This window comes from Gavia stellata, chromosome 5 (genome assembly GCF_030936135.1).
Source record: "Gavia stellata isolate bGavSte3 chromosome 5, bGavSte3.hap2, whole genome shotgun sequence".
NCBI classification, from domain to species: Eukaryota; Metazoa; Chordata; class Aves; order Gaviiformes; family Gaviidae; genus Gavia; species Gavia stellata.
The window spans coordinates 48746474-48818562 of NC_082598.1; positions in this window are offsets into that span (position 1 = coordinate 48746474).

Genomic DNA, 72089 nt, shown 5'->3' on the forward strand with positions numbered 1-72089 from the left:
AAATGAGTTTGTGATGCCTTTTGTATAATAGCAGCAGCTTAAGTCAACATTTTCAGGAATGATTTTCAATTCTAAGTGCTTTAAAATGAGACTGAGGCCTGATCTTTTTAAAGGGGCATGAAGATTTCTCAAAACCAGACCCCTTGCTCTGGTCAAGTAAAATGCAAGGCAATCAATATCAACTCTCATTTTTTAAAACCCCACGTTTTGGCTATGACAGCTCTTGGCTTTTGGCAATGCTATTGGCTGTGAAGTCTCAGCCGAAAGTGTGCACACTCACAACTTACCCACCTTCCTGCACAGGGTAAATCAACAGGAGGAAATGGAAGAAATTTTACAGTAATTTTTTGCAACATGAATTAATTCTTTGCCAGGGAAAACAATGGGAAAAGGCACATGCATTTGAGGGCCTCGTGCCTTGGCTAGCTATTAGCTGACAGCAATGAAAACTCCTTGTGAGCCCTCACACCTCCATTTTCTGCTACAGTGGGACAGATTTCTAGTGGAAGAAGAACATCTCCAGGGGGATACAGGAGAGCTTCAGTCAACAGAGGCCTTGAGACCACACTGGTGGTCTTCACTCCAGCAGGAATGGAGGGAAGTAGGTTGGGCAATAAAAGCTGAGTAAGTTCCTCTCAGAGTTTTAGAGATTGAAGCAGGACAATAAATAGGTAGAAAGCAGTCTCCTGAGTCTGAAGGCAAAAGAGAAACAAGAAGAAAGTCCCTGAGGAGAGGCACAGGACAGCATTCAGAAATGAGAAGTGGGAAAGAACTGGTTAAAACCAAATAATGAGTGACTGGGTCACTTGCACTGATGGATGAACTTACATGCCAGTAAGACCTGTAGTAATTTGCAGTGTTAGAGGACACTCAGGGCGCTGTGTTTGTTCCCAGGGGTTCAGAAATAAACAGTTCAGTCAGATACACCGATGGCATTACTATATTGGCCAAAAGAAAACAACACAAAAGTACTGGAGGAAAGAGGACCACTAAACTCATCTCCCCACTACACAGTGCAATACAGCTCCTTACGGTGTCTAGAGAGTCACAACATGTTCAGTTCAGTGCTTCCCAAGCAAAGAGCAAGAGCAGACAGTCCAAGCCCTGTCAGCGTTACAGAAGAAATAGCCAAACCCGCTGAATGGTGTTTACCAGTGGTTATAAGGCCTTAACGAAAATGGACGAGTCAGCATATCCTTTGACCTAAATCAACGAAACAACGTGCTTGAGAGAAGCACTGTCCTATCCACAGTGGACGACATCTTTCCAAGATGAATGCCCAAGTTTTTTCCCCTTTTAGATGCCGCAAATGGCTTTTGGCAGATGCTTCTACACCCAGATGGCGCCAAGTTAACTACTTTTATTATGCCTTTTGGATGGTAATCTTTCCGCAGACTTCCTTTTGGCATTGCTACTGCACCCAATATATTCCAAAGGAAATGACAAGGCTACTGCAGCACCTGGAAAGGGATAGTTGCTTGTACAGACAAAGTCCTGGGATATTGCCATTAAGAAGAGAAACATGATAAAAGCTGGTCTAGATTTCCAGAGACACTTGGTATTCAGGTCTAAAACGCAATAAACATTGAGCCACATCAAAACTAGCTGAACTGTTGAGACAACATGCACAAAACCCAGGCATAAGAGCACACTGAGAAAAGGTAAATTGGCCTAAGAAAGTAATAAATTAATGCAAACGCCTGAATCTATGTCAAAGTGAAATGAATGCTGGGTTATGAATGGCAATAATAATGAATGATTGGAATGAACTCCTGGAAAATTAAAGCACCTGATATTTGAACATAATACAAGAATATGTTTTCAGCTGAGCAGAAGCCCTACCTGAAGCACACCAGTGCTCCCTTCCCATAACCACTCGCAGCCGCCTGCTATAACTGCGTTGCAGATTACTGAATTATTGCAACCTGGTCAAACCAGCGGGGCAGCTACATACTGCTCCCGGACATTCACTGATGATATAAATCACTCTCTGCAGACTGAGGAGTGTCTCATTGTAAAAGCAGCATGTGAAAAATGTATAAAAAAGCTCTTCCAGAGAGTCATTTCAACTTTTGACTGACCACAAACCACTTGTACCCCTGATAAATAGGAAAGACTTGGATCATGTGCCAGTGACTTGTCAAACCCTACTTAGGGCTTAATTAGGTACAATCCACAGACATAATACAGTATTGTGCCTGGCACAGCCTTGGTAGTTGGTGGTACCCTGTCTAGAACCTTGCGCATGTGACAGATGTATGAATATTGCAAATGGCTGGGGGAATTAAAGTTTTGTGAGAGAGGTCTGCAAGCCTTAAAACCAATGTCTGATTCATAACTATAACACATCTGATCAGCTACTACCAAAAATGTGGAGCTGCAATATTAGAGTGTGGGAAAAGTAACTGCCTTAACTACACTAGAAACATACCAATAATAACTGGACTCTCATTCCAGAAAGAAGCAGCATTTTGGAGCCAACATGGTTATCCCAGCAAAAATATTCCTATGGTACTTCATTAGTGAGAATTATGAATAAGCCAAGATGTCCGTTTAGTGGTCTGCCACTGGTAGAAGACATCCTGCTTATTCTAGCTATGCCTGTATGTAGTTGCCTATAAAACACAAGGGCTACTTCAGCCTCCTGCTAATGGCTAAGATACGTGCCTCACTCCTGTAAGTTAGGCACACCAGGTCCTCACGAGTGACCTCCTGACCCAGTCCTTGCCCACAGGGACTCTACTGTTATGGCAGTAGTATTGGAGCATGCAGTGGAGAAACACAATTACTTCCCATTAAATCAGGATTCTCTTGGTTAGGTTATTATCCTTAACACAATGACTTCTAAACTGGAATGTCCTTACTCAAATGTTTTAAGGATTAAACTTTCCAGCAATGCATTGTACATCTCTATATGACATTTTCTCTCCCCCTTCCCTCTCCTGGAATTCTTGCTTTCAGTAACCACATCCCTGGTTTTTGATTCCTGGAAAAAATTCTCCTTTCTCATGGTGTCTTGCTCGATCATTAATGTTGACATGCCAAAAGCTTCCCACCGAGATCCTGTTGGCTTTTTTGGCATCCCACTTCTCCACATCTGGTATTTTATATAGCTATCCATAATATTATAATTCTTGTGCCAGTAGCTTGTCTTCTTCATATGCAGACCATATCTCTCACAGATTTCTCCCCAAATGGGTGCCTTCTCTGCTACATTAGCTCCTCCAGCCCCAAACAACCCAGCTGTCTGAAAGCTCTACGTTTTTCAGAAAACATAAATCATGAAGTCCCAAAATATCCGACAACCTTACACATAACAAAATTCATGACCAGAAAGTAACACACTCATAACTTGTGATTGAAGGCCAATGAAAATGACACAAGAAACTATCTTTTCCCCCATGCTGTTGCAGCTTAAGTGGCATCCAGAAACTTGCTAATGACTGATGCCTGCAAAAACAGGAATTGATGCTGTTTATCAATGAATTATATCAGGATTACTTTGTATTTATGCTAAAGTGAGCCTCTATTTGTAGACCTTAAAGTACAATCTCTGTGTCTTGGATTATAGGCCATACTTTGTCCACATCATAAAAATTTGCCCTGAAAGACTGATGAAAACTACAAGACAGGGATAAAAAAAGAGGAATCCCAGAACAGAGGAACACCATCAAGGGGCCATACCCATATTTTACCATATTCAGCAATAATACAAAATATCTTAATATGTAGAAGGCAATTGGATATTACAATAACCATCTGCTCTTATTCAAAATAAGATAAAAATTAACATTTATTGGCTACTTAACGTTCACACACATTCTACTAAAATTTTGCTCATAGATAGTCTCATTTCATCTGTGTCTGTTGTGCTGGTATTTTCTGATCCTGTAATTTCTGTTCAGGCTGTTAGAGCTAGGTTGAACCAAGGTGCCAGTAACAGCTACTCAAAACTAGTAAACTACTACCACTTTTACTTGTATCCTACCCTCTCTATAATGGTTATTATATACTATCTCCTATATTATCTCACACTGCATGTTTTCCTACCAGAAAAATTTATTCACAGGTCTACAACTCTCAGAGTGACAGGTCTATGATTTGTGAGACCTTACAGTGAAACTGATTTTTTTTCCCATTGTCGGTGTTAAAAGCAAAATCAGGTAAGTTTTATGGCCAAATATCACAATCAAAAAACCCACCACCCCAAAACCAAAAAAAACCCAAAAACAAACGGAACCCCAACCCTCAAAGCAAGCAGCTAATGAGTCATTATCATTAAAAAGTCACAAACGGAAAGAAAAACTTCACCAAATGGTTGAAAAAATCAGCAGAGAGACTGCTCCCAGCCTTTCTCAGGAATTGCTCAACACTATGGCAAGTCAAACTCTGGAAAGCAAGTCTTTGTCTCCAGGCATGCGCACAGCTACCTGCATTTTAAGATGCCTAAAGAGTGAAGTGTCCAACTTACACCTGGGCTTTTCTGGCAATCAGGTAATAGGTATTTTCTTACCTGTCTCTTAAAAGAAGGAAGAGGATTCTTCTTGTGGGGGGCAGTTAAGCACAGCAACAGGTTGTCCAGAGAGGCTGCAGCATCCCTGCTCCCGGAGAAATGCAAAGCTTCACCAAACAAGGCCTTGGGCAACCTGATCTAATTGTGAAGTCAGCTCTGCTTTCAGCCTGGCATTGGACCAGATGACCTCCAAACATCCTTTTCAATCTATGTTTTTCTATAATTTGATGATTCTAATCACTCACTAACTAAAAAATCAAATATTCTGCCAACGAAAGGGTTTTAACATGTTTCCTCCATGATAAACTGCACCTCTGCTTTCACCACGTTGAGATAATGACATGACAGCTATTGATGGTTTCTGTTTTGCTTAGAGGAAAACATTTCTACTTATGCAAAAATGCTGTTCCTGTCATTTTAGCATCTGTATGCTATATGGACAGGTTTTGTCATTGGAACTGTGATAAATGTCAGTGCTTGCTTCACCAAAACCTTAAATTAAGTCTTAAATTGTAAGGATATGCTTATCCCTAACATTCCCCTGCGTACTGCTTCCTTGTTTCACAGGTGGAGAACTAAGGCACAAAGGAAGCCTTTGGAGAGGTCAGCAGCCACACCTTTCCTCCCGAACCTCAGTCTGATGCTTTCAACACAAATCCATCCTTCGGTCCTTGTTGTATACTCTATGGGCAACTTCTTTCAGTACATAAGAGTTTCTTCTCTTAGCTATAGCAGCTGATTTAAAGTATTCAACGGCAAAAATATCTTGTCATCCAAACTGCTCCTTATGCACAGCTTAGTTCATGGTTTTTATAGCCCATTTTGAAATAGGACACAACTGTACACTTTTACTTTGGTTGCTGCTTTATAAAGACACCTCTGTGAAGGAAGAATATTGCTTTCATTACAGGACACTGGAAGAACCAATTGTCTCCAAGATTTCTTACTTGTTGGGGGCAAGGATGAGACTGAAAACACAGGCAGCATCAGGCCTACGCTGACCCTGAGGACTGTGCCAAAGCATCCAAACGGTGCGCCCGCTCTGCTTCCAGACGTTCAGCGCCAGCACATCCGTAGGGAAGAGCTGAGCTGCTGTGCCAAGCATCTTACGCCTTTCCTGCTCTCTCCGTATGGTCTCCGGTCCCCAGGGCACGCATCCTCCATTCCGTAGACCCCAGTGACCTCCACTTATCTGTGGAATTTGTAGAACTTTCTGGTTTTTGTGGCCAGGCATTATTTTGGTTCAAGACTTGCAGCAGTTGTTGCTAATAACCTCAGCATTACCTTTCCCAGCTGTCACACAAGCTATATGGTCTAAAATGTTATCCATTTCAGTAAAAAGGATACCCCAAGGACACAGATGTTGAGCAAGTATCTAACTGCTTAGCTTTCTACTGGACTACCAAGGGGTTTTTTTGCTAAACTGACAAAAGCAGAACAACAAAACTCCTTGCGAGATCCTGCTCACTTTCTGTGCAAGTCTCTCTTCGTCCATCAGAGACTGGTCAGCTCCAATCAGGACAGGGCGGAAGAAATTGGCCCTTCTCTTCAAACTTCGTTACCCCGCAGGGGTATGTACATGTGTCCCACCCCTGAGTGTGTCACACCCTGTGTCACACCACTGACCATCAATATACTCATTCAGGTGAAACGCCAGTGCTCAAAACCAGTAAAGTCCCCTTGCAGTAGTGGAAGCCAAGTTTCCAAATACTTGCAAGGCAAAGAAGGGTGTTTCCAAGGGCATGAACGGCAGTCATGTTCCTGACTGGCTGTTGTGCTTGAAAAAAATCTGTCTTGCATGTGTGAGCAGCTGGGGCAGGGCATGATCTCCCTCCGGGGACATCCTCTCTTTGCATTGTTTTCCTTTTTTAAGAGTACAAGCGTTGGGCAGACGCCTGCAACTGTCGCTGTGTAGGATGAAATGAAATATAGTGTTATTAATAAAAGAAAAAAGTAACTCACACAATAGCGGGATTTAGTTAGGTTTCTGAAAAAGGAAGAGCAAAGAAGCAGTTCTCCCCACATCTCTAAGGCATTCTGGGGTGAATATTTAGCTCATATAGCTGTAAGGAGCTTGGCAACATATGCCTAATTTCCAGTGGGACAGGCAGAAGGGCCTGTGAGAAGAGACGCTGACAGGCTAGGAATGGAGTAGCAATGTGGTATTTTAACAAAGATGAAATGTGTTGCTCTACATCTGAAAGCAGCTTTGTTAATGCAATTGCTTTTCTCAGGCCACATAGCTGAACCATCAGTGGGTTTGGCTGTGTCACCTTGGTATAAGCAAAGCTTGATGAAATGTGAGTAATTTTTAAAAGAAAGCATTTCTGTGGGTTTGATTCTCTGTTTTGTGGTCATTGCCTTGGAAGGAACGTTAGTCATTTCGGGCTTTTGCACTTGCATTAAAAAAAAAAAGGAAAAAAAAGAAAAAAGGTGGGAGATACAGAAGGATTTCGTGATAGTTACAAGCTCGCTGGGGGCCCGCAGCCAGAGCCTTGCTGCCCCGCAGGGACACTCGGCCTGCTGGCAACCAGCTGTGTGGGGGCAAGAGGACTGCCTGCCCTGGGGCTCGTGCTGGCTGCCCTCCCCTTCCACCTCCTCCCAGCCAGGGGCTGAGGGTGAAGCGAGCATGCCTCCGCTCACCTCCCACACCTGAAAGAGCCCGGGAAGGCTTACTCCCGCTGCCCCCGCCCCGCATCCGGGACAGGCAGTCTTCCTCCCATGCAACCCTGGATGCCAGGAACTGACAGGATGAGCAGGTGACAATGGAAGTCAGCCAGTGCCCAGCAGTGAGACGAGCACTTAAGGTCTAAGCAACAGCTACACCCTGTTGAAGGAAGGCACCTACCTCCATCTGGGTTCCACGTCTGTCCATCCCCCTCTTAGAACTGGTCCATAGACTGGTCCTGTATAACCCACTTTTTTCCAGAAGACTTGTCCAGCGAGCAGGATGGGGAGACTCATCATTCCTCAGCCCAAAGGAAAACATGCCCCTGCCTCCCTGTAGATGCATCTGCCCAAGGGTTAAGGGCCTGGCAGCTCCCACCTCTGGCCATACCTGGCAGGAACTCACTTTTGAGCTTGCAAAAGTCTGTCAAACCCAGGGTGTTTCAAGAGCCCGGTATCTTGGACCCTGAAAGCTGTGGGGAGGTTTCCAACAAAATTTTGATTTGCTGAAAAGTTTCCAACCAAACCTAAGTGTCAGCTGTGTATCTGTGAGTTGAGAAAGAGAGAAAAAAATTAGCTTGGTCTTATTTGGTTTGTAATTGTAGCTCAGTTGCAGTTATCTGTTCTAAAAAAGATCTTTTCCATTGTAAAAATTCTTGAACAATAAAAAGCTGCCTCTATCCCCCCACCCCCCCACACCCCCCCCCCCATATGCAGTGTAGGCTTTGTAGCTAACTAGGAATGGGATCTGTAACATGTATTATGCCATTTGCTACATTCCAGAAATTATTTTCCAATAGCCTTGAAAGAGAGTGAGTGCCGTGCATATAAACAAACAGAAAGCTCTTTGGGGCTTGATCTTTAAAGCTTTGCCTCCCAATTCTTCCTGCAAAAGTGGTATCTCTGGCTCTGGTGCTCCTGCAACAGATGTGCAAAAATTCATATATTTAGCTTTGTAACTGGCCTAAGCCATGGTTTTGATTCCCATGTGAGCTTGGCTTGTTGATGCCTCAGTTTTAAAAGGTCTGCTGGGCTATATTTTTCTGACAGGTTGAAGGCTCACAATAGAATCGTTTTAAAGGGCATGATGGCTTCATGGCACTTAGACTTGTCTCATGATAATGCAACACCTTTCCACAAAGACAGCAGGAATGACAGCGTCTGTCCTATGTACCCTGCATGTCCTGAGCATGGTGGCTCTGCTGAATGAGAGATGCCTGAAATATCTATGGAGTATAATATCCTGAAGCAAAGACTGCACTCACCCATAGCTCAGGTGAAAATGTTGGCATCATTGATAGCTTCTTTTCCGTACTGTTGTGTCCACCTTAGCTGCCAACAGTGATGCTGCAGGCAAAGCAAGCTCTGTGCTAAGGGAGGAGCAACCACGGCTCTCTGTCCAGAGCCAGAGAAAGGGCGACCCCAGACTGAAAACCTCAGTCCAAGAGTTAGGTCTCATTATACTCTGAGAGAGGATTCCATCCTGCCATGCTGTTTGTTTACGTGCTCCATCCGTAGCGCTTTGGAAGCTATCCCAACCAAGGAGCTTCACTCAGAGCAGCAATAGAGGGAACATGGCTGTCACAAGGAATTCGCAGTTATTTACAATTTTTTCTCAGTCCTTGAGGTGGAAAGAGACCGAGGAAATCAGTGAAAGGTATGAATAGGCCCGTTTCAGTTACTTTTCTCAGCTTTCCTCTCTGCATCTGCCTCTTGCTTACTGGCTTGCAGATACTTTGATAGCAAGCCACAGAAACCACCGCGGCAAGTACTTCACCAGTACTGGGGAAACTCTCAAGGGAGAGGAGAAGAAATACATACGAAATTGTTACTCTTTTTACTCTCTGTGTTTATTTATTTTGGACCCATTGGGCTAGACCGCAACTAAAACTTTATGAACCTAATAAAATTCCCAACATTCTCAGACATGGGTCGTGATGTTTATATATTAGGCAGAATACAAAGGTGTATTTATGAGGAGATTGGAAGTACTTAGAGATGCTTGAGCTCAGGCAAGGCATAAAGCACACATAAGAAATGTTTTCAAACTTAGCACAGGTACAATCGAGCTAACTAGTGCTCTTCCCACCTGGGAAGATGAAGATAAACTGCATGACACACCAAAACCAGAAGCATTTTGGAAATGCTGTACACCTAATCACAGAACCGTCCCACCTTCTCACAGGTGGCAGAGTACAGGGCAAGTTCATGATTTTTCAATAGATGTTATTTATTTATTTATTAGCCTGGTCCTGCTATGGCTAAAATACGAGCTCTCTCATTTTGGTAGTGGTGGTAACTATACACACTAATAAACAGGGGAAAGTTACAAGAGTAAACATCCCTTTTCCCTTCTGTCCTCATAAAACACACAGCATTCCCTGATTCAATAAGTGAGATATACTGTCTGACTCAAGGCAAAGGATAATGGGTCTTGGCGACAGATTAGGCTTTCCATCTTTATAAATAAGAAAAAATCTAGAGGGAATATATGCTGGGATTTATTTTTGCTAGGAGAAAATAAACAGTTCTGTCAATACACAGATAATCCCGCTTCCCTGCTTCCCCATCCCTCTCTTGTCTTTGGACATCTCCACCCCACCCCCCCAAAAAAAAGAAAGAAAGGTTATGTGTTCATTCTCCTCCTGTCACGCATGATTTTTTTACTGATTTCAGCATTAACTTTTTTTGGATACTTCCTGTCACTGGAAGACCTCTCCCTCTCCCTCTCCCTCTCCTTCCCCACAAGAATAGCATACGTTTTCAATTTAGATTATGTTCCCAGCAGATGTTGCAGGACGTGAAGGCCTTGCTTTCTCTTTCATTAAAAAGGCACTTGTAATACGTTTTATTGTCTTGGATGGAAAAAAGCATGTATTGCAATGTTCAGAAATCAGTCAGTGTGGTTTCATAATCTCTATCTTAAAAAAATAATAATTGACTAACAGAAAAGAATAAAACGCAAGGTCCGTGTTGAATGTATATCCCTGAAAATTATTTGTAAGCATCCCTCCAAAGGGTGCTATGGAAGGAAAGGTTTAATAGCTCAGGGAGAGCTCTCCAACTCTAATGCTCAGTCATCCCAAGAAACACTTCTTGTTATCTTCATAATATTTTGCATGAAAATTCAGAGTACAGATCAGTGCCTTTGGTTCTCCACATGGAGCTCCAGGCTATCCGGTGTGCATACGGCTTTATCTGAAGTCAGACCTGTTAACACAAACCCTTCTGTTCTCAAGACATGACACTGACATTCCACGTGGAGCCTGAGGACTGAGTTAGAGTATAACGTCCAGATAAACCACTTAGGTGCTTGCTGCTGGCCAGTGGCCTGGCCAGGGCCACGTCACCCATGTCCTCCTTGCAGCAGGAGGACTGCCTTGAAGTGGACCAGTGCACCCAAAACCTCAGTGCTTTGAACTTACCTAAGCTCCTGCTTCATTAATAGTCACCCAAGGGTAAGGCTTGAAAGGAAAATAATAAGGCAGGCTGCATTAAAAAAATCAAGGAAATCTAATCACAAACTCAATATACCAGAAAACGGTATGCTACAGTCTCCAAAGATTCCCTTTACAAATCTTTAAGCTTATGCACACTAGGAAATTGCTGTTGGTAGTCTGTAGGATGCTTGCAGTGTCACAGAACCATCTGTTATCATCTGGTTTCACAAATACCTACTGCTAAACACACACATATATTTGGGGGTGGGGGGGGTCTGCATCTGTGTGTGTATACTTTACATACACTCATATTTACTTATTCCATCCTTTGTGTCGAAACTAGGAACAAAATGAGGTTATATCCTACGGCAAAACATACACAAACTTAATGCGGAATCACCAGAGCTGCCAAAAAATCCCTGCTGTAGAGAGAAGATTAAGTCTAACAAAATGGACAGCAAACCACAAGTTTCATACAGAAAGCTTGTTTCCAGTACAGTTAGATTTTATCACTCCATTGTTTCTTCCTGTATTATGGAAGCAATTGTTTTTTACTAAAGCATAGGTATGTCAGAGCCAGAAGCAATGGTCCATCTAAACCTACATTTGTGACAATAAGTAATACAGACAAATTGATATCTCAGCATCTATTCCCAACCACATAAATCCAGCCAGTGGCTATCTCTCAGGTTTCCTCATTTTCCATAAATTTGTCTATCTTCCCTTGAGCTGATATGCACTGCTTTTTATTGCTGACTTTGGACATTGCTCCATATTTTAAAAATTCTTTTTGTAATAGAAATTCAGCTTGAATTATAACTGAGGTTGGTTGTTTCCACCTGGTGTATTGGGTTTCTTGATTACACACACTTTCAACTTATACCTTTCTCTAAGCACTTACAGAAAGCACTTACTGCTTTAGGTGGCTGGTGGTACCCCAGGACCAGCAAGGAGAGGTTGGAGGCAATTTTGCAGTGCTCTTGCCTCCTCCCGCCCGAGGGGTGCTGAGCGTGGGTGCTGGCCCCGTGGTGGGTCGGTGCAGGCTGGGTCCTGCCTTCCTGGCTGCTGGTGGCTCCCAGCAAGCAGCAGCAGTGCTCAGCAGCATCCTGCTCATCCTTGAAGCCCCCGGGATTGCTCCCCAATGGTTTGCCTCCCTATACATTGATTTTTTTCCAACCCAGCAGCTTTCTAGGCAAGGGAAACGAGCAGGGGGGACACTGAGCTCTGGTCAGCCAAAGAAATGGTCTCGTTTTGACCAGGCACTTGCCACCTTGGCTGCAGGGGGGCTTCTAGGCCAGCATCCCTGCCCCATGGGGCACACCACGGCCCTGCTCCGCAAGCCAGAAGGGATGTAGTGTCCATACTATTGCAAGTGCAGGGCTGTCCCAGCAAAATTACATCTTGCCGTAATTTTCCAATTCACCAAGAGGTAGGTGTTTCCTCGAATCCTGGGGAAGTCCTGGCTCTCGGCTGGCAGTGCTGCCAAGCTCCCGAGCCATGCAGGCACCAGGGACCAGCAGCATCCCTATGGAGTCGGGGGCATTTGGGATTTCAGCCGGTGGGACTCCAGGCCCCAGCAGCCCTCAGCTTGGACTCACTTTACTTCCTGCAAATAACCTGTTTCGTTTTATTTTATTTTTGTGATTAATCACAGCAAAACCAAGCCTGAAAATCCTCCCAGCAGCGTGACAAGCTCTCTCCGCATCACTGCTGGTACCTGGCCGTGGAAATCACCTATGGCAGGCTGCATCCTGCTGGTGCCAGCGCAGGGCTGCCCAGCACCGACCCTGGCGAGTGCATGGCAAGGAGCCTGCATACCGAGGGACACCATCCTGGAGGAGGTGGCTGGGCTTCTCCCACCCCGGTGGCACTGGAGGACATGGAGACCAAAACCAAACTCAGTGCAGCAGGAGCAGACCGAGTCCCTCAGCACCGGCTCACCACAGACCCACAAGCACCTCAGGCGGAAAAGCAGCTGGGGAGCAGAGCTAGGATGTGTCAATGCAATGGGAGATGAGATTTAAATAGTCTGTGTCAGAAATACCGCTTACAAATTTCAGCTTGTAACAAATGATCAATGTACAAACTAAAATATTCCCTCTCTGGGGATTCTTTTTTTTATTTACGATTGAAGTTTTTCCTTCTTCTGTTAATGCCAGTCATTTGTAGCCCAGGAATTAGCATTGTCTGATATTTCTCCATGCCTTTTCAGGCGGCATGTTGCCATGCACAGCCATCCCTCTGTCTTTTCTTTCATGCTCCTCACACTTCTTGGCACTGACACCTCAAAATAACTGCTGCTGCTACACACGGGCTCGCCTCTGCACGATGACACAGTAGAACAAAGCAATTGGCAATGCGCATTCTGCACACTTTTCGCAAAAAAAACCCCACACACCCAACCCTCGGCCCCTCCGCCGCAGCGGGGCAGAGCGGCATCAGCCCCAAGGGCAGGTGTGGAGGAGCAAACGCCGCCGGGTCGCACAAGCCCAGATGGGACAGACAGCCCCGAGCAGCAAAGGGGAATGCTGAGGAAAGCAGCCTAGAGGCTTGGGATTGCACCGGGGAGCGGGAGTAGCCTTACACAGGGACGAGGAGAAGCAGCCGCGGCCACAGGAATGGCCATCCCTCCTTCTCCAGGCCTGGGGAAGAACCTGCAGGAGGGCAGCCCAGCGTGGGGACGGGGACAGCGGGAAGGCAAAAGGTTATCCTGAGGATACGGCGGCTCCTTGTGGGCAGAACATCTGAATCGAGCATATAAACATCCCACGCTTCCCAGCATGGCTTTAAATTAAAATAAACCCGTTCTGTAACACTGCCAGAGAATGACTGACTGAGAAATTTATAGTCCAAAGTATCCAGGAATTCACTCTCTATTACTCTGCAAACATTTATTAAAAATATAAAAATGAAATTAAAATGGCCATATTAGGAAGATTTTATGCCCTTTGTGGATACATATCTTTTATTTTCAGGACAAAGTTGCTTTTCTTCCAAGAAGTCTGATGAATTCAGAGATGGGAACTTGCTAAAATCATCCGCAATGGTATTGTATAGCACTGCTTTTGCTCGCTGTTAAGTGATATTCTGTAGTTCCTCCGTTACCCTGAAAGGCTGAGTTGACTGGCCTGGGTTAAGCCAAAAAGCCAAAAATAGAAAGAGAAAACCACAGAATATTGTAACAGATATTCAAAATCATAAATCTGCAATCAGCAAACCAGAGAACCTCTGTTAACATCTTCATGTAAAACAACTATTTGTTGAGGCATGCAAATAAAAAGAGTTAATGAGACCAATTTAAAAAGTAGCTTTTGCAAGCCCAAAAGTTTTGGATTACTTGTATAAATACTCAGATTGCTGAATGCTGGGCTGCTCTCAGGAATCCCTTAACCTTTTGACATCTCTGCGCTGCTCATTTACATCCCTGCAAGCTGCGTTGGTCCTGCCTGGGAAAGGCAGCCTTCCCGAGGGACCAGTCATACATTTTCCATGAGCCAGCCCCTGGGCAAAAGGCAGCACTCATCCCAGAATCGGGGACCGCCGGCCGCCAAGCAAAGAGCCCCCTTGGGAGCCGGCCATGCCGTGCCAGGCTGCCGGGGACCCGCAGACGGGGTGGGTGGAACACCCAAATAGTGTCAGGGAGCAGGGTGCTCTCCTCTAGCGCAGAGAGAGGGTGCAAGCACTACAACTGGCATGGAGACTCAGACATGAAGGGTAATGCAGAAAAAGAATGGTTAATGAAAGGGGTGCTGGGACTCACTTCGGCCACAGCTTTTTAGCACAGTTCCGCACTGTGCTTATAGCAAGATCAATAAAATAAATCGGCTGCATCAGTATCAAAATCTCCATGCGCTTCTTTTTCCTGAGAAATTCAACTGCTCACTAGAAGTGGATGACAGGAAAAAAGCTTTACCATGTGCATCGCCTTGTATGAAAAAACATCAATGTTTGGTCTCGGTTTAGATTGTTTCTTAACACTGCCCACAAGATGTTATCACCTTGATTTTTTTTTTTTATTACTACTTTCATTTCTAAGCTGGTGCGTCTTCCAGCTACCCCTAGGCATGTCCTGCGCTCTTGCCCTAGGGTATAAGATGTCACCTCTTTCCTGGTCTTTTAGGCACTATCAATGAACATATAGTAATTATGAAATAATTAACCTGTAGATCAAGCTCTTCTTGCAAGTGCGTGACCAAGTAAGCTAGTAAACTCAGAAAAATGTGCATGGTTCTCAAAAGATAAATATGTCTTTCTGTGTGACATACACTTGACAAATACCCAGCACGTCTGAAAAAAATGACTTTCTAGATGCTTCTATATGAATCCAAAAGTTTACCTTTAGACCCCAGTTTTTCAGTTTGCTGCAACACATGCGTTCACCCTGAGAGTTACACAGCATCTAACACCACCACAGTCTTGGCAGAAAAATCCTTGTTGATACTTATATCACTGTAAAATCCACTCATGCTGAGTGAATTAATTACTTACTAAGCTGACAGTTTTTAAGATGGCGCAAGATAAAACCAACCAAAAAAGCCAAACATAAAAATTCAAATATAATCACGTTGTCTGTTGAAATGTTAAAATAAGAATGGGATAATGTTCGCAGTGTTGAACGTTGGCCCTTGGATGAGTTCCTTAGTATCAGATTTCAAAACACATTGGCGCTTACACACTCATACAGGTTTCTTGCAATGCTTTTCAACATGCATATCAGCCAGTCCCAATAGTCTAAAACCTCTCAGACCAACTCTGGAAACTATTTAACACCAGAATCCCATTTATTTCCACATAAATGTCTCAGTTCCTCAATCATAATTGGGAAAACTGTACTTCTCTGCCTCTCAGGAATTATTTAATAAATTCTACATAAGACTTCTGAAGTCCTTTAAATACAATGGCAAGGAGAGACCCCAGAGATATCTGGACAGATCCAAGTGAAATGAGGAATTAAGTGAGGGAGATCGGCAGTGACAAGATGAGCTTTGCTTTGGCTCTTGGAGACAGACAGACAGATAGACAGACAGACGGACAGCATCTAAACACACTACTAAAAGCCTCAAAATACAATCCATAATTTGTAAAACCCAGCTAACAGCATTTTCAGTGTGCCTACTGAAACAGACTCAAAATTATACCTAAATCATGACATCGAAATTTTCCTTAGTGCCACTTACGAGATACCAATTTATTTCCATTATTCACTGGAACAGATAAATAGCAAAACTCAGAAATTCATACCAGAAGTTATATTTATGGAAATACTGTCTAACTTTTGGAGAAAAAAACTTTGTACCAGGTCATTGGTTCAAGACAGATGGCCTCATAAACCTCTCAGCAATGTATAAAACCTAAGGTTATATTTGACGGGTTCCAGGAACTGCATTTCACACAGATGACTGAGTGCTGCAGCAGAGAAGCAGAGGCCATTTACTGCCTAGTAAATGGGATGTGAGCTGAATACACCCATCACCTGCACACGATGCAGGGTGAGACCGAAACGGAGAGTGACCCAGAGCTGCTGTCCCCAACGCTGTGCCACACCATGGCACGCTGCTGATGGTGAGCTGCAGACCCGTGAACTCCTAGACTTCTTAAACCATTTTTTTGCCATTTTCTCACCTCCAAGGACTAAGTGCTGATGCTGAAGTGAAAGCCCAGGGAAGCAGCACGCTTCATGGCACGCTACACAGCAGAGCCTGAATTTATATGCCTGGCCCTGTCTGGCTCTTCAAACATTCGTAGGCATCCCTTCTCTATTATTAATGTACACGGTAAGAGCATCAGAATTCACATGACATATACTCATTTCCTGGCATTTTACAAGGGTACCCTGTTTATTTAAGTCGACATATCTACAGCTGAAATATTTACTCATATCTAAGAGATAGATGAGCTACACAATGTTAAAAGTTTATCAGTCTTTTCCAGCTTCATATTATTTTGGACATGTCAGTAAACAGGCTATCACCCCCAGTGCCTCCACTCATAGAAGTGTGGCAGAAGGCATGGTATAAATAAATATGGCTACCATACGGTACGTCGCTTTTGCCATTGCGAAGCAGGCACAATGAGCATTCTGTCGCCTGTCCGATTTGGAAACCTCTCGATTATTTAACAATGCCTGGTGTGCACTGGTTTTGCACATACAAAATAATCTCACACTATGAGACATCAGTCTATATTTTAAAAAAGAAATTGCACGCATATGCGAAAGGGAGGGAGAGAGATCTTTCCACATGTGAACAAATTACTGCAAACAGGGCTACAAGGGGTACGCTTTAATTTGGGACAGGGAAGTGTGTGAGCGTTTTGCTAGTATTTCACTCACATAAGTGATTCTACTATTTTAATGGAGAGAAATTATATAGTTGGAGCTCGCAACTTGTTTACTCATTGGTTTAGAAATTTTCTGGTGTTGCTATAGATCAGATGCAACTGGAAAGCATTAATGATGTTACTATTTCCTTCTTTAAATGAACATAAAACTAGTACGTACCCCTGTCCAGTTGGTACCGCTCAACCACTTTTTTGTTTTCTTTTTTTTATATATATACTACTTGAATCCAGCAATCTTTCTAACGATCTCTCAATTTTGTTGCAGAATAATTCTTTGAAGTAACTTTTGTGCTGAAAATGTTTCTCAGCATGCAGTTACAGCCTCGCCAATACTAAGTTACAGGTGGGACTGGTGGCATTGCCCATTACTGATTTCATTTGACTCTTCCTTGTATTCCCTGCCTTTAGACGCTTACAACTGCCCAGGCTGAAATCTCCCATGTTACAAATCCTCCTGAGGTTTAATTATTCAAAAAAATGCCTGGAGAACCTCTGAAAAAGTACAGCTTGCGGATGCTCAGGGATACCCTGTCCCAGATTCACCTTGCTCTTGCTCAGCGATGCTGCCCACGCTAGGCACAGCTGGCATGCAACCAGACCATGCACCCGCACTGGTCTCCAGAAGCCTGGTCTCCTCCACCCTTCTGGTGCCTCTTGCTGGACTTGGGTGCTGAGAAGAAGGAATCCACCAGGCTTCAAAGCACAAGGGCACAGCTGGAAGGGGGAAGACAAGGAGGAAATATTTCCGGACAAGTAACCTGCAGGAAGAGGGTGGCAGGGAAGTAAAGCCAGGAAATTATGCACAGAAGTCTCTGTTCAAAACATGTTACTAAGGTTTCCCCAAAAACACTGCTGAGGAAATCCAGAATTAAAATCATCCACGCTATTTCATTTTAGACCTTGCAAGTAAATCTTCCAGGGACAGATGGGCCCTGAATGCCATTACCATGCAGTACATTTTTCTTTCTCTCAACACATAGGGCAGATGGCACTACCTAATGACCAGTGATAGCAAAATGTCTTGATCTTCACTGTCTACAGCACCGTTGGGCTTCTGCATCTGAGCAAGGAGAAGTGAGCAGAGGTCTGAGCAGGCTGAGAGAGCTCTCCGGAGATGGGGACAGGCTGATTGCCATTGATCTTCTCAGGCATCTGCTGGCAGCAGAGAAATAGTGAACTCAGAAATCTCGCTGTTTTGCAAATCCTCAGGGTAGTTATGGGCCTTTCTCCCAGCCCTGACTCAACTCGCTGTTCTTCAGCTTGTTTTCATCCAGGTCTGTCTGTTCCATCTCCTTGGCCAGGCCCCTCAAGCCACCCCAAGCCAGCAGTGCCCACCTGCTGGGTGCAGCCCTAAGGGTCCTGGGGGGGCATGGGCACGGCTCCCAACCCAGCCTGCGCTGAACACCCAATCTCCCCGTGTCTCCTCCCTGTCCACCCTACACTTACTCACACCCTCCCTGCCAAGGCACTCGCGGTCTCACCTGCCGCCTGGTTAGCCTTTGTTCTCCTGGGTTTCCTCCTTGCACAACAGTTTCCAGCTCCTGCGTACGCCAGTGGTGGGTGGGTGTCTGTGTGTGTGCTGCCATGGCTGAATACTTCTCGCAGAACACAGAACGGAGAAGAACCGTCAGGACATGTATTTCTATCAAAGCGATGACTATATGAGTTATACACAGACTATGTTTCGCTCTTGCTTTGGCATCTATATCCTATGGCCACCAAGTTTTGCTCTTCCAGATGGTCCCTGTGTACATTTTTTTTTCATCTGGGAGATGCTCTCTCACTGATGGCCACATGAAAGATGGCAGACAACTAGACAACTGGGTGGAAATTCAGTGTGGGATCCCAGGGACACTCCAGAAGGCTTTGTGAGTTCAGAGTCATGAACGCCATAAATGCTAATGCAAGTGGTCCACCAACACCATTTGAAGTAGTCACAAAAAACGATTTCCCCACGGTGGCTTGTGACTCATTATGTAGCCATAGCCATGCTAGGCAGAAGAGTGCTCTTGCAAGGCTGTACAAGCCTTGGTAGCAGTGGCATTTTTTGGATGAAATTGTGAGGAGTCCCTTGCTTAGAGAGGGTACCACCATCCTTCGCCTTTTTTTACCTATGACTTTCCCCATTGTCTGTTTCTTTGTACACTGGACACTGTCAGACGCACACACTTTCATCTGCTGATTTTTAAGCACTCTTGTCTTTGAGACATCTTTCTTCTGTTTTAATCAGTAGAGACTTTACTGGATATAACTATGACCTGAAACCCTTATGTGCCTGCTAACATAGTTGGAAAAGGAACTTGAGTATCCTCAGTGGGGGGGGGGGCTAGTTTTAGCTTACTCTCCTCTCAGTGATTATCGAGCTATTTCACATTTGCCCACGATTCCGCTAAAATACTTGTAAATGCCCCTCCTCGTCCCCGAATTGCTTTGCCTTGCTTAGCTTTAACTAATCATGGCTTTTAACTCTCATTTTTTCCTGCTAGCAGTAACTTAGAGAATGTTCTTGTGTAGCTGCCACCTCTGTTTTCTATTTCCAGAACAGTTCATTTGTTAACCTCAAATTTTTTGAGCAGTCCCTTGTGAAGCCACATTGGCTTTCTTACTTGTTCTTTGCATATCTTTTTTCAGAGGAATTTTAATCTGTTGCACCCTAAATTCAGATTTCTTATTAGAATTCTCCAGCTTGTTTGCACACCCTTGGATCTGAGGTACTTCTCACTGTATCCAGCCCATTAAGACCTTGATTTAACTAAGCAGTTAAGGATGTGCTTAATTTAAAGATTGTATATAATCCTATCCCTGTTCAACAGAACACATATATCAACAGCTGTTCCAATGGGACAAAAGCACATGCTGAAAGTTACTGTAAATTTGTAAAAACTTCTATTCTTGAAATCAAATCTTCCAGTACTACTGCAGCACCTTCTGGCTCCTAAACAGTTTTTCTCAATTAAACAAAAGGAGATTTGCAATACTCTTGTTGTTTTCATCCTTTCATTTTCATAGGACTTGTTACCTTCTGGGTTTTTAGGTCACTGCAGTTTTTTACATACTCTGGAGAGAAGTAACCGCATGTTTTACCATGTTGGGATGACAAGCCATCACGCTCTTGAAAAGCAAGAGACCCCTTATTCAAAGTAGGCAAAATAAAGCAGACTTTTTAGACGTCCAATTTCTGACCAGTAGGATTTGCATTTGTGGAGGAATCTGGAGAAATCAGCTGTGAAGGCTCAAGCTTACATCACTCCCTCCAGGGCTCAGGCTGAGAGGCTGCACAGAGCCCATATTCTCTCAGGCCAGGCTTTAGCTCGTCTCTCTAGTTAGGTGACATCTTACCTTCTTGCAGAATGTGACACCTGCCATGCACGCAGAAGCGTGTTTGCATGAGATGAAGGAGCTGGGAGGGGCTTCCCACTTCCATGTTCCCTGGGGTGATTTGTCCCTTTCTCATCATAAGCGTCAAAGGAACCATCCTGGAAGAGCAAAGTTGTGATTCAGTAGTATAGTACTGTCCTGGTGAATTTTTGTTTTCACACCAAGCTTCTAAAAATAGTCATTTTTGCTCTAGTAGTCAAATGTAAATTGAAAAGAAATGGAAAGGAAATGACATGACCGAGCAGCAAATCTTCTTTTTACCAGTCAGCTTTGCATTATAAATTAAAGCTGACAAAGATAATGCTTAAAAACTTTGCACCTTGAGGCAATCAAGTAACTCAGCGTCCCCGCAGTCAATCAGATGCAGTACTTACAGCTTCACTCACTGTCTCCTAAGAAATATGTTGCTTTGCTTCTTGGCTAAACTGTTGACTTGGGGTGGAACATGATTTCCGGGCAAAAGGCAGAACAGAGCACAGACCTGTTTGATTCCTGGCTTGGTGTCTTCTCGTTGGCTTAAACAAAGTTTCAATTTAAAGTTATTTGGGGTTGTCTTTTTTTTTTTTTTTTTTTTTTTTGTAGGTTTGCCTCTTGTTTCAGTATTATCTGTTAAAAATACTGTGCAGCTTGATGATATCACCCACACCCCAACAGCACTTTAGCACTTTATCACTTACTCCCTTTCAAGCAGAAGAGGAATTTTTCTTGGTGTTAATGGAAGTGCAGTCAAGGGCTGTGCAGGACCTCTCTGAGAAAAGAAGCACATACCATGAGCTGAGGTTAGTTTAAATCAGGTTTGGGGCCTTTTTTGAAACAAAAAATAAAAGATTTTATTAACATAGGAAATGATACAGAAGAATCTGCAGGCGACAAAGCACAGTAATAATCCCTCAGATGGTACAATTACCCAGACAACTGGAAAAACTTGCAATTATACAAATAAGGTATAGCATTGTGAAGCTGATAGCAACGTAGGAAGTTACAGAAAGGTATTGCTCTTCTAGGGAATAAAGGGTGAACATGTTGCAATCAGCAGCCAAACTTGGATAACATGATATCTAACATATTAAATAAAGATGTTTAGTGTTTCTTCATAACAAAGTAGAGGAGTCATAAATCACAGAGTACTGATTCCTTTGGGTACCACAATTCTACAAGTTTGAAGACAAAGAATATATCAAGTTTCATTCCCACTCTCATTATAATCTCCACGTAGTAACCTTGAGGTCGGAGAGAGAGGCAAGAGCCTATGGAGGTATGCCTTCAATGAAGGAGAAGTGATTTTGCTTTGGATTGCTTGGATTTCTTAAAAGAAGAATCTGCTGCCTGAGTAATCGGGAGCATTTTGCCTTGTAGGGCTGAAATAACAGAAAAATTGGTAATACATTAAGTAATTTGAAGATTATTTTGTAACCAAGACTGCCCTTCAAATTTATCCACTTTCCCTATCAAATGTTCCCTTCCAAGAACTAATTACTGAGTCATTCTCTTCCTGTGTCATGTAAGCACTGTTTCTTTCCATCTTCAGGGTTTTTTTGTGTTTGCACAAAATATTCCTGTTTCTCCACACTAACACACTTTAGCTAATAAAAAAAACAAACATAGAAGAGACAATACAAAGTGACCAGACATCTTGCGTCAGAGGAGAATTAGCAAACTCTAATAACTGTCTGGGCATTTATTTGCTATCATTTACCTGATCATTTCAAAGTACTTTTGAGCCATTAAAACTTTACAACATCCCACGAGGTTGGTGTTTTTAACCTTCTTTCACAGACAGTAAAAATGATACAGAAATAGCTTAGCTCCCGTGCTGTAGGTCATACGGGCAGTAACAGAGAGGGGCCATAAACAAGCTGACAAGGCTGTAATGTTCCAGCCACTAGACAACACCACCTCCTTCTGGAACTGAAAGTCAGTAACACGGCTGTCCGATGCAGGGGAAAAAAAAAATCACTGCAAATTCTTGAAAACGATTACAAGGCAGGCTTCCCTAAAAACTGGAGAGCGAAAGGTGAATTATAAAATTCACCTTATGAATCACATAGTGCATATTTCTCCATTAAAATAAAAACAATCAGGTGTTTAGATAGCGTTCTAAATAGAGAGGGACACATGAAAGAAGTGTCTGCAACTTGGTCCCTGCAACTCCCAGGAGCTGTGAGGGTACAAAGTGCCTGCGTTTGCAGCGAGATCAATGGGACCACCAAGAAACTGGGTGGGAAAGCTGCATTGTGTAGGCACATGAGCAAGCTTTCACGGGCTGTTCTATCTTGGGTCCACAGCAAAGCTGCATGCAGCACTGGCTCGTTTACCTGCTTGCTGGTTGGGTTTTGCAGCAAGGGTTTTACCCTGAACTAGGCAGTTCAGAGGTAGGTATGCTGCTGTACGTATGCTGTACATATAGCCACCCCATCTGAGACTGCTTCTGAAGTTTCAGCCCTATGGGGAGAAGACTATCCAAGCAGATTGCATCCAGCACCCAGGATGGATGGAGCTGAGATCATTACAGTGCCGTTATGACCACAGCAGACGCTGAAAGGAGTCCAGGCTGTTATTGCATAAGACTTGAGCACTTTCCTGGCAGTGACTGTGAAGTATATGAAAATGTTGAAACTGAATTTATTCTCAGTTTCAACATCATCTCTCAGAAAGAGTCAACCAGCAATGGAATTTCAAGGGGGAAAAGCTCCTATAAAACTAATGGCTTTTTACTCTCTCTCTGTCAGCAGATGATTAATTCCTGGTGCTGGAGGTGCATCTGAGCGACTTAGAATGGAGTTCTGGAAGTCATGAAGAAGCAAGAGAGGTTTCGACCAAGGTTTAATCATTCTATTCTCAGCCCTTGCTCAGTCCAAAGCTCAGCTGATTAGAAGCCAGCAAGAACTTTCCCTTGAAAAAGGCAAAGGAAAACGTCAAGATAATCTTGGTTTGCAACTTGGGATCTCACATTAACAAGAAACTAAAACAACACAGATTAAAAGTAATATTTTTTTTTTCATAGTCAGATGCCTGATGTTCAGCACCTAAATCTGTTTTTTGAAATTTGTGTGTCTACTCCCAAAGTCAGTATAAATTGGCTGACTGGGGCCTCTGAAATGTATGCCGCATTGGCTGACACATTAATTTGAAATCGTGAGTTTAATTACAGTGACCCAAGTTAAAAAACTTTCTCTAAGTGACTCACCAGTGATTACAGAAAAAACAATTCCTACATCTCCTCTCTCCTCATTGGAATGTTCTAAACAGAAGAGCATGCACACCTACACCCCCTCAACCCGTCAAGTCACAGCAACTGCACCACTTCTGGAAATACATTCCCCAGCCTAACACGAACTTGTGGTAGTCACTGCAAAGTAGGTCTCAACAGTCTAGAGCAGAACAATGGAGAAAGAAGCTGATTTGAAAATACTTCCTGAGCAACGATTTATAAAAAGTACCTTCTAAAAACCTCCTGTGCTAGAGCTGAGAATACAGAGATGAAAACATATAATACTTTATCATCATTCTCTATAGCTTTAAAAAGTATTAAGTATACAATATAGATCCAGCATGTATACATCTAGATTAGATTATTGTAATTTTTTATATTTAAATATTTTTATCATTTTTTATCAAGCTCCCCTCCAAACATCTGGAAATTTTAATTTAAAAAAAAAAAAATCAGTCTTTTTAGCAAGTGGTAGAACAGCCAAAGCTCTCTTGCCAATGAAAACATTCCCACATACTGATTTCACTTTTTCCAAAATTTCATAAATATTTTTGAAAAATCCTCATGATCTTTTTTTTCCCTGAAATGGAAAAGTTTGGTTCAAGCAGCGCTGCCATTACAGACAGAGAAAGAAAGTCCTGTTACTGAAGGAGATATTCAACAGTTTTCATATGCATTAACCATTCTTTTTCTGCATTGCCCTTCATCTGACCCATACTTTTGACTTCTGCAGTAGAAAAAACAGGTGTACCTCAGAACAAATTGCCTGATGCACCTCTGGAGTAGTTGTAGCCAACATATAGTCTTTACATGGAACTTGGTTGACATGCTATGGAAAAAATTGCTTGGGATCACCTAATTAAAGACCGTTTAATAATGCAAGCAACCTTTACTCAGTGTATGAGGTTGCATTAGGATGGCTCATCGAAGAAATCTGTACTGAAGTCTTCATTTCCTTCACCTTGCCCCTCGTGTTGCTATATTTAGTCCCATCTCTGTCATGCCATCCGGAAGGCCCATCCATTTTCCCCAGGATGGTATTTCAATCTTTCCCTCGGCAGACAACGACTCCCAACTGGTTTGTTCAGACCGTGCTTTTAGCATGCTGTGACTTCTGGTGACAAAGTTATCAATGGCATGATTAAATGGTGCAATAGCACGATAAAACGCTTTCCAGATGGCGCAGGAGGAATGCCACGGCTCTCTTCCTCCAGCTCAACCCTTGCCCTTTCAGGCGGCAGCTCTGTGGCCACTTCTTTAACCTGTTCCTTACCACTTGACAGTCTGCCTACAAATCCCCATCCCTCTTAGGTTATTTCAGTCTCCCACACAGCTCCGTGGCACTGAAGCCCTGCTAGATTAAATCTCTACATTTTACTTCTTTTGAAGAGGAATTATCTTGTCAATGAGAAATATCAGTTAACCTGGTACAATTTACCTTTGAAAAACTCCTGTTGCTTTTATTTTTTCCATTTTCTACTTGCCTTTCTAACTCTGTCCTCTATTGTTTCAAATCCTTGCATGCTACTGAGGTGACATTAATGAGCTGCCCAGATTATTTTTCCCTTCCTTCAACAGAGGGTGTTACAGGCATTATCCCCCAATCATAAAGTGCTACCTTTGAGTTCATAGATTATTAAAAATCCTTTCTACCAGACTTGCAATTTCCTCTGCCAGATCTTGGACTATTATGAGATGGACATTATCCAGCCACTCTTCCATTGCAAACACATTCATTTGCACTTCTATTGTTACTCCTGGCTACCTTCATCCCCATAGTCTACCTTACAAAATATAGCCTCATTATAAAACAAAAGAAAAGTATTCTTTAGTTTGAAGTCATATTTGGACTAACTTTATCTTCATTCTCTCGTTATTTGATTGGGGGGAAGAGGGGATTTTTTTTTGATCCCGCTTCTAACTAGGGTGAAGAAGTATACAAATTTTGGAAACAGTCATGTCTCCAGTGACAGATCTCAACACATGCCTTTAAAGAGTTCAGATAAGCCATTGATAGCATTGTGTTATGTGCCAGGAAGGTCCTAGTACTTACAAATACTCAAATTTGAAGCTTCTTTGCCCTGGAATTGTACTGGCCGATATAGTGGTAATCATCTAAAACCAACATTTGGTCCAAAAGAGAAAGGAAAACCATTCTGACATTGATTTCAGCTTCCAATATATTTGTCATTTTGAGTATCAATGTCAGCAAAGACTGACCAGAAATTGTTTCAATTACTATCTTACCTTATGTGCTGCAGCGTCCCCCGAAGAGCTCCATCCAAGTAGAACAGCCCTGTCTGGGGCTGACGTGCCTGGGCCAAACCCGATGTTTCTGCAGAGCACTCCCTCACCTTCCGGCTCACCTGGAGCACACCCTACACTTCCTGCAACCGGTATAGTGCAAGCCCACCCATCTCCCAGCAGAAAAAACAAGTGCACACAGCGAATATAGGAAAAGTAGGGAGAGTTTAAGGATTATTTTATGTTTCTCCCAGGGAGAGCCATAGGTGGCTATTCATTAAATCCCCAAAACCCTCTTCCAAGTACTTCTGGCTTGAATGTGTAGGGAAGATCCTCTCTTCTCTGTCTCAAGCTCCTTCCATCTTCACCATGCCAAAACCCCAGATCAAACCTCATTTAAGCAATATACAAGGAGCATTTTCAATCTACTTAATATGTGTAATCAAATAGTCACTGCTCAGTATATTCCAGAGTTTGGGAATGCTTATGAAGCTGCCACAGAACTTTCAGTGCACTGCAGAGCTGTGCTTTCTACTGCTAAAGAAACTGGAGGTTCTTGCCATAAAATTGAGGTCCAGTGTGTCACAGAGTGCACATTGTTTTGTCTAATTTGAACCTGGAAACAATTTCTATGCTTTTTTCAGAACTGGTGAGTAACCATTGAGCGACCAGATTCATGTCTCCATGTTAGTACTGAAAGGGATTTTCACAGGGAGTTTGACCTTCTAAGAACCATCTGCCCCATGATGCCATCTCCTCTCCTAATTTTCACATATTAAATTTCATTAAAGAACAGCTGAAATGCAGGACACTTTTTTCCTCACATCACCCCTCTGAGGAAACCTTTGCTTTGAGCTTCCATGAGGATTTTATGAAAGACTGAGAGAGCAAGACGTCCCCATGACAACCTCTGTCAGACACTGGTCAAAATGGTATATTTTCATCCAGTGCCCATAATGTTTTATATTTAAACTAAACAGTGGCATGATCGTGTTCCCAGGTGCTACATGCTGAAGCAGAGCTGGCAGCAGACCTCTGCATCAGGATGCCCTTGGTACAAGGCACGTGGGAATGCTCCTGGGCTTCTGAGGGCTTTAACAACATACGGACATGGGAAATGCCCTCTGAGGCCAGACCGGCCATCCACCTAGTCCTATAATCTATCTGTGACAGTGGCTTGTTGTAAGTAAGTGTGTACAAATATGAATGCACTAATATATCTGGCAGAGCTTACTCAATTCCTGTTGTTGCAATCATTGCAACAGAGCATTCTTTTTGGATTCGTAACGTACACCTTTATATCATGATCTGTACAATCCTAATGACCAAACAAAACAAACTTGGTCAGTTTAATCCCTTGAGCTGTCCTCAAAGAGTCTTTCTGATTGCAAACAACGAGCAGGCAGCACCTCTTCATTAGGAAAAAGAGAAAGAAGTAATAAATGAGCATATAAAACCCATGAGCTAAACTGGCTTATTAAAATGTATTAGGCCTGGCTAGCAGATGTTATCGAGTAGAGCCAGGAAAATGGCTCTAAGTGGGCATGAAGGGAGTCTATTTTGCTAGTCATCTTTGAAAGGGCGAGAAACCCACTGGAGTAAACTGTATGGAAAGGAAGAGGGAGGTCCCCACACACCTGGAAATCTTCTGGGGCTGCACAGCACAGCTGTGGCCAGCCTGAGGCCTCTCGGAAAGAGAATGCCCTGAAGACTTCTCCTGCTGTGGTGCACCCCATCTCCCCTCGCCAACACCTCTCCTGGGGGTGCAGGCAGGACCACAGTAGAGCCCCAGCTGTCAGTCGGAGACATCAATGGGGTTGTGAGCCAACCTAACAACAACAGCCACCAGGCAACACAGGAGTATATCCAAATCAAAACTTTTTTCTTTTTTTTTTTTCTGTCAGTCCCTTTTTTTTGTGAAATACTGGTAATTTCCAGAGAAAGCAGCCAGTTTTTTGGGGGTAGGTGTCTGGCTGAAAATGAAATACTTTGTCAAAAAGGTTTAGTGAAGAATACTTGACCAGACCTTCTTCCAATTTCCTGCTCAGAAAAGCCTGTACTGGCCTGTGGTCCCTCTCTTCTTGCCCCTGGACACACAGATGCTGCCAGTAACTTGTGACTTGGAGGGAGCTACCTCTCACACTGCTTTCTAGCTTTGGTCTTGTCAGCAGAGAGGGAAGGAGAGATGGAAAGGGAGATAGTACTCAAGGAAGACAGAATCCTTAGAAACAACAAATACTGAACACAGACAGACAACTTAGAAGTGAAATACTATAAAATGATATTGTCAGATGTTCTCAAAAATGGCCTACAGTGGAGAACTGGCTAGTCACACAGAGCTGGCTCTCCCTAATCCCAGTTATTAAACTGTTATGAAGCTAAAATTGCATGAAATAGTTTCCTAACTTTACTTTTCCATGTATTTAATAACTATCCACACCACAAGGGTGTTTCACAACTGCAAAATGGGAAGAGGAGATATACACAAGACACTCTGTATTAAAATGTGATCCATGCTATGAAAAACAAATGAGAACCCTGGATCTGACCTAACTGTGAAGTAATTTCGAGTGATAATAAGATACCAATGATGAATTTGTTAAATCTGGAGTACATGTGGAACTCATCTGAAGCATACAGCCGAAAAATAAATACACTAATTTCAAAAGTGATGCAACATGACATTTTGTCCATAAGCAACTAGCTGAGGACAGTCTAGCCTGCAATTACATTTTTGTAGACATGAATTTGGTAAATTTTTTAATGCATGTTAATATTTTTTGTTTGCATAATAGTTCAGCAAGACAACGTTCTCCTCCTCAATTTAGAGATACCAGAAGTCACCCTGCATGGTACAGCAACAGGTCTACCAGCCATAGAATATACATACACACAGTGTATTAGTCTTTTAGCTCAGAAGAAAACCAAATACCAAAGTCTGGTTTCATATACATCACAATTATTTTTAATTGATCATGCATTGTTAATACCAGCATGTTCTGAAAATGGCTTATTGTAACCGTGTTGTCAGTATGTCCATATCAGGACCAAAGAAGTTAATCTTCTGAAATCTTTTCCAGCATGACATTTCTATGATTTCATCCCACCAAGTATGTGCTGCCTTGTTCTGAATCAAGCTCCAATGTGCCCAGACTGTCCTTCCTAGATTCTGTATAATCTCTTCTTGAAAGACCTCAGTGACAGGAATTCGGCTACTTCCCAACAAAGTCTGTTCAGAAATCTAAGCCTTCTGGATCTGTCTACAGAGTATCTCTGTTCTCCATCTACTACGTATTTTGTATTTATTGTTCTTTGTAGTTCCTCACAATTTTCATTACGGGCATTTATGGACAAGATTTTGTGATAATTTATCCCATTCTTATACACCGATTTCTGCTTGTTCACTGGATAAGGAACTTAAGTCTCTAAGATGGATTTCTTTTTTCTGTTCCCAGTGCTAGGAGCTTACAAGTCAGGTGTAGAGATGCTGAGAACTGAAGGACTGCTGGATCTGGATGTAAATACATCTAGTCAATGAGACTCATCTACATATAAACCTGTTTCAGAAGAAGGTACAGCTTGAAATGAAAATAGGAATAATTCTATCATAACTCTATGTTTAGACAAGCCTTTAGTGGCTAAAATAGCATATCACTTTGCATTGGTTAGCTTTCAAAAAAGGAAAAATAAATGCATCCTCCTCCTCATGAACAGTATAATTTACTGTCAGGCTGCTTGCTGCCAGTTTTGTTTCTAAGAGGTTTTGACTTTACATAACTCAAGAACATTTGCCCACTTAACAGAGACTTTATTTATTTTCACTGTACAGCAAACAGTTGAAATATGTGAATATTGCCATATGATATAGATAATGTCAAAAATCAAAGCATTTTCTATTCCTTATTTTTTGCTCCATCTCCAGAGCATCACTTCTTTTCTTTCCCATAGCCTAATACTAAAGTCTAAAGTCCAGGTAACAGTACTTTTATGCCAAACACTGATAATTTATCCATAACGGGGGAGGGACAGAGATTTACCAAGGAGACAGATGACTAGTGACCCCAAAGTACTGTGACAATGAAAAGGGAGCATTCTAAATTTTCAAGGACTTTTTTGGAAAAGCTATTTTGGATTGCCCCATGGAGAAATTAGGAAGCAGGAGGCATACGTTACACTGCAAACTTTCACAACACAACAGCCTAAGGGCAATGAGAGGATTTTCATACTGCTGAGGGTAAGCGGTCTGTGAGTCCTACAGTAAAATATTCCATGTCAGGAAAATGACCTCGATCTTTGACCTCTGCGTGATTCATATCCTTTCAAGTTAATACTGAAGACAAAACATATGAAAATAAAGTTATGATGGGTGTTTAGCTGTAAACACAGGACTGTCTGGTCAAAAACACATCTAATTTTTACTCCCTTTCATTTACCTTTGTCTTCCTGCACATAGTGTTACCACTGAGAATTAAAACCCCAGTAAGCTTCTGGATAGGTTTTCAGGCTAAAGTCAGTTTATTGAGTATTGAGGATATGTAATGAACATGAGACCCACCCTAAAACTCTCATGAAAAATTATCCTTTTAATCTTAATTATTTAACTTATAGCAATCATTTCTTAAGTGTGCTTTTAGGAACTGAAAATTTGACCAAAAGAAATATTTCTATTGATTTCCCAAACCAGGAGACATGTTAACTTGTTTTTTTAACATTGTCTTTAAAGACTTGTCATGCCTGTATGGCAACCATGTAGGCAAAAATTTCCCGACCAATAGATATTTGATAAGCACAGCCACTGTAAATGTCAGGTTGCACATTTATAAAGAACATCATAGAAGACAAGTACTGTGTTGCTCTGCCACCCTCTGAAAAATCTCTCTGTTTTGGAAACATTAACACTTCCTTCCAAAAAATGAACTGTCCAAAACAAATTATAATTCCAGTCCATATGCTGATAAAGTTTCAGAACAAGCTGATTTAGCATTGACGAGCAAAGGCTGTGGAAAGGCAAACAGTAAGCCTGACCCTCATCTACACCAAGTCTCTTTTATGCTAATCTGGCAATGCAAAAAAGCCTTTTCTAATGTGTTATTTATATTTCCACCCATACAAAGACCTCTTTACCTTGCCAGAAGAGTACAAAGAAGCCCTGGTAAATGAAAACAAGCCCAGGATTTGTATGTGAAGCCTGAGTCTCTCCTCTCTTCTCAGTCAATGGGATGAATTTTATAAATAATACCTATTTTCATAACAGGAAGCCCACATGTACACCTGTCTTTACATAATTGCTTACATTTCAATTATTATGTGATAAATAGGGTAGGACTCAACCTCCCACATGCAGACACCAACTTTGCATCTCCAGTTACAGCAACCACATGTTAAAAACCAGGCCTGGGCTCAGTATTACCCCTGGATCTCTAGGATCCATACATCAGAACTTCAAGTCTGGTCTTCCGTGTCATCACTCTAAAATACTTCATGGCATAACATCCTGGCAGCTACCAAAAGCAATATGCATGCACCAAAGACCTCACCCAGGGCGTGTGAAGATGCTTACTTTTGTTTAAATTTCACAAGCATTTTCTTAGTGTCCCCAGGTCTGCAAGATCTCTTGCAGAAGGCCTGCCGCAGGGAGACTTGAGCTGCCCCATCCATGTCGGGGGTCTTTGCGGCGCTGCCTTCTGCCACACAGGCACAGCCACAGTGAAGTGGACAGCCTTTGCACATGTCTAGTAAGTCAACATTATGATGGGAAAAATTTAGCCAATGCCAAGAGCTCCAGGAAGACCATATAACACTTCATTTGTGTGCTAAAAACTCAATAGGGATTTAAATGAATTAGATCCTTGTGCACAAGAGAAAGTTAACCTTTGCTGAATAAACACTATTTATTAGTGGATCAGAATTAGATAGGATATATTTCTTACAAAGCAGTTTCATTTGAATGTGAACTAAATGACTGACATACCGTGTCTTCAAATGTTTCTTTTTCATTCAATTTGTTTCTTCTTTTTTTGTTTTATGAGTGCAGTGTTCCACCAGGGTCTTCTTTTTCCTCTGTGTAAAAAAAACAAAGATAACTTCTAAAAACAGAAGAAATAAATCAGAACACTCAAAGTCAAGGCTCTCACTCTGGTTTGACTTGAAACAGAGAAAAAACACTACAAAGTACAGCAAAAGTTTGCCAAGTCTCTTTAATGACCCAGAAACTGATTATGATGTACTGAATTTTTCAAGTTAGTAAATCTGCCCACATACATGATAGCAAAACAAAATATTAGGACTCTGTCACCAACGGAATTTTCTGTTCAGGATCACATGAATCCAGTAGAATAGTGCCTCCCAGGGAAATCTCTTGGTGGTTAACTGGACGAAACCAACAGGCACAAAAAGATATTATCTGGAGACACCAGTAGGTGGAATGTTTCTGTCAGCCGTGCCGCAGAGTTGTCCACGGTCACCCCTGGCCCTCAGAAAGCCTTGGCAAGACTGAAGGGCTAAAGCCAAATCTCCATCCTTGTGCCTGCCTCTTCCTCTTGCCAGTGTACCCTTGTCAGTGTCCTTGCGTCTGAAAATAATTGTGCTCTGTCATGCTCCCTTATGGAGCAGTGGAGGACAAAGCCATGGAAGTTGCTCTCAGATGTATCATCCCTTTTTTCATTAGCACAAGGCATAATTACGACCTTACCCAAAGCCATCTCAAGCTAGCTGATGTCTATCCATTCACTCCCCTGGGCTTTTGACCAGCGCAGGCCCAGTGTAGCATAAAACACAGTACAATTATTTTCACACACAAGTACACTGGCAAGAGGTCACCATCATTTTAAAGATGTACATGTTGTGCCTATCAAAGCCAAAGGGTCTTAACCGTAAGAAATGACTGAATTTGTATACACAAGGAGGAGGCTGGAAAATTAAATTACATTTGCTACATCTTTGTTTTCCAAGCTGTCCTTGCTTTCATACTCAAGTGTTTTGTGTTTCCCTCATCAGGAAGCACCACCACTTGGGAATGGCTGTGTCCTTGGGTGGACACACAATTCTTGCTGCAGCTTCTATGTGTCTCTCTGGCAAATTTCTGTCTTAATTGTACTTCTTTCCTAAAGAAATGTGATTTTAAGTCAATCAGGGTTTACAAATATCTCACAAGTCAAGTGAAGTCCAAGTGGGTGAAAGGCAGTTTTATTTTCCTGCTACAAATTTTCCAGTCACACCTATTTTTATGTTAGCAGGGGAAACCTCCATGATTTAATAACTACAAGCTATTTAACAAACATGAACTCAAACAAGCACTTGTAAGGAAAAAAAACAAATGCTTCACTCTGAAAGGTATGTTTTCCTTTTAAACACTTCTTCCATTAGAATAGAAACATAAATTTAACTGATTTTTACTTTTTTTTTTTAACAAAAAGTTCCCCCCCCATCCCAGATGGCTAGATGTTGACTCAGTGCAAGGAACTTGGGAGGTTATACAAACATGAACCTAGTTTGACAATCCATTATAACTTGGCTAATGCCCCTCCGTCACCAATAATCAAGGCTCTTCTAACACTTTCATTCCTTTCTTTCTTATTTTTGCTGAGTACATTGCACTCTGCTCAGCTGAATCACCAGGATTTCTTTTCTTTCAAGAGGGCCCTTTCTTTTAAAGCCTCTTAAGGGAAAAATATTTATTTCTCAAATGAAGCCCTTGAGGGGGTTTGCTTCTTGCAGGTGAATTTGCAGAAATATTCATTTTCAGAGTGGTTTCAGGCATAGTTTTCTCTCTGCTCCCCCCTTTTCAAAGGGCAGCACTGTGCAGGGAAACAGTGCCCAGCTGCGGCACCTAACCCTGTACATCTGCCCCGCCCCAGCACTACTTGATCGAAAATCCAAAACTGAGATTTGATCTTAACAGAGATGCCAAAGTCCTGAGTCTGCCCCATACAAAGTTCCTCAACCCTAGGTGAAAAGCTCCAAACAAAATAATCCTACTAATTCAGACTTCCTTATCAGCTTCTTTATGAGGGCCTGAAATACCAGTTTTAAAGGGATATTGGTTTTTTTTTTTTTGTTGGTGGGGAGCACAGTGTCAGCCTGTGGGCTCAGCTTCTCCAACCACATGAATTCAGGCTCTCCCGGGGAAGCCTGGGGATCCCACCCAGGCACGCAATAGCACAGCAAACCAACAGTCCAGACATTGACTCATGATCTTGCGTGGACCCCCCTGGAGAAAACGTAACTCCACCTTGGCTTGTTGGCACAGGTGTCTCCGCAGAGGCTTTGGTGTAGCCACAGGCCCTGCTCTTGCCCTGCTCCCATGCAGGAAGGAGCTGTGGCTATGTGAAGGATGGGGCTCCCATGGACTGGCACCCCAGCGCCTGTCTCAGCAAAGGAGCCTGCCTGACCTGGCACACAAATCATATGCAATGCAAGGGTGACACATGTCCTGCTTCTGCCAGGCAATACATCTCCCCTGGCCGGTCTCCAAAGCGTGTCAGACCCGTGCATCTATCAGTGTGCTGCACCACATGCTGGGTTGAAGGCAGTAAAGCTTGGCAAGTTTGCATTTCCCTGCAGAGCATCGCTACTGCAGGCGGGAGCACCTCTTGGGCTGGGCGAAACATAACGAACAGGGCCCTCTGACTTCTCCTGGTTGGGGTCTCTTTGATGAAGCGAAGCAGGACTGAATAAATAAACTCATCTTAGCCAGCCTCTGTGGGAATCCAAACATTTCTGAAGATTTTGTCGTCTGAAGTTGAGTACATAAGTGAGGGTAACATATTGAAAAGATCCTGAGGGAGGAAAGCTTTATTTAAAAGACAAGCGACTTAGGAGCTCTGAAACTTACCCCTGCCAAAGCCCTCAGACATAGGGTCTTAAATCACTTACATGCTCTCAAAGATTGGGAATTTAGGAGTTTAAAAGGGGTATCTAAGGCCTCCAGCCAGTAACCTTTAAAATTGTTATATTTGCAAAGGTTTTGAAATCTCATTCCTGCCTCCCCTCATGGAAAAGACATCCCACCCAAATGCAATAACATTAAGGCAAAAACGTCTCTAAAACACAACCACTTAAGTGAAGCGTTTTTCCATCTCTTTCGTCACTGCCACCAAAAGAAGGCACAGCCCCATGGAGGACACTCTGCAGCATGAGGTTGCTCTGGGCAGGGGGTGACAGCGCTGGAGTGGAGCTGATGGGACGAATGGTCACCTCCTGGAGACCAGTGCCACCAGCAGGTATGTGGCAGGCAGAGTGCAGCACGCCGGTGGGGCTGGGGACCATGCTCTATGGGGCTGTCGGCAGGACAGGACAATGTGGTGTGGCCCCCCATGCCGCAGCCTGCTCCTACCTGCTGGAATGAGCGTGGGGACGGAGAGCTCATCTCCCAGTGCAAAATAACAGAGAAAAAACCTACCTGCTGAGGCAACGCTAGCGTGCCTGCCTCACCTCTGATGCCACGGAGAAGGAGAGGGGCCCAGCTTTCAACAGTGGGAGCATCCTAAAACACTTGCAGAGCCAAAGAGTCAGGAAGCCAGGAGACATGTGGAGGGAGCCAGCGGAGAGTGCAGCATCCAATTCAGCAAATCTCTTAAGCATGTGTTTAAATGCTTTACTAAATCGGGACCACAGGGTGTCTGCACAGATGGCCCTCACCAATCCTGGGATACCTGCTAGTATCCTATGAAGGGACAAGGAGGTGGCTCAGTCCCCTGCAAAAACAGGCAATGGCAAGTAAAGACAGCGCAGGGATGCTGGCAGAGCCTGCAGCCCTCTGTAGCAGAGATAATCTGCATCCAGAGGGATGCTCCTCAGAGCAGTTCACTTCTCTGGACAGTCACATTGAGTTATTACTATACAGTATCTTTTCTCTCTTTTCTCTTTTGCCATGGGGGTTTTCTTTTTTTTTCTTTTCCTTTTTTCCCCCCTAATGTTATTTATTTCAAGTTTCTCCACTCTTCACAGTGGAAAAGCTGTATTCTACATATGTTCTGCAGATTATTGGACCCACCTCCCCCTCCGAGTGTTTCAACAACAATCAGTTGTTTTCTGTGCAGTGAGAGGGATTACAGCCCTGTGGTATCTCTCTGCATTCTTTAAAATCTTCTCTTCTCTCTGGGGAAGAATCTGTTTCTGATGTTAATGTGGTGCTACGTGTTTGTAAAGTGTTCTGATCCTGCCTGCTGTCACCACAACATGGTGATAAATTAAGAATTTAATTTCAGTTTAATTTGCACTTGCAGATTAACAAAGGCAGAGGACAGGGCATGGAAGGACAAGAGCAACTCTAATATTTCTGCCTCACTCAGCTCACTCATCTGCATCACGGGGGGCTGTAACTGCTTTGCCCTAGTGTTGATACACAAAAAGCAAGAAACTTGAAGATTAAGAGTCAATATTATTTTGACTCAGATATTATGGAAGGAGAGAGTTTAAGAAAGACTCCTTGGCAACAGACTTCTCATTTGTTCTAAGTTTCTCCTCTTCATTCTTAGAACTGCAAGAAAGCACAATGTGCTGCATTTTTGAAGTGTGCCCTTAACCCCGCTGAACTGAAGGGTGGTGGATAAACAACTACTCCAGCACTTTGAGTGGATGGAAACGGCAATGTTAGTAGGCTCTCACAGAGAAGGCACGAACCTTCCCAAGGCTCTTTGACAGAGATGATCCCATTGCTGCTGAAGGCATGATGGTCTTCAGCCCACAGGGGAGCCGTGCAGGATGCAGTACCTCTAGCCATGGTCATGCTCACCCTTGCCGTATGGACAGCTGGCCTTACAGACCGTTTCAAAGGCACTGAGTCACTGTTTGCGGACTCTGCAACTCTAAGGCACCCCATTTCTCAGCCCCTTAGAAGAAAGAGACGAGGTCAGAATATGTTATAAAGAAAAGCATCAGAGCAAAGACCCCTCAGATCTTGGCAAGACAGTTTAAATTGATCGAAGTGTTAAAAATGGAGGACCCACATTTTGGCTGCAATATATAAAAATTGTGCTAGGCATCAGGAACTTTTCAAAGAGTACTAATTTATAGATGCTTTTCTAAGGAGGACAAGTGAGTATATTACTTTTCCTTTAAAGTGCAGCTGCAACAGCAAACCACACACACTCTGTAGGTTTTATAACCTTGCTAATTTTCCCTAAGTCTTGGGAGCTATTGGTGGTAAGTATAAAGGTATTTTGTTTCAACCTAAGAAGAAAAAGAAAACTGAAAACAAAAGAATTTGTTTTCAGAACACAGCTAACAGCTGAACTAAAGAGATATCGTCTCTGATCTCCACAGAACAGCCAGTGATGCCAGGGAGACTGGTTTATACCACTTACTCTTGATTCAACTAAAGGAATTGGGTTTTGATTTTTATTCCTATTCATATCAATGGGAAAACTGGGCACATATAGCATGCAGGGACAAAATGGCAACCTAAAGGAAATGGCAGATGAACCAGTAACCCTTTTGGCTGCATGCAGAAAATCTGCAGCCGTGAGAAGAGAGATCCTGGGAGCACTGCACTGGTTGAGGTACTTACGTGAAAATGAATCAACCCCCAGCTCTGCAACACATTTCCTTGCTTTCACGTTTCCATTTGTAAAACAGGCAGATATAAAACCCGTTCATTGGGATGTGCAAGAGGCTCAGATACTGCAGTAAGGAGGAGCGTGTAAGGGCTGAGACTGAAATCCTCTTCTGATCCTGTCACTGTCCAAAGTGCCAACCAGCCATTTTATTTTACGCTGCTCTTAAGGCTTTGAATGTTGCTTTTGTCCCATAGGAGAAGGAAACCAAGTTTTTCATGGCATCATGTCAGAATAGCTCATCATTGGGGTACCAGCTTACAGCAAAGAAGACTTGAGTTCATCTTCCCATTTTACCACTTTTAGGGGAAAACTTTTGATCCCAGTCAGGAAGAACAGAGGTCTGACTGCGGGTTTGCCTAACCGCCTATGCAGGAGGGGTGGAAGCAACTTTCTCTGAAATGAAAACATTTTCTGGGGACATAAAATGAAGATCATCTGCCCAAACTCTAACCACCATCCAAATTTTTAAACCAAATATTTTAACCATGCCTTAATGTGAGGGTGGAGGGTGCAGGCTGCACAGAGAGGTTATTTGCCTATAACAGCCCAAAAATGGAACTGAAGATTTTTCTCTCTCCCAGTTCTCTGGACTTTTGTCTTTGCTCGACAGCCTACAGGAAAAAATTCACTGTCAAACCCCTACGGAGGTCCAAAACGGTGCTTATGTTCCAAAATCGCTGGGAGAGCTCACATAATAAAATATTTGTTGGAAAGGCACCAGGACATATTAAGTATAAAGAGGCAGCCTTAACTCTCACTTTCCATACTTTCATGAGCCTGAGTCAGAACTGTAATGTTATTTGAACTATACCTATATTTCGGACTTAACATAAAGCATTTCTTCACCCATCCAACACCTTTTTATTTATTCCCATATGTTACCCCATATTATCTCATTAGTTACATTATTTTAGCTGCACTTAGCATGCAGGTGATATTGCCAATTCGCTACCTAGTCATAAAACTATGTATCCTCTTATTGTCATTGGAGTTTTCCAAAATATGTGCTAATTCTACCATTGCAAGATATATTTCACCAGCTGAAGAGTACATTATTAAGCATTTCATTACCATAATAAAAATGAAAATGTATGGACACAAAAACATAGATTTTTTTTAATCCTAGTCTCATTTTTGCAAAGTTATTCTAATTTTCATTTGCTTCTGATTCTATATATATCCTGATTAACAAATGTCACATGAGACACTTTAAACTAAACGGTCTGGAAACGGGAAAAGGAGTTAAGTAAGTTCATAATGGCACCCAGAGATCTGCCAAAATAGTTTCTAACCGTTCCTGACCAAGCTATAAAAATACGTGGCTAGCTATACTCACCAGCACAAAGGCAATGATATCATCAGCTTGCTAATATATCTTCCATTTTAAGGCCACCAGCGGTCAAGCAAAAGATTCAGCCTGTTGGGTTTGTTCCATAAATAGTTATTAGCCACAGCACTGAGCAGAGTGAGGAAAGAATGTTAATATCCAGGAATGAGTTTGTGTTGCAATGAAGAAGCAGCAACAGAAGTGAAGGCTATACACTGTTTTGTCCTTACACTGAGAGATCATCCTCTGGCTCAAAGGGAAAACACTACGCGTGAAATCTGAGTCCTGGTAAAGTTCTCAAGACTTTCCTGCTTTCTACCCGGCCTTATTGCTCTGAGCCCAAGACTTTTCAGGTGAGTTTAGCATAAGAATTCAGCACACACACAAAAAAACCCATGCATGATGAAAGTTGAGAGAGCTGTCTGGAAGTTACATAGTCATGTACTGAATTCACGTAAACTTTTACAAATAAAACTTTCTGTTTTGAAGATAGTCAGCACAGCTCATGATTCATGGTGGCTACTTCCTTTCTTAGGCACCAAAGGTGAAAGGCTTTCTGAACTTCTATATATTTCCTTGTTCTCAAACTGAGTGCTGCTGTAGCACACGTGAAAAAGGTTTCCTAATCTACAGTATTCATGCTATATTCAAAAAAGACTAGTTGATAAAAAGGACCACATAACATTGGGTGAGATGGCAAGCAATGAATTTGCTGTATTATTTCACAGAGAACGAGATTTTCTATGATGTGTCTTACTGCTGAATTTTCAATCACAACTTATTTAATAGAATTGGTGAAATAATAGGCAAAAGCAAACCACATCAGCTCCTTTGATTCATTATAGGCTGTACAGAAAAATCACACTTTGTCCCAGCCCTATGAAAAGTGACAGTGAGACTAAGCCGCAGCAACTGGATCCACCGAAGATCAAAGTAAAAATAAGAAGCAAGTATCTTGCAGTGTTGAAGTGTGGGTTTTTTCAAAATAATTTGCAAAAATAAGCCAAATGTTACTGGTCTTAAAAAAAAAATCTGAGTCCAGTCTGCCAAGTCAGTTCTGCTGAACAGTAACAGATAGGACAGGATCTTCTAGCTAGCAGCGGCTAACTTCAGGAGCTTATTTCAGCTCTAATGCACCTTTCTGAGTATGCACTATGCACTGGCATATGTATCAGCAAAGCAAGCCCAGCTGTACCCAGCACCCCTACTTCCAAACAGAAAACAAAAAGGACAACCAGCAGGGCTTATCTGCTCCTTCACCCAGAGATACGTGCCTTGCAATTAGCATGCCTATGGTTCACAGGGGGAAAAAATCCAAACAATACACAACAAACATAATTCTGCTCCCAAAACAGTGCTGCTCCAGCAGCACCACCATCTCCAGGCTCCAGTAGGTCCATTGCCAAAAGCAGACCAAAATCTTGTCCCCCAGTCTGTCACCCAGGCACAGTTTTGTGAAACCACGCATGCCAAAGCCTAAGAAAGATTGTGCAGAAAGTCGAATTGCATCTTTTCTGAGGAAGAGTTACCGGTACACTACATAGGAATACATAGCAGTAACACAAAAATCTATGCATGCCTCCTTTATATGCAAACAAAACCAGTACAGATCTTTGTTACCAGTCCAAACCTGCACCCTTTTATGTACATCATCTTCAGCCATGCAGAGAAAGTTCAGCAATTATCCTTGAGTGAGGAAAAACATACGGTTCACACGCATTCCTTAAACCCAATGAGAAACAGTGCTCTGCAGTGGTTACTGCACTAGGACTCAGCTGAATCAAAATCTGTATTTAACTTTCCTATGGATAGATTGTGAGATCTTGACTACCCAGTTTCTCCCTCATTTCTGAAAACAGAGGATATGAATGCCAACTATACATTGACATGTATAGGAGCTGAGTGTTAAATTGAAATGTATAGGAGCTGAGTTGTACAGCTATTTTGTGTGTGGGATGCAAATCTTAAATGCTATTAATTCCATGACTCTAACCACATGTCTGCATGAACACTGACTTTCATTAACATGGTGTGGAATTATATTCAGTGTCAGGGTGTGAAAGTTTCGCAAGAACCCTAAATTACTGTAACCTATAGGTCATGCCAAAAGAGAAGAATTCATTGGCGATGCCTTCTAAATGATAATTCTTCAATTCTTATTGCAACCAATATCCAACATCTCTTGCCAGTTGTTTCACAGCACTACATTTCTCAAAATGAAAGCTATAGCATAAAAGTCTGGTCAGGTGCAGTTCATTGGTGTAAAATATCCTGTACTGTCTGTCTGAGAATAACCTATTAGTTCTCACAATATGCTTTGATTATATAACTAACTCTATACTAATCTATTTAATGAATAAGCAAAAAATTAAGATATTGCATAGTATGTTAGTGTCAGCAGTCAAATAATTTATGATAGCTCTGCTCCACAAATGCTACAATCCAGATCTGAATGTTCCTTCAAGACAAGGTCAGCTGAAGAAATACCTCCTTTAGGAAGAAAGTGGATAATGCTGTCTTTCATCTGCTTCTGAAACTCCAGTCACCTTCTCGCTTGCATGGCATGAGAAAATAGTTCTGTGAAAGGTTGCTGTAATATAAGAAATGAACGCTGGGAGTCTTGGAATTGTTTAAAAGCAAAATAAAAATGTAGATATCAGATTCCTCAAAGCCACAGGCTTCAGCTTAGGGCTGGTCAAAAGCCCACTAAAATTAATATGAATTTACTGATTTGCTTTAAGATCATTTCATAAGCATTGTGCATGTAATATGAGCAGAACCACATTTTGGATTCAGTGGGATATACCCCATTTCTCTTACCAGTTCCAGGAAAGGATCAGAGATATTACATGATGAATATGCTGCACTTAGGTGTGATTTTATTGTCCCTCCGTTTCTGCTGCCTTGTGGAATGTGCAGAGAAGCTGGTTTCCATGCAGAGGAGAACAATCCAAAATGAGCAGGGAGTACAAGTTAAACAGCTATTATTAAATTCAATGTATATTCATAAGACTATTGTTTCTATCTAGTCCCTTGAATATTCTGGTTCAGCAGACGCCCCTAACATGTCATCAGTCTGCTTTTTCAGCAATCCAAACAGAGGACATCACCACTGATGTAACTGGGTATATGTCACATAATTGTTCTGGGACAGCGTACTCTATAGATTTAGTATATGACTCTGTATGTGTTACTGGGTTATTACCAAAAAAGACATTAATCACCGTGACAGACACAAAGCAGCACTATTCACACTCGCCGAACTGAGACATCACATAGACCCATTGCTAATTAGGATGATGACAGCAAGGAATTACATTTAAAAGGCTCTGTTTATTCCCCACTTCTTAAAATTATTCCTCTCTATCCCATCCTTTTCCTTCTCACAAATCTGGTAGTAAAACATTAGGCAGCCCCTTGTGTAATTCTACTAAACGGTTTCTTGTTAACAGACCCATAATAACGATGATAAACGAGAGAGAAGAAAGTGGTCATTAAGCTATTAGAAGCTGAATGCACACCGTTCAAGCACACCCAGCACTTATCTAGCTTTAGCTTGCTTTCCTAAGCCAGGAATACAAAATGATACAGAGCAGAAAATGTAAATCATCAATGATGTAATAGTGACCTGTGCAATACCTTGGAAGGGCTTAAGCATACATTAACATTTTCTTTACAAAAAACCCCATTGTCCTATCCTGACATACGAACACCTGCTTACTTTCTTCATGGCTTTCCAGAATACATTAACCCTCTCTATTACTTAACACTACATAGGCCCTCATGTCTCTGTCTGAAAAGATGCAGGGATATTTTCCTGAATGTGGCTGTGCAGCCAGCAGGTTTTGACTCATGGAGGATGGGACTGAATACTAAGAAAAGTGGGGGAGGTAAAGTTCTATTTTTTAAAAAACTTGTAAGAAACATTCTACTATACTACCACTGAACTCTTGCTGGTGTTGGTAGAAGAAAAATGTAAAAAAAGGAAAAAGGCAAAAAAAAAGTGCTTCCAGAGTGATTTGTCATGGGAACCTGGTGAAATCTTGTGTAAGAAATGCACCTAGCAGCATATAAAATTACTCTGGATGATTTCTCTTTGGCTTGCCAAAAGAGGCATGAAGATGACAAGGAACTTGACACATCCGTACCTGGAAGCTGCAGATACGGAGACCGAGCAGCGTGGGAGAGCTTGCTGGGAGACCTGAACGCCAAAGAAGAGCAGATGTGGGCAGAGCTGTCCTCAAAACCAGATGGTATCGAGAGGCAACGAGTGAACCCAGAGAAACAGCTGAGGTGAACCTCTTTCCAGAGATAACACTTTGCCTGTCTCATTGAGTAGATTAATGAGCTGATAGGTGGTGATGATTAATTTTTTTTAAAAAGGCTTTATTGGGGAAAATTTGGAATGTTAATTTCTTTCCTGTTTACTGAAGTTTGAGGTTCGTGTGTTTGTCAAGTCATGCTTTGAAATGATCTTTTACCAAAAGTGGTTATGGTTGGGGTTTTTTTAGACAAAACATTTTGGTAACGTGCTTTGAATATGTTTCAATAACCATTTCAGAACAAACTATCACTGACATTTTCAGGAGGTCAAGTGTTGGAAAAGCCCAGCTTTTCCCACAAGTATTGTTTTACTCTGAAAGAAGCCCATGCTGGAAAGAAAACGTATTTCTTATCAAGCTTCAAAATACTCATCTGATAATTCTGGGGGTTCACTATTATTTGAGATGGTGATTCATTAGTAGAAGAAACATCTACTCAAACAGAAAGGGTATCCCACAGAAAAAAAAGTTCATGAGTGTCAGAGGTAATTTGCAGCAGTGACTTTCTTACCTTGGTTAAATGTTCACAGGAGGAAAAGAAAAGTGACCTCTTCAGTCTTTTCGACCGAAGACAGCACCTGTGTAGAAATAAATGGCTTGTTAGCATAAATAGCATATCTTCTTAGAATAGGTAGCTGTTTCCTCATTTCTCCTCCTGTTGAAACTGGCCTTTTTGACCTGCCTACATTTTGTACCTTTGTTTTACTTACTTTCAGTGGCTGGGTAAAAAAAGAGTTACAACCTAGCTGCATCTATAATTTCATTGATGTTATTTTTACAAGTCAATATTGAATTAACTGCAGGCTGACAAAAAGACATAACAGAAGAAAAATAATTTCTCTGCCTTGAGTTAACTTAATATACAATTACAACAATATAGTGAGAAAGAAACGGTGCTTTACAATGAAAACATTCAAATAGTTAAAATAACAATGCATAAATTTCTGCATGAGGAAACAAAAACCCTTCACAAACAATCTTGGACCCAAGCTATGAGTACAGGGCAGATAAGTGAGAATATCCACCACCAGGACATTAATAACAAGGGAAGTTCAGTTTTAAAAGAGCCACAAGAAGAAAAACATGAATAGCTCTTAATGTTTCTCATAGCAATGAAACAGCCACTTAAATGGAAAATGAAAATCTAAAAAACAAATGGAGTGTAACTTTGATTAAGGATTTGTTTTTCCAAGACATTCATCTACGTTATACGACTGGTAGACTTCAGTCCCTGTAGTGCAACATGCTCATATTCGAGCTCAGATTTTAGGGAGTACATGATGTTTTGATTGGAAACTGGATATAAGGAGACTCCTTCAAACAATAACCAAAATAAAGACATTGACATGAGGAATTCGGCTGTGGTTTCACATGCAGCCCAGGCAGTCTGGCAGCTTGCTGACCAAGGCAGGGATGCTGCTCTCCTCCCCCCAGATTTCTCTGCTGCTGCCCCAGCCCCAGCCCCAGCCCCAGCCTTGCCCCCATGCCAGGCTGCCCCACTGCTCCGTCCCTCCACTGCCATGACTCACTAGAAGGCAGAAACCAACACAAGAGTTCTGCTTTGGGTTTTGTTGTTTTTTAACTTTTGCCTATTTTTTGGCCATTTAGTGAGTTTAATTGGCTGACGGAGAGGCCCATCAAGTACCAGAGGCAGCACAAGGGGAGCACTGGGAGTGCGTGGCACAGAAGAGGTGCTGGGGAAGGGTCCCTGCTCCTGCTCCCTAGGTTGACACCGAGCTCTCTCCACTGAGGTCAACAGGGATGGTCCCACTGACTCCAACAGGCACTTGATTAGTCCCACATTTGGGTGGAGGAGGACAGATCCCTATGTGAAGACCATCTTCGCTCTATGTGTGCTACTGCACACCTGCGTAGGTTACTGTACCTGGCAGCCAGTCACCTCTTTGGTGGTACACTGTATGCCTCTGTTAGGGAGCAATGGAGCTTGTACCAAATTTGGCATAAGGAATAACCTATGGAAAGTCACAACAAGCCTCGTATCCTCCTTTTGCCCATAATGTTATTTACCTAGAAGACCAATCCTATGAGTCTTTTGGCTCGTTCCCTGGTTGCCCACACAGCCAGATAAGGAGTTCGAGATGCAGTAGGAGTCTGGCCACTTTAATTTAGGCCAGAGCAGCCCTGCCGAAAACAGAGCCCATCCTTCATTTCATGGTGAATTTCAAGCTGCAGAAGGTTAATTACGGACAGCGGCAAGGTGAGAATGAACAGCGGTGGCACCCGTCAAACTGGGAGCTGCGTTGGATTTATAAACAGGTTCTGTACTCAATTAATGTTCTCACCTTTGGCATGCAGGACAAGTTTGCTCAAGAGCAGAAAAAGACTGAGTAATACAAAGCTGCACACTGCAGCACTTTATTCGTTTTTTCACATTGAACCAAGGACCTAATTAGTTATGTTATTGTAGAACTAATAGCACATTTGTTATAACGGCTGTTTCTTTCCTAAATGTTTTACATAAAGCTCGCAAGCTTGATATCACAGTATGCCAAAAAAAGTGAGAAATGCTTTCTCTGCTCTTGAGAAATCTTGGTCTAATTAGGTTGTTCGTTTTTCTGCCTAGATGCTGAACTGGAAAGACTTTCTCTTGGTTGGAATAAAAGATACCAGAAGCATCCATGCTTCTGGGTTTGAAAGTGCTCAGGAACAAATCTGTTCTAACCACCAATTTGTAACATTAAAGTAGCAGTGACTGTACTTCGGTTAGATGTCCCATAGTTATTTGTAAAGGTGAGGATACTAAACAAGACACAAATGTGACCATCGGTTTAAAAAAAAATCATGGGGCTGGGGAGGGAAACCCTACCAAAACAGTGATGTATATTGATTATATCAGTAATTACACAGTATAGACCCCAAAGTCCCAGGCTTCTTTTCCTTACTTTGCTTTGTATGGTTTTTATGTCTGCTTGGAAGAAAATGCCTGCCTGTGGCAGCCCTTTCACCCCAGCCTCCACAGCTCCCTGCAGTCAGGGAGGGCGAAGATATGATAACAAATACGTAGCATGTGCCTAGCCCAAAACTTCTGCGCAGCCATGTTTACTAATCACATTACTCAACTCTAATAATAGATTTGTCCAAAGACTTCCAGTAACGTGCTGGTTTACTACAGCAAGACGTGCTGGTGTAAATCATGCAACACTCGACAAATATTAACATAAACTTCACGCACCTTCCCCATGAGCCCCTGTTTACATATGGCTATGAAAATCCTAGAGGGGATGAAGTGCTTCAGGCACAGAAAGAGCCTGGCTGAGCCAAGAAGAGTCTACATGCTAGTCGCCATTTGATTGCTCGACATCCCAAGCCCTTTTTTAAAATCACATTGCTGATGTTATCTGAGCATACCTGGAGTCCAAGCAGCAGGCACGGCTCCTGAGTCCAACACAAATTTACAGCTGAACAGGTCTAAACCCAACCAAATGAAAATTAATGTTTGGCAACTTCTAAAAAAGTGAGTTAAAGGCTCTTTGAGAAAGAGAAAGGAGGCACAAACACCCACCACAATGATTGAGACCAGGGAAAAGAAAAGAAGCCTGGAACCGAGTCTCTGTGCTCTGCTTAGGTGTCCTAATAAATGGCTGCCTTAATGTATAGCGCATAAGCCCTCCTTCATGCATGGACTGCAACCCAGAACTGTCCCCCCACATGCACCCATGTTTTACCAGCTGAATGCCCAAGACATTCAGTATCGAGTCGCACACACTTGTGACACCACTCCCCCTTCAATGCAATGTGATTTATTTTACATGACATGGCACAGCTTCAGGAGAAGGGGGCTTCAAGTCACCCTCCCCACGCTGCACCCCAGCACCCCCTTTCCCCTGTGGCTACAGCTTTGTTCGGCTTCGAGACACATCAGTTTTCTTCCTGAAAGCAAAATGCTCCTGTGAACATGCAACATGATAGGCATGCTTAAAAACACCTCCTAGACTGACTGCCACAGGGAAAAGTGCCTCGTCTGGATATTGCACGGGACAAGGCATGGAGAGGTGCTGAACTGCTCACTCAGCGTTGCAGGGCAGAAGAGCTTCATGGTCTGAGCTGTAGCCCAGCTCCCGGTGCCACAGAGGTGCAGAAACCCGAGCAGGCGTCTCGAGTCCCCGACTTTGGCCTCAAGCACTGACATTAGGTTCTCGGCCTTTAAAAACAGTATTTTGGAACATAAATATATAGAAAGATTATTTTATCAAGATATAAATTTTCCTTAGAAGGGTTACTTTGTTCTTTTATTATCTGTACATGAACTATGTGGGGCATTTGTTTAGAATCTGTAAAAATCTGTTTCCCATAAGCAGCTTGGCATTCTGTCTTTATTAGCTACAACATTCATAGAGAAAACATTGTACTATCAAAAAGAATCATTATTACTTTAACTTTATCACACCGGGTGATTACAACTGAGCTAATTAGAGGCTAATTTGAGAGGAACCAAAGTGGAAGTGGAAGCGGAGCTAGAAGTTAATCAGAGTGTGCCCATATTTAAATCAGAAGAGCACAGAGATTGATTTCTAGCAGATTTTTGTGACTCAAACAGCTCTCCTTGAAGGACGTAAGAAGAAAAAAAAGTATAGCAAGAGATGGAGGAGAGAGGACCAGAGCGCGCAGGGTGGGGAAGAGCACGTTTGACCCGTTGGGCTGGAGTCACTTTCCACATGCACAAGGCTCCCGGCTTGGACTGTCTGCTGCTCCCTCCCTCCCAAAAGCCAAGTGTGAGCCCAGCCCCGTGACAAGCAGCCCCTAAGCAGCTCCACGCAGAGCATGTCAAAACGGGCTTTGCCCACCAGCATTTCCAGGTGGGAGCAAGTGGCAGAGCTCTCCAAGGAGGAGCAGGAGGAGACACCCTCGATGAGAGGATGAGTTGGAGCTGAAGTGGCAGTGCAGGCAGATCATACTCCTGCCAAAAAAAAGGAAAAGAAAAGAAAATACAGCTTTGGCTCGGATATTAGCGTAAGGTGATTACTCTGGGGCGCGGAAGGGGTCATCTGGATCAGAGCAATGGCTGCTGGAGGGCAGATTATGGCTTGCAAGCTCCTTCCAGTGTTGGCAGCTCTGTGAACAGCACGGGAGGGAGCAGGGCCAACCTTTTCCAAGCTGCCTTACCGAGATCCTGAAGCAAATTCTCACCACCACCACTCTGGGGAGAAATAGGGAGACATCAGCCCATGACATACTAGTCAAGCTGCGCTGCTTCCAGCGTCCTTGCCAGCTCAAGCATCTCCTCATAGCTCTGTGCTATGGCACACAAGTGTACCCCTTTGCTTAGCCCAGCATAATCCATCACAAACATCCAGCCATGGCAGATCCTGTGCCACCACTGAAGCTTGTCTGTACCCCCGTGAGACACGCCGGGGACTAACCCCTGGCTTTCTTGCTTGCTGTTGAACAGACCCCTTAGAAAACTTGTTGCTGATCTTTGGAGAGGAGTCCCTCTGCCTCTGCGGGGACTTTCTGAGCCTGCAGAGGAGAGAAGGGCACTGCAGGCACAGGCAGCACAGCAGAAAGCACCGCAAACTGAGCTGGGCTTCACAGGGAACGGGGGATGTGGGACCTTTTTTCAACCTGACTGTGCATTAGGAAATGTTTGGTAATATATTTTTTTTCCAACACGACCCTCTCAGAAAATCCTCCTAACGGGTTGTTTACTTTGCCAGAATACCATATAACGGGGTCAGCACGTGAAATAAGCTATAACCAATAAAATCACTCTTACGATAGGATAAGGGAAATTTATGGTAGGGCTTTGGCTGGTATGGCAGTGTGGCTAAGAGAAGAATTACAATGGAAAAAACAGTGTTTGCTGCACCTGACAAGTGAAAAAGGCAGCTCTTGGCTCCTGTCCACTTCCTCTGATAGTATTTCAAAGGGTTTGGGTCTCTAGGAGCATTGATGCCCCAGTTAAGGAAGGGTGATCCCTGCCTTGCTGTCAGGAGCAGCACTCCCATCATGGACATTTCGGGTTTTCTCCCAATTACTGACCAAAGCTCATTGAAAGACGGGATGTCCTTGTTTCCATCGTGAGGAGATTCAGCAGATAGACTTCAACAAGGTGGGAACCAGGGATTCTTTCCTTCCTGACCTAAGCCCCAGGAATCTCCTTTCTCCAGAAGAAAGCCTTCCCATGCACGCCTGCTGTCTATGGGTGACGTCGGATTTTGCTGACTGCTTGACTTGCCTAAAGACAAAAAGAGCAAGGGCACGAACTGACACACGAGCACTAGACACACTAAACTCTGGCAACTGCCCCATCTCTGTTTTCTTGCTTCCTGTTTAATAGGCCCTTTAGGGAAGTTTATTGCTGATCTATGCTAGAAAATTACTCATATAATTGAAACATCAGTGTAATATTGTTTGCCCAGTATAACTTTTTCTTCGGAAATTTCTGGATGCAATTATCCCTTGTGACTAATAAAAACAACCGTTTAATTGCAAATATATGGTTAGAAAAGTCATTTTATGTTTAAACATAAAACGCCTGTTGTCTCAGCCTTTCAGATCAAATGGACTGTCCTTCCTGGGAGCAGCCAAGGGAATTTGAGGAGCAGAAACAGGGTAGCAATAACAGGAGCTAATAATCCTTTCCTCAGGAATTTTGTTGAGTAAGCACTCCAGACCTGGCCTATCATTACTGTCCTGAGATGCTCCTAAGAGAGTCCTGGATCCATCTGAACCCTAAGGCACCTTTAAACCCACCAGCAATGCAAGCGGTGAGCCTCCACCAGATATGGCTCTACTGGAACCTCTGCCCTGCCACCATCCCCATCCCCAATCCCCGCTCCACCTAAGCAGGAGCAGAGCCACAGCACAGCCACAGGAACTGCTCAGCATTTGTCCCCAGGTTTCCAGCAGGGAAAGACAGTTCACAGAAAAACTGCCCTGTAAGGGTTTGGTCGGACCATTTTAATTTGCAAATTTTTGGATGAAATCCATTTGATTTTATGTATCTCTGTGTACATATACCAAAAATTCTACACACACAGAGATGTAAAGGCAAGGAAGAAGAAGAGAGTGAATACTTGGTTTTGAATCCCTATAAAATCCCCCAATTGCTCCTTTTTAAATACTTGTATTATACTACTGTTTTACAGTCCCAAGTTCTGAGAAATAAGAGCTACCGACAAAACATGACTGAGGCTGAATAGTTTTCAAATCTGGTATAATCTGCACAACTTCACTAGAAACCAACCATAAGATGTTAATAATTTCTTTTCAAAATAATGTTAAACAACTAGCGCTCAAACAATCCCAGGAAGAGGCCTAAAAATGGAAGGGTCAGGTACTCAGCCTTTAGCACTAAACATGAGATTCCTGAGCTCATGAAGTGAACAAATCATGTCCTTCTGTCCCATCTACATGAAAGAGAATTCAATATGAATAATATAACATTGTCCACATGCACTGAAATGGAAGAGAATTCCCATATTATGTCATCAAAATGTTTATTTTTTATTCATTTAAACAATTTAAATGAATAATTCCCTAATATTAAGATAGAAAAAAATTAAATTAAAAAACCCCACACCTCTAAATAAAATAGCTGGTTTGAAGTCCCTCCAGTCTGTGAGATCACTGAAGTCTACACCCGAAATGCAAGGATGTTCTTTTCTTACAACAAGCCAAGGTAAAACTAGTCTACATGGGACCCAGAAGAAAACTTGGATGCCATTTCTCATGCCCACTTACAAATGGTTCCTGTCTTCACAACAGAGGAAAGCAGTCTCCTAGCTCCAAACACCACAAATCCGGAGGAAGCCCAGATACACCCTGAAACTTTGCAGCTGATGCTTTCCTTTAATTTATCATGCAGTGAATTCACTTTGGGTTTTGAATGATTTACTACCAATACAGCTTAACTGTACTAAAGTTGAAATCAACCTATTACCATGTATTGAAACAATTCTGGCCTTTCGTTAGTCTTCAGACAACATCACTGTAAGCATTGGCACCAGCTTCAGTGTCAGCAGAATGCACATTTCGATATGTACTCTAAATTAAATATGTATGAGAGCCTGAGAACCACAATGACAATTACTGCACCTTGGAATGAGACTTGGAATATTTCATCTGGCAGAGTTCAAAAGACTTTTCAGCTGGGAGCAGCTGCATCTTGGTTAGCACAAGAATGGATTGATTGCAATTCATAACTTGGAATATGGATTAATGCAATATTCATGGAAAACTGCGTGTGCAGACCTCCATATGGCCAGTGGAGCTCTGAAAGCATTTTGCTTCAGGGAAGAATCATGTCACCAGAATGCATTTGCCTTTACTGTGTCCAAGTTAGGAAGGAAGGAAGCTGTTTTCCTTGCTTAGCTGGTATGCAGGTTGTGGAGTCTAAAACTCCCTTCATCCCTACCCAAGGAGGCTGGAACAGCCCTGCCGGTCCCCAAAGCAGGGTCTGGGGTTTGACTGCCTCCTTTTTTGTGCCCTGCAGACTGCATGATGCATTAGCTCTATCTAGAACATCCTCACAAATCCTCTGAGATGGCTCTTGAGATCAAACTTGCTGTCCATATAGACAACAATTGGGACCTACCCACAGTCCAGGTGGACTCTCAATAGTAAAAGGGCCACCTCACATCAAACACACCCAGCAGCTTTGTACAGTATGAATAAACACTGGTGACTGAATAAGCCATCAGACACACTCAGACAAGCTCAGGCAGATGAGATGAATGCAAAGAGAGCAGGCAGACTGCAGCACTTGCAGTTTTCTATCAAAGGTTGAATAGAGCTTTGCAACCTCCCTTACGCTGAGTACCAGGGGGAGGCCAGCCAAACTCCCACACTTAATTATTTGGCACCTGCTTTCTTGTTGCTCTCGTGCTATTGAAGACCTTAAAGTCAAGAATAAGCAGTGTATCTGGCAGATCTCAGTTGGGGAGACAAAACAGGGGGAGACAAAAAAGATTTTATGCCAAATCATACTCCTAACTGGGTCACCATTTTTTACATCGCTTTGTTTCAAAGCACTCCAGGAAAATAGTAAAAAAGAGGATTTTTCCTAGATCACAGAATTGTTGAGGTTGGAAGAGACCTCTGGAGGTCATCTGGTCCAAGCCCCCTGCTCAAGCAGGGCCACCTGCAACCGGTTGCCCAGGACCATGTTCAGTCAGGTTTTGAATATCTCTAAGGATGGAGACTCCACAACCTCTCTGGGAAACCTCAGCCAGCATTTAGTCACCCTCACAGTAAAAAAGTTTCTTCTGCTGTTCAGACGGCACCTTCTGTGTTTCAGTTTGTGCCCATTGCCTCTCGTCCTGTCTCTGGGCACCACTGGAAAGAGCCTGGCTCCATCGCCTATGCAGCCTCCCATCAGGGATTTGTACACATGGACGAGATCCCCCTGAGCCTTCTCTTCTCCAAGCTGAACAGTGCCAACTCTCTCAGACCTTCCTCACAGGAAAGATGTTCCAGTCCCTTCATCATCTTCATGGCCCTTCGCTAGACTCTTTTCAATGTGTCCATTTCTCTCTTGGGAGAGAGAGGGAGCCCAGAACTGGACACAGCACTCCAGGTGTGGCCTCTCCAGTGCTAGCAGAGGGGAAGGATCACCTCCCTCAACCTGCTGGCAATACCTCTCCTAATGCAGCCCAGGGTACCGTTAGCCTTCTTTGCCACCAGCACACATTGTTGGCTCCCCAGGTCCTTCTCTGCCAAGCTGCCTTCCTTCTGGGTGGCCCCCAGCCTGGGTTTATTCCTCCCCAGGTTCAGGAATTTGCACTTCCCCTGGCTGAACTTCATGAGGTTCTTGCATAAAAGATGCTGTGCAAAGATGCTGCTGTTGAAATGAGTAACACTCATTTGCTTTGCAAATTTGGATCACTGTGGTAGGCTTCATGAACAGAAATCCTTCTCCTTCCAATGGGGGGAAATACTGCAGCTGCTCTAATACATGAGGCATCAATTTAACATCTGAAGTAAATAATATGCTTCTGAAAATGAATATACTTCTGCAGGATAAGCTTGCAAGAACAGCAGAGTGCAATTACCTGAGTTTGAATTGAGCCAGAATACTGGAGTGTGACACAGGTTACCACCCACACCTGGGGGAGATCACAATTAACGAGAACAATTAGAAATGCCTTTGGGAGCTAAGCCTTGACCAGGCAAAACCACCTCCCACTGCTTGGCAGGGGGATGCTGCTCTGCAGCACCCGCAGTTCACTCCATGCTTGCACACACTCAAGCCAGGAATCTCAGCCCTTTCACGAGACATAGGCCCATGAAGACAAAGTAGAGTGGTAAGAGGAGAAGCGAGTTAATAACAGAAGCAGGGAGACACCTAATGCACCTCCCAGGCACGTATTTGTGGGGAGACAGTTAAGCAAACCACAGCCTATTTGAAAATGTGCTTGTAGTTCCCATTGTTTCATTTCTGTCAGGAGTATTGTGCTAAACACACTTTCAAAGGCTTATTATAGGCATTATACCACCCAACTTGCAATCCCTTTTAACGACTTGACTTCCCTTTACACAACCTAGGCTGTTGTCTTTTCCCTGGATCGGTTTTACTGGGTGCGTGGTGCACCTTCACACTTTTCCCTGGTGTCACTTAATCTCTTCCTACTTTTCTATCATTTTTGTATTTTCTGATGAAGTGCTAGCTCACTGGGAGCACCCACTTAGTTCAGAAAGGGCTGTGATCTCACGTACAAATTTCCAGTAAAACCACAGCGTAGCTCAAGGAAACAGGAGTGTGCTTAAAGCAACTTGTGCAACTAGCTAGAAATCACACCAGCTGTTACATGGAGGAAGGTGCAATTACTGCATGTTGTTATCTGACTTCTGAGAATTCAGAGGTGCATTGCTCAAAGTGAAACAAAATCAGTGAAAGATCCCCCACCGATTTCAGAGGGTCAGCAATCCAGCCCTAGGTGTTCAGTGCTGAAGGTTGATGCTTCCTTGAAGTTCTTTTCCAGAGGTTAAAAGTGGTTTGGGGGAAAATAAATCTCAAATTCTAAGACTCCCGTTTCTCCTCAGTGTTTAACAGCTGTACTTTTGCAGCCTTCACAGAACAGCAAACCTTCAGCCAATTTTCATGTGATGCTCCTGAAATCATACTTCTTACTGATTTGTTTTCTGTGACATCCCTGGGTGGTAGAAGTTGTGATAACTTACTAGAGCACTTTATTGTGCTCTTTAAGTTGATTAAGTGCATCAAGTTCTCTAAGGCATACTGAAATGATCTAGGATCTGGCAGATCTGATTTGGGGAGACAAAATGATCAGACTCGATGCTAAAGTGCATTCTGGTTTGGGTGTCTTCTCATTCTTTGCATGGCATTGCTTCAAAGCATTTTTAAAAACTAGGATCTCTCCTAGATTAATGGATTAAAAAAAAAAAATTGTGTCTCATCTTCTCAGGACTACTCTACAAGCATTGCTTCATGTGGGAATATTTCACAAATAAGCAAGTTTTCTAGAAGGCAAAGTCAAAGCCACTCTCCCCACCACCACTTTTTTAACATTATGTTAAAGACTGGGCCTGTGGTCTTCTTAAAGTCATTTTCCCTGCACTCAGGTAATTCTTCCTCCAGGAGCTGTTGAAGTTTTCTGCACACCATACCTCCGAACTCCTTCCCTTTCCCAAGAGTTTGAGAGATCTTCAGATGGGTCAGGGCTGCGTGAGGTTGTGGCAGAAGAACCAGAGGTGGTAGAAAAAGAGCTAGAGGCTGCTGGGAGCTACAGCGTGAGAGCATCTGATCTCCACCTGTGGCCAAGGAGTGGGGAAAACCTGCACTTTTCTCAAGTGCCTAAACCTCTATTTCATTGTTTCTTACAAAGGCGTATGAAGAGCCTGCCTCTGTGGTACTGACATCTGATGCAGAAAGCAAAAGGTCACCAAAAAGCCCCAGTATCACCCTCACACAAGGCAAAGATCGATACAGCATGAAGAATGCTCTCTCCCTCTTTCTCTACCACCCAGAAATTCAGCCAAATGAAAAGCAAAGCCTTCCCTCCAGGAAAACCAAACAAAAGCCATGTGTCTTGAACCCTCATTGTGTCCAGACAGGCACAGGGAGTTTGCCAGAGCAAACAAGTTCCAGAGTCAAAGGATTTCCGCTGAGAGCTCTCTGCAACCAGTCCTCCTCGGCCCGGCCCCGTGCTTCCCAGCCAGCTCTCACTGCTCAAACCGCGGCAAAGAGGCCTCCCATTACAATGACACATTTGACAGCTTTGCCAAGAGCACTTGGTGAGGTGCCAAAGAAAGAAGCAGTGCGCTTTCCTGAAAAAAGCAGACAGGCTGAGGAGCAATACTTGAAATGCTCCTTCTAGTAAACCTGAATGGCCAAGCGCCCACACAGAGAAGCGCTTGGGTTGTTATCCCAAGGGAGAGCAGAGAACAGGCTCCACTGGGCTTCTCCCTCTCCAGAGCTTGCCCACCCATTCTCAATGGTATTCAAGGCATCTGCATTGAAGAGCAACCATCTCCTTCTGTGCTCAGGCCCACTTTGAAAACATTCTCGCCCTCTGAATTTTGAGCTAAGCAATAATCTACATTTGGCTTGCCTCAATTAGCAGTGCTTCAGACCCCCGATCCTCAACACAGGGCTTTCACCACGTCTCCTCGTTACCCAAGTGAAAGCCCTAAGCCTGGCTCTGGCTGCTCCCACGGTGAGGAGTGACAAGGCCACCAAGATCTCACAGCCCACATGGAAAAACACCATGAGAAAAACGGAGATGTTCCTGAGAAGACATGCAGTATTTTGGACAGTATCATCAAGGAGATTTCCACTATGTTGCATGACACAAAGATAGCCATTTGACTCCAAAGCGGGTGTCACCCCAAAGCACCAACCTTGAGTAAGGGGACAAGGATTCACAGAATCATTAAGGTTGGAAAAGACCTGTAAGACCATCAAGTCCAATCATCAACCCAATACCACCATGCCCACTAAACCATGTCCCACAATGCCACATCTACTCTTTTTTTAAACACCTCCAGTGATGGTGACTCCACCACCTCCCTGGGCAGCCTGTTCCAATGCTTCACCACTCTCTCAATAAAAGAAATTTTTCCTAAATTCAGAATAATTATACTTCTATATGTCTAGACAGAGAAAGAAGCCACAGCCCTGTCCAGGTTTTCTTGCTGTAGGGAAAATCCCGAGGAGGAGCAAATGCCATTACAGCCACTAGAGCACTTCCCACACCCCACAGAGAAAGGACGCTTTCCAGAGGCAGAGTTCTAAGGGACTTATGAAGCAAAGTGGAATAAAACCCCTACACATGCGTATGGGTGTGTGGAATTAGTGTATGAAACGTGTGCATCGTAAGGTCTCCCATACATTTATCTGAGGCATTGCTCTACTTCTAAACTTGTATCTTGCAGGAAGGTTTTAATAGCATGACATAATCTAAGGCATGTATTGACTCAATTTTTAAGACAGTTGACTTCTGTCTGGTTTACACAACTCTCTCTGATTTTACACAAAGTCAAGCATAATGGAAGGCTCTTCTTCCCTTGCTTTTATGTGCCATATCCTTTCTTTCTGTTTCTTCTTTAAAACACATTGGGGTTTTTTTATTTAATGCAGGATTGTGCATCCAGAGCCTTGCAGATGGAATGCATAATTGAACATTATATTCCACTCCTGAGAGACACACCATAAAATTAATATTTGAACCATATTCTTGCTGATCCAGGGGAAGAGAGCAAAATAACACAAAGAAAATATTCTAAAGCAATTTGTGGCCTATCTACAGAATACTTTCCAGACATTAGCACAGTAAGAGAAAGACTTAACATTAATAAAAGGTGGGGTTTAATTCACAAGCAGCATTATACTATGCTGGATTGCTTTGGGTAATTTTGCAGTTAAGGAGTCAGAGTGAACAGGGTTTGGGGTGATGGGGAGAAAAGAATGAGTGAGAAGAGACCAGATTTCAAGCAATGGTCCCTATCCCCCCTTTCACACAACTGTGCAGCAAGAGACTGCTAGAGATCAAGCCACATTGCAGATGGGACCACAGTGGGGTCTGAGTTTCACAGCATGGAGGTCCTGGCTTCATGAAAAGCACCTGAAATGCTTAGGACAAAAGACTACAGGTAACATTTGATGCAGTACTACTCTAAAGCCAAACAGAAAGAAAAAAAAAGGTATAAACTGTATTCAAGAGAGAATCAAGGTCAGGGGAAACAGAAAGGGGGTGGCCATTACTAATCAGCTACTTCAGTCATTACCATAGCCATGAAACTAAGATATGAATTTGGAGTAAAAAGTGCCTCATATGGGGCTGTTTTGCCCTGGGATATTGGTGTGAACAAAGAAATGTCAAGTCATTAAAGTTTGAGCTGATGCCAGATAGACTCAGATTTCAGAGTTAGGATCCAGAGTTTTTACTTGTGTCCAAAACTGTTTCTAGAAGTAGGAATAATGAATTTGAACTTCATCATAGGACCGCTGATGCCTGATCTCGATACCCACAGGCATCCAAAAACATCCGAGTTCTGTATAAGCTGTGTTTTTGTATATTGCTGGGGCTCCATTTTTCATTTTCCTTAGTTAAAATGTTGAATTCTGGTGTTTGTGACTGCAGAAATACATCTTTAAAACCATACAATAGGCAAATGACATTGTTCTGCAGTTGTAAACACACAGCTTAAAATGGTGGCTTGAACAGAAATTTGCTTTTTTAACTGGGCTGACATCTCTGCACTCCATTAATGGACAAGGAACAAAGGGAAGGTGCATTATTTTATCCTCAGAAATAGCTAAGGTGCATAACCATGACCAGCAATTGCCAGAGTAATTAATGCTAGAAATGGTCCAGGCAACAGGTACATCTACACTACCACATCTGCAGTTCAGATGTTTATTAGTCACAACCTGACATTAAAAGGCCTTCTAATTGGCAAGGATTTATTCCCTCTGATCTCAGGAAGTTTATAATTGTGAGGGCCATAGACACAACACGAATGATGTCTAAGTCTCGCACCCTTCCTTATGTATTACAGAAAGCATGCGCTGTAGTGCAGAAAGCAGGGTGGCAGTGAATAAAAAGCAGATGAGCTCACCTCTCTGGTCTACAGGAAAAAAGAAGGACCCCCCCAATGCCCAGGTTAGGTGTAAAACCTAATTTCTCACGTATAGCCTTGATTACCTCCCTAACTTTGTGATTCTCTCCGGTAACCAGCAGCCAGGTCCAGAGAGCATTTCTGCAACACTGCCTGACATGGTCCTGCTCCTTCACCCCGTGCGGGAGCCAGCCGGCACCCCAGCGGTCCTCCTCCCGGGGTGCAGGGGCTGCCCCCCAGCTGGCGGGACGGGGCTGCAGCAGCTGGTTAGGGCACAGGTGCCCCAGTAACATGGCTCTGGGCCACACCACATGCACGTGCAGCCGGCCAGCACACACAGAGTGCTGCCCACACACAGAGCCGTGACGCCGTGACCGGGACGGTGCGGTGGCACCAGTTTGTCACCACCACCCTGTCATCTCCCTCGCCTCGCCCCGGCGCGCCAGGCCCAGCCACCGCTGCCCGGGGAGGAAGCACTGTCTATTGTAATGCCAGGGATGTTCTGGCAAGAAACGTTTCCAGAGCGCTGCACATTTGAGGAGGCACTTAAAAAGCCCAGAGCTCTTTGTTTAAACTCCGATTGAAGACAGACCCATATGCTCTATATATTATTTATTAGTTATTGTCTTATTTAATCCCCTTTGGAAAGGCAACAATAGAGGAGTTACAGTCGTCCATTTTTTTTCCAAGCTAGTGATGTTATTCCTTCACTGAGAAACAGAAAGCAGAGCATACCATACATTTAACTACCAGCATAGATGGGTTACTGTGACCCACTACATTTGACCATTCCTGACTCACTACCGGTCACCATGAGTGATGCATGGGTCACCGGTACATCACTTGGGAACACGGGTCTTTGCCCAACCACCTGAGCTCAGTGGGTGCATCTCTGCCCTCAAGCAAAAGTGCACCTTTACTGATCACTCTTGAAGAAGACGAGCAGTTTGGCATTGGGAAACAAGCCTCTGGGAGACTGCAGGTATCTCGCCCCACGTGCACCACCACGCTAGTTTGAAATTCTCACCTCCAGGCCTGCCTACAAAGGCAAATCACAAGTAGAAAGGGGCGCTTGCAAAAGGAAAGGAGAAGATTATTGCCAACCTAAGCATGCTCCAGTCATGCTTTCACTGAGGAGCACCACAAGTCCCACCAGCTTCAGAGAGACATGGCAGGGTTATCAATGATGAACAGGAGGAGGCCTCTGTTTTTCACTATCAGCTTTCTCAAAAAAAACCCAAAAAACCACAAACCCCCACACATCTCACCACTACCCTCTCGTGCTCGGTAAAAGCCTGTTAAACACAGTAGGAAGACCAGCAGACTTCCACTCTCCCTTCCGCACACTGAAGCAAACTGCCCTCAGACACAGGGTTAGTTTAGGCACATCTGCTAAGATTTTTGTTTCGAAGAGACATTTGTTTTCACGGAAGACGTGCATAAGAGTCAGACTGCACCCTGAAATCAGATTTACTCCTTTAATGGTAGGCTTGGGCATCTGGAGTGTATATGTGCAACAGCTAGCCTCCAGTTCAGCTTGTAAAAATCTTTTTGTGGGGGGTAGTGACTTTCCCAGTATTTTTCATGTTAGAATAAATTAACTTAAGCGTGCATGGAAGGTAGGAATACATACGACTGAAATGAAAAGTCGAGCTAAAAATAGCACTAAACCAATTGCATTGTTCATAGTAAGGGAAAGGAAACCTGGGGGGAAAAAAGAAATATATTTAACAGCTGTCTCAACATAATGTCAGATTTATTCAAGATTTCTAAAATGGTCTTTGACAAGCCTTGACTCATTGTGTAGGGCTGGAAAGGGTATTGAGGGTGGACTATTTCTTGTGATTTATAAGAGACCACTGTGACTAGTTTGAAAAACCTGCATACAAGTGCAATAAATTAAAACAGAAGCCTACATAAGACGTGTACCTTACAGACAAAAGGCTTAAAGCATTCTTCAGTCTGAATCACCAGAGGGTGGTTTGCAAAGGGAAATCAGTTTCAAGAATTTCTGCTAGCCAAGGATGTATTCTCCAATATTTAGAAGAACTAATTTCTTCCATTAGCACATTTCAGAAATTAAAACCTAAACTCATGTAGCTATATCATGCTTACAAAGGCACTGCACTTGGACTGTGTATCAAAAATTGCAGAAGCTTTCAGTGGCTCATTAACACTGGATCATGTACTAGTCTCATTTATTGAAAAGCTTGCATGGCACATACAGCAACTTCTATGTGAGTACAACTTAAAAAGCACTGAAGTTTGCACATGCAGAGGAGTGGAAAATGAAACCATGTGTATTTGATCAAAGATGGATGTGTTGGCCTTCCCCTTAGCTCTGAGAGATAATTGCACAGATTTTCATATAAAATTCGAACATTACCTAATTCATCAACAGAACCTTGCACAGGCTGTACCATAAAGAAAACACTCCAGACATCTTCACGGGAAGCAAGGGGGAAGTGAAAACCCTGAAGCTAGAGGTGCTCTGCATAAGAAGTGTATTAGTTTCACAGATCGAAGAGAAGTCAGATTGTGATCTTCCTTAAAACCCTGGTTTTCCCTCTCCCTCCAGGCAGATACTCGCTTACATTCCCCTGCAGAGTCCAAGAAATTACTGAGCGGAGGTTCACTCCGACTCCCACTGCCCTCTCCAAGCCCCATGAGTAAATCAATACAAGCAGCCCCTTTGGCTTCTACCAAACGTCTGCAGAGGTACGTGTTCTACACTGAATAGTTTGGGAAAGGCATAATACCTTTCCTATGAAGCTCTGGCACTGATTTGGATGGCCAGCATGGCTGGACATGCAGAAGAGCCACTTCTCCTTGGAAGTGCAACACAGAACTTGAGATTAGGCCTGAAATCCTTAATTTTACATCACAGCTGGTGACATCCTACTGGACAACAGATTGGGGGAAAATGGCATATGCTTTGCTTCCCATTACCTTTTTCATGTTGCCAGGTGGTGATTTTGTATAACACTCACCTGAAACTACATACATGAATTCAGGAGCCAAACCCCGCCGTGACACTTAACTGCAGTCCCTGCATCACCATGCAAATATAGGGGATCATACCCAAGCACACCTCCCAGAAACTTCTACACAGAATCATAACACCCTTTTTCAGTGGTGGGGTTTTATTAGCTGGTGCTTATGGAGGAATGACCAGGAATAGTCTAGCTGATACTCCTAATGAAGGCTTGAGAGCAGAACAGACTGACTGCTCTTCGTTGTATGAAACAGTAGCGAATACACTTTGTATAATACAGCCAGGAAGGTAAAGGTTAAGGGCTGGAGGAAAGGGAAGTCACTCCAAAAGAAAAAGAAGAAATTCACAAACAAGAGAGGGACCTGAGACTTCCAGCCCCTTCATCATCTCCTGTTACACAGTTCATAACCAGAACACCATGTTTGGGCCCCTTCTTGCCCGATGTGACTATTGCTATAGGAATTAAATATTTTCTTGAGTGCACCTGCTCTGATTAGCCTCGCACAGCTACAGTCAAAAAGATTTCTGTATTAAACCTTAGGGGAAAAGGCCCCCGTCCAGTATTAAGTCATCCATGGCTTCTCCCTTATTCCACAGAAACTATCCAAGATACCACTTCCAAATTTTAGGAGTTATGATTGTCTATAGCAACTTCTCCTGTTCTTTTGTGTCAGCTAAAATAAAGGAGCCTGATTTTGAATTCACATACATACCCATATAAATGCAGGTTCAAGACAGTGCAGTTCCATCAGAGAAGAATTGCTGTAAGAGATTATAATCAGATGCAAGGTGTCTTTTATCTGCCGGACTTCCTACATGTTGCTCTGAAATGATGGGTCAATTATCCCAGCACTATGTTCTTCCTAGGCTGAATGAGGATAGTAAGTTGAGATCTCATCAATCACTCCAGGTCCTATTGCTCCTGCAGAGAGAATTGTTATGGCAACAGGAGGGTGAAATCCAGGTTTACAGTAACTGAACAGATGGATTCCAAAAGTCTGGGACAGTCTTGCAATGGAAAAGCTGATGAATTACAGAAGAAAAACATATGCCACTTATTTAACCTTCTGATTTTCTTTGATTCATTGCTAGGACAAGCAAACAAATCTTAAGAGAAAAAAAAAGGAAAGACTGGGGGAAAAAAGTAAACAGTAGTGCAACTATTGTTTCTATATTTCATGCAGTAGTGATTCCTTCTATGCCAGCACCCCGACAGCGCCTTGACCTTCCCACCTCAAAAACTTAGATTTTACCCCGATTTCTGAAAGGGATAGGGCTTACATAGTAGCAGAGAAGGTGTTTTCACTTCCTCCCCCTATTTTTTTTTCCCCACTGGCCAATTGCATTAAAATTTGACAGAAGGGTAGCAGCCCAAGAGACTATATTTCCGTATGAAGATCGGCTGCTAAGCAGGGGACAGAATCCCAAAGCAGTGCTCCCATGGCTAACAGCAGCTGCGGGAGCCACCACATGCGGTCTCTTCCTCCCTGGGCAGAAGGAGGGCAGGGAAGACTGGAGGCGGTGTGCAATCGAAGGACCTGGGATTACTGCAGGAGATGTAGGACGCTTGGTAGGAAAGCTGGTTACACTGCTCAGGAACAGATCTCTGTGCATGTTTGCACTAAAAATTAAAATGCATTTCTTCCCCCGCCACCTCCCCCCGAAATAGAAGAGAAACAACTGTTGAGATGCACTGTGATGAAGATGAGTACGTATGTCCTATGGCTGTGCGAAACGGGAAGAAAACAACTTCTGCTTTCAACCTTTCCTCTGTGCCTGTGTGTGCACAAACATGCGTGCACACAACCAGAACACATATACACCCACACAACCAGAATACATGTATATGCACACAGCACGCACGTACACACATATGTTCACACACACAGGGGAACAGTTAAACACAGGAATTATTGCAAGTATATCCATGCACATGCACACAGACAAAACCTGGGATTTCTAGCAAAGCTTGAGCAATTCAGTGTAATAAAAAAGGGCTCCTTGCAGCAAAGCACTTAACGAATGGCAGACTGTGTCCAAAGGGTGCCATTACCCAAGGGAGCTGGGGGATTTGGCTGGACTCTGCAGTATGAACAAATGGCCTGAAGATTTGTTAGGGTAAAGACTGGATTCAGTACAATCAGAAGGTTTCATCTCCTCTGAAGCCCTATATATTTCATCCCTAGGGCAGATGAAGCTGCAGTATTTTCCCATATTTTAAAAGTAATTTCTTTGTGAGAGGAATCTAATGTCTGAAAACTATTGTACCTTCCCAGTATTTTCAGAGTCAAGTTCTCCTCTCAGGCCCACTAGCAAATAAAACCTGAACTAACACCTTTCATTTTAATTTAATATCATTATTAATTATCTTCTTGTATTTTAAAAGTAATTTCTTTGTGAGAGGAATCTAATGTCTGAAAACTATTGTACCTTCCCAGTATTTTCAGAGTCAAGTTCTCCTCTCAGGCCCACTAGCAAATAAAACCTGAACTAACACCTTTCATTTTAATTTTATATCATTATTAATTATCTTCTTGTATATCAACCAGGGAAAATTGAACAACCTAAAAAGAGACCACGACAAGTTGCTGTTCTAAATGGCCACCAGAGATAAACAATGGCTCTGACATCGGCTACCTTCTAGAAATCATCTTTTCACTTCCCCCTATAGCCCATAATTTGAAGTATTTGCAACTCCTCTCGCCTTGAAGAAAATATATTATTTACAGCATGTTTTCTATTCTGGGAGCTCAGAATTCCTCCTTGACTCCAGCTCATACATCACTTTTGTGTCGAACTCTGACCTCATCTCTATTTGCATTCCCTACTTTGATGGAGCAGCTATTTCTGATTACAGACTGGCAAAATAAATCATAGAAAATTGGAATTCCAAGGAAAAGAACATTTCATGTTTCGTCATGTCGTTGTTATGAGACAGGCAGACTTTTAGCTTGATTGTTTTATTTTTACCAGGGGATGCTCAGCACTATGTTTTATGTGCTCTCAGAATATGAGCCCATGTACTCATGGAGTTCCAAAACCTCAAAACCCACAGTCAATTATAGTGCTCAAGAATGGTGACTCTAGATTTCTGACAACCAGTTTCTCCTGAGGTACTGCTGGCTCCATCTGTCCCATGCAGCCATACTCCTCATGGCTTTAAAAATGCACTGACTCACACAATGGTTAAGGTTGGAAGAAACCTCTGGAGGTCACCTTGTCCAACGCCCCTGCTCAAGCAGGGCCACCTGCAACCGGTTGCCCAGGACTATGTTCAGTCAGGTTTTGAATATCTCTAAGGATGGAGACTGCACAACCTCTCTGGGAAATCTCAGCCAGCATTTAGTCACCCTCACAGTAAAAAAGTTTCTTCTGCTGTTCAGACGGCACCTTCTGTGTTTCAGTTTGTGCCCATTGCCTCTCGTCCTGTCTCTGGGCACCACTGGAAAGAGCCTGGCTCCATCGCCTATGCACCCTCCCATCAGGTGTTTGTACACACTGATGAGATCCGCCCTGAACCTTCTCTTCTCCAGGCTGAATAGTCCCAGCTCTCTCAGCCATTCCTCATAGGAGAGATGCTCCAGTCCCTCATCGTCTTCAAGGCCCTTCGCTGGTCTGAATCCATGTCTCTCTTGTACTGGGGAGCCCAAAACTGGAGACAGCACTCTGGGTGCACGCTCGTCAGTGCTGAGTGGAGGGGAAGGATCGCCTCCCTTGACCTGTTGGCAACACTCCTAAGGCAGCCCATGATACTTGTTAGCCTTCCTTGCCACAAGGGTGCATTGCTGGCTCATAGTCAGCTTGGTGTCTGCCAGGAACCCCAGGTCCTTCTCTGCCAAGGTGTTTTCCAGATGGTCAGTCCCCAGTATACACTGATGCCTGGGGTTATTCCTCCTCAGGTGCAGGACTTTGCATTTTGCTTTTCTGAACTTCATGAGATTCTTATGGCCCATTTCTCCAGCTTATCAAGGTCCCTTTGAATGGCAGTACAACCATCTGGTCTATGAACCACTCCTCCCAGTTTTGTATTACCTGAGGTGATGATACACTTCACTTCAAACTTGCTGAGGGTGCACTCTGTCTCAGTGTCCAGGTCATTAATAAAGAGGTTAAACAGAATTGGCCCCAGTGAAGAAGGTGAAGAAGGCATTGAGTACCTCAGGCACTCCTGTGTCCTTTGTCACCAAGTCCTCTGCCCCATTCAGCTGCAGAGCCACATTTCCCCTTGTCTTCCTTTTATTGCTGATGTACCTGTACAAGCCCTTCTTGTTACCCTTCATGTCCCTTGTCAGATTCAACTGCAGGTGGGCTTTGGATTTCTTAATCCCATCCCTGCATGCTTGGACAGCATCTCTATGTGCCTCATGGGTCACCTGTCCCTGTTTCTACCTCCTGTACACTGCCTTTTATGTTTGAGTTTAGTTAGAAGCAACTTGTTCTTCAATGAAGGCCTCCTGCTGCCTTTGCTTGACTTCCTGCTCATCAGGATGGACCATTCTTGAGCTTGGAGGAGGTGATCCTGGAAAAAAATTACCAGCTCTCCTGGATCCCTCTTCTCTCCAGAGTCAGATCCCATGGGATTCTTCCAAGCAAGTCCCTGAACAGGTCCAAGTATTGTCTCCTGAAGTCCAGGGCTGTGGTCCTGCTATTTGACTTGTTCCCTCCTCTCAGGATCCTGAACTCCACCACCTCATGGTCACTGCAGCCAAAGCTGCCCCCCGACTTACACCTCCCCAGCCCATCCTTCTTTAACAAGTATAAGGTCCAGCAGAGCATCTCCCCTCATTGGATCCTTGATCACCTGCATCAGGATATTACCATCAGTGAACTCCAGAAACCTCCTACATTGCTTGTGCCCTGCTGTGTTGTCCATTCAGCAGATATTGGGATGGTTGAAGTCTCCCATGAGCACCAGTGCCTGTGAACATGAGGCTCCTTTCAGCTGTCTGAGAGCCTCATCTACTTCTTCCTGATCAGGGGGTCACAGTTAAGAATATTAATTACTTCATACTAGTTTGTAGTTTGTAACATTTCTGCAAGTGTTTCTGTACAATGGTTCTTCACTGGAGTATGACAGAAATAAAACCTAATGCAAGAAATACCTTATCTGTGTGTAGTCAAGCTTATTCTCTTTTTTCTGGCCACTTCATCTATGGGACTAGCAACTTGCAAAGGACACCCAGTAATTAAGAGCACATTGTGCTGAAATAAATATACAGTAAGTCACAATTTGGGATATCCAAACTTACACCTTCAAAAGCAGTGCTTGATTTATGGATGCCTGGCTTGAAGATGGTTTGAGCTTAAGCTCCCAGCCACCACATGAGGACCACAGTGCATAAAGTCCCCTCCTCCAAAGGAATATGTTTGTAAATACAAAATGGCATCACCCATAATGAACTGGCAATTTAGGGAAGGGAATAACTTAAAAACCAGTCCTGATCTGGTACCCATGGATGGGAAAAAGCTGTATCTTCTTAATGCCACAGCCACTGCATCACAAGAAGTCAGGCCCTTTTTTTATTTATGTAAATCTAATCCAAAAAGTAACACATAGCTACACATTTCTATCACCTCCAATTTAAGCATGAACAAAAGGGTAAAGTAACAGATGAGGATGAAGAAAGTAACTGATACACTGCCTCTTCTCACCATGTACAATACCAACAGCATGAAGTTACCAGTGAGTGACCCAGGTTCAAATACATTATGGTGTAACCGTTCCTAAAATAGTTCCTAAAAATAGAGCTGTGTAATGTAATCAGAATTTGTCCCCTCCTTATGAAATATGTACTTCATATGCAAAAATCTGAGTATGTTTAAAATTAATGAACTGTAAGCAGCAAGGTGCAAACTTCCCTCATAGGCAGAAGACATTGTCCTAAAAGGGCACAACTGAAGGTTTTTGCTTTATCTGTGAAGTTTGTCTAGCCAAACCCGAGCCTTGCTTAGACTGGTAACAGGCCTAAGCATCCCTGCACACCGGGCTAAATAAATAAATAAATTAATAATAACAACAACAATAACCACAGGAAAACCTTCTGCTCAAGCATAAGATAAGGACTCATGGACATATTGCAGATACAGTTAAAAATGTTAATAGGTCTTCTACAACTATAAATAGGTCAGAGATGCCAGATCCTTTTCCATCTTCTTCACAAAATCAAGAGGTCTAGAAAAAAAACCCCCAAATTCAGAGACATATCCCAAAAATAACAGCAGGCGTTTCAAATACGTGGCTAGCTCCTATGGCTATAGGCACAGCTGCGCATTGCATAACATTACAGAATTAAAGCTGTTACCTGCACACATTCTAAATGCACAGCCAGCATTAATGACACAGGCCATCTAGGAAGGATTAAGGATTAGTTATCATTTCAGCCCAATGAAAGAAGATCTATATTTCTCTTTTAGACACGTAATTCACAGGAGAATCATGCTTGCCAACACTCTGAAAAAATAATCTTTCAGAATTCTTGCAAACCCACTGTGTTATGATTTCATCTCATGAAATACAACACCTTTACATTAAACCTCATAAAACTAAATCCTGCTGGATCTCTTCCAGGCTCGGAGAATAAACAGCTATATCAGTAATGCCTAGAACAGTAAAATCTGGCCCACTGTCATGTGGCATGTTCCCATTTACAGAGGGGAGCAGGTCTGCAAACAGCTAATTCACTTTGCTATTACAAAATCCTCACATATAATGAATTTCTCACATAATTGGTCTAAGAAATACTTCAAAGGAAAAAAAGAATGCTTTGAACACCATAATACATATTTATTCCTACTAGTTTGGGTTTTTTTTACCTATTCCCTGCCTTCCCCTTAATGAAATATGTGCTGCAGAGCTGCTCTGGTTTTTAGTTTTTAGCGAGCAGGAGTGAGTTTAGTTGCGTCTGGAACTCTGGTAGATAGCAAAGGGGCAAAATTTGTCGTCAAAACAGTTCAAAAGCACAGATGATTATATCCGATGAGATTACTTTTTAAAGCCTGATTATTTTCCCTTTGCAGTCGGAAGAGCTACACAGATTCCTTTCAGTCTTGCTGGTCCCACCCAGAGCATGAGTATGAAGGGTATTAAAATAACCAGTACAAGTACAATTACACCAGGCAACACAGATCTAATGCAAAAGCCCTCCTTGGGAACTCAGGGCAAAAGTCCTCCATGGAGACCGGCATACGGCCAAAGAACAAAAGCAATTTTCTATGTGAAATAGACTCTTCCCTGTCCCCCGTGTAGAGCTACGCCTTAATCCCCAAATTTGGGCAGAGGCTGGCACGTCTTCATGTGGGAACTGCAGTTACAGACCCAGATAGGCCGATGTCACACATTCCTGACGTCTTTCCGATCACTTAGTGGGCTAATTACATCTCAGGTGAACCGCAACCAGAACATCTTAAGTGCCAAAGCACACGCGGTGCAAGCGCAGGAGCCAAGGCCGACATTAACTGATACCACCCCTCAGCGGGGCCTGAATTCCCCTAAGGTTCCCCTCCTCATTTTTTCCATTTTGACCACAGCACTCTGGATTTTAGTAGCCACGGCTGGAAGATGATATTTCTATAGTAAAAGGGGGAGGTTAACAGCACCATAAACTGCCCGTGGCCGGTGACACAAAGCAGAGGGAGGAATCCCAAATCGTGCGGGGAGGCGGGCCGCTGAGGCCTTGGGCGGGCCGGGAAGGGACAAAGCTTCCCTGGGAACCCTCAGGAGGTCCTTTTTGAACTAGGCAGAAGAGAAACGTCCCCCTTAAGGTGGCCGATTAGACGATGTAATGGCAGGGCAAGGTCGCTGACCCCGTCACTGGAAATAATCAGGAGGGGATGTGCACTCGGAGCACAGTAGATTGTGCCTGCAAGCTCCCCATCAAGCAGAGGACTGTGCAGGACACCATCACCACCCGGGGGACATCAGTGCCCGGTCTTTCCCTGGGGTGGGGAAGGCTGATGCCCTAGGAAGGCTCTCCGTGGATTTGGGGCTATCCCTACCAGCAAGTGACTTTTGTCAGAAAACTGCTGTAAACGTAAGGTCTCAGCGTGTACAAAAGCTCGAAGCTGGGAGGAGGGAACAGCAGCTGTTTGCATGCTTGACCACGTAAGATGCTCTAACTCTCGAGCTGGCTAATGACCCGACCCCAGAATTAGTCGCTTTTATTAAAGGCACAGCCCGGCTGACTGTGCAACACAGCACCAGGTGAAATCCAAATGCCCACAGAGGCCTATTGCCCTTAGGGAAAGAAAGGAAAAAAGACGGAAACACAGGTGACAATACTGTGTTAAAGGGAAACTCTGATCTCACCTAATATTATTGTCCTTAAGGGTTTATTCTGATATTTTAAGCATCATTTTCAATACAACTTGTGCCGAACCAGATTTGTTCATCTTTCAGTGTGAACTTTCAAGCTCCAAATGCGTAACTCTATACGTTATTAAGTAGCAATGGATACATGTCTGTAAACCATGGTACCTTTATTTTCAATGTTTATAGAACTACTCAAAACAACGTCATTTTGCCATTTACTCACAGATGTAAATATTAATTCTAAGCTGACCCTAACGCTCTCTGCTACAACTTTATTTACAGGGATGAAACAAACCTTGTTTACCCAGAAACCTTATGGGAAAAAAATATTACACAAGTAAACTGGAGAAATAAATTCTCATCTTTTTTTCTAAACATGAATCTGAATTTTCCCTGGAGGGTGTCAATCAAGCCAGCTACGTATCAGTTGGGAATGTGGGTTGCAAGACACTCAATTGCCTCAAAACTAGCAAGGCTTCATCCAGACCAGAAGACCAAGCATCAGCAGCTTGGATGCCAAGGTCAGGTCTGTTGCCTAGGTCTAATTCACCATCAAGTTTCAGCCTGCAGCACTTCCATATCACATACATAAAAAAACATACAAGAGTATCTGAATAAAGGTCCACAACAAAAATGGCAAGCAAGCTTTCTGTCTAGCAAAGCTGCTGTTCTAGCACATCACAATCTCTCAAGAAGGAAAGGCAGGAGAAAAGCACAGCAATCCTTTTTCCTGTTATCTACAGCACACCTCCCTTGCTGCAGTGTAAATGCCACGCGTGAACAGCCCCGCTAACTCACACAGAAGTGCCCCTTTGGTCAGGAGCAAGATTTCTACCTTCGCAAAGCCACGATGAGCTCGGGGGCGGGACAGCAGTCTCTTTTTCTGCAGACAAAGAAGTCAAGCTGGTGCATGGCAATGAATTGCACCCTTCCTCAGCATGCTGCCACCCTGCTAACCCAAACCCCTTCCCAGCTACCGCCTCAGCCACGCTGGTTCATGGTTCAGCTCTCAAACTATTCGGGCAGAGTCATCACAGCTCATAGAGTGCTGAGCCCTAGGGCTCAGACCCAAGTGGCCTGCAGAATATAAATGTTAACCACCAGACCGAGCACTACTGGGTAGGGTTGAAACTTGATTGAACCAAGCCTTGGGTTGGAAAAATCTTGTGAGGAAACCTGCATGTGCTCAGAGGGAGGCTGAGATGGCTTAGTCTCACAGACAACGGAGAGCTGAGAATATTGAAAATAATAGAAACAAAATTATAAGTAAAGGTATGTAAAAAGCCAAAGTAATAAAGAAATGTACCAGGTGGTTCTAAAACTTACCTCTGCCTATGTTACGTGTAAACATTTGCATGCACTGAGAAAGAAAAAGTACACATGGGGAAGAAAACCGTGTTTAAAATGTATTTCAGACAGGGGATTCTTTACGAGGCTCTCCAGGTTTACTTCTGTGTGTCAAGTTCAGCAAGGTAAAACTGTAAATCTCTAGTTTGAAAGTAGAGGAAGGAAAAAATGGGAGATGATGACCAAAAGTTTGAATATATTGCTTGCTGATGAATACATGTTAAGCGACTGTTGTTGCTGCTTTTTTCAGTTATTTCTGAACTTCCTGAAAACTGCAGATGTAATACCATCGTAAGCCACGTCACCCAAACTGCTTCTCAGTCAGCTTCTTCAGAACTGGCCTCAAACATCTGGATGCTTTTAATATTTGGAAATACCAACTTTATAGTCTGCATATATATTTTAATTACTGACTATGTGCCTACCAGTTTGATTATTTAAATCACTTTGTAATTTAACTCCAATCCAATACAGAGACTAATTTCTTGATTTGATCATGATGTCAGATTGATCTGGTTGTTTCATTGCTTTATTTTAAATCAGGTTTAATAAAGTTTTAAATAGCATAGCTTTGGGCAACAAGTTCTCTTGATTTTACTTTTTTAAAAATGTTTTACCACAAATTGTTATTTAAAAATAATTTCTCTCGACAAGTAGCATGTGTCCAAACCTTGGGGCCATTAAACTAGCTGTCTACCTGCAAACCTGACCATTCCCCTAAAAGTAGCAATTGGTTCTAAAAAGGAGTTTCTATACCTGCCTCTCTTTCACACACATTATAGCCGTTTTCTCTGTTAAGCCCCACAGCAGCAGAGAGGTGGCTATTTTTTGCCCACACATCGGCAGAATTACGTGACCCCATAGATGTAGACCCATGCCAAAGCTCACCACACATCCACGGCTTTGGCCACTCATCGGGGGAAGTGCTACAGCAGCCTTGGATGCAAATGGCTGAAGGCTGCCTAAGTCCTCATTTGGGGAGCAGAATTTGGAGCTAGACCCCTCATGACCGGCAACAACCACAAAACTCTTGCTGTGGCCAACGATGGCAGTATTCCTGCCCCGCACCGCCCTGCCCACGCAGAGGCAGCAATTCTCCTGTATTCCCTTCTGCAGTACCTGTGCCCTACTCTGAGCCCAAACCCCTCAGCATAAGCACCCTGTCTTTCTGTATGGCTCACACAACAGGGCCCCGCTCTCTGCTCAAGGTGCTAGCAAATAGCAGCTAGGGGGAAGAAAGGAAAGATATTACATTTTAGCTTTTTAAATAAAACACACTAGGAACACCAGGTACCATGCCATTGTAGTCCTCTAGGGCATGGTCTCTGCTATCTTTAATTGTCATCCAGCACTTAGATTAGATAGATAATAAAGGGAGCGGCAATCACAAACAGACAT